The sequence below is a fragment of the Amyelois transitella genome, chromosome 6 (assembly GCF_032362555.1).
Source record: "Amyelois transitella isolate CPQ chromosome 6, ilAmyTran1.1, whole genome shotgun sequence".
NCBI classification, from domain to species: Eukaryota; Metazoa; Arthropoda; class Insecta; order Lepidoptera; family Pyralidae; genus Amyelois; species Amyelois transitella.
This window is the reverse complement of record NC_083509.1, coordinates 3,108,477-3,180,565: the sequence shown is the minus strand read 5'-3', so window position 1 is coordinate 3,180,565 and position 72,089 is coordinate 3,108,477. Positions and strand designations below refer to the sequence as shown.

The window sequence follows — 72,089 nt, the reverse complement described above, 5'->3', positions numbered from 1 at the left end:
TGAGGATAGTGCTATCACAGTTTAGCTAATGGGGAAAAAGTACACAAGCGTAGTCCTACTGTCGGTAAGTTTATTGGTAAGAAAAATCCTAGTAGTTCTACTAGTAAGACTACCCGGTAGGTATGGGGGGACATTTCCCCTCCTAGTTTTGTGCTTTGTGGTTCCCGGTAACAATAAAAAAAAAAAGAATAGGACCTTACCGTCTCTTTCCCATGGATATCGTAAAAATGGACTAAGGGATAGGAAGAGAAATCCCATGTTTATAGCATGGGATTCCTCTTTTAGGCGATGGGCTAGCAACCTGCCACTAATTGAATCTCAATTCCATCATTAATCCATACAGCCAAAAGTGGTCTTTCAGTCTTTTCAATGCCGTTGGCTCTGTTTACCCCGCAAAGGATATAGGCGTGATTATATCTGTGAATGTACGTAGCAGTAATATTTGTCGTAGCAAATCGGATTGAAGCGTAGATCTTCGTAGCATATTTTCTCGTAGAGGATCGTAGCAAACAGGTATGTCTTGGACACTCCTAGCTTTCTTGACAGTCGTAGCGTTCGTGTTAAAAGTAGTAATTCTAAGAATTGACTTGTTGATTCTTTTTGTCTTATAATAATATTTTCTTTTAAACTTGACCAACAACTGAAAAAAAATAGCACCATTTTAGTACGTCTCTTTGAGTACACCATTTGAGTAACCTTTTTAAAATTCTTAAAATTAAGTAACGTCGTCCTGGTGAGGAGTCCAATGTGCGCATATGATTCCGACCCTGGATTGTGCAACAGCTTTACATGAAGCGATTTTCGCAACCTTTGTAAGATAATGTAACTCATATTGGATCATAGTTGCCTGTCTATGTAGGTTTCCTCACAATGTATTTCCTCACCTTAAGTTTGGTTAGCAATCAAACTAATGTACTAAATATCGCTTCAAGTTACGTAATACCTGTAATTACGGCTGTACATTGACCAGCTTGTTACGGCTAATGTTAGCGCGCGTCACAGATGAGTTATTACGTACTTAGCTTAGTTTGACTCGGTACTGATGATTACGGTAAGGAGGAGACATGACTAATGACTAAGAGTTTGAAGATTAATAAATTTTATAAATTCAGGGAAATGTCAGCTGTTCAGTGTATGAGCAGAAATCAGCTTAAAATTAGACATTCAAAACTTTCACAGTTAATGGTTTGAGATCTACGTTTGCGCACATAAAGAATAAACAAGGCAAATAACCGAAGTGGGTTTTACAGCTTATTCTGATACAGGGAGGAAACATAAATAGAAAACAGAGAGAGAAAAGATACGTTATATATTTATCTACGGTTATTAGCGTTAGTATATTTAAGATTGAATAAACACTCGGTTTGAAAAATTGAGACTTTAGTATATGGAGAACCTTGGTATAACTTGTAATCACGATGCAGGAGGAGAGAAAACAATTATAAGGTCTTAACTTTCACTTTACTTATTTAATAAATATATTATATTGAAAAACGCCAATTTCATATGAAAGTCATCACCTAACCATTTTCGGACTTCCCTCCGGTTGTGTAATCTTCTCTATTCTTTTATCTGCGTTTATTTCAGCGACGTGAGCAACTGGCAATCGAGGTTGCGCAGGATTGATGACCGCATACGAAAAAAAAATATGGCCGTTCTTCGTGCAGTTTTGAAAAGGTGTCAGTATAAATCTTCTGAACAGGTGATTGTGGGTCGCTATAGGATACTGACTTATGGAGAACAAATTAAGCGTGTGTTATATTTGCACATTCGTCTAGCGCTAATTTCCATGTTGGTCTAGTAGTGAAGAAAAAACATTTGATTTTCTTTTATTATACATACATAGACATATAATCTTGCTCTTTGCCGAAGGGGTGAGCATAGCTATCTTTATGCATGCTCATCTGTTAAGCGTACTGTTGAACCGACCTTTCGCCAGGACGTACAGATTACACTCGCATATGACAATAACTAGATAATATAACTTCTTGAAGAATCCTTCTTAGATAACTGGGCCATGGATATATAACATAACTCTCCATCGTCATTCTTTATTTCTATAAAATGTTAAAACCACAATAAAATAAAATATATCATACCGCGATCTGCTCTTAAAAATTCAAATCAAATTTATCTTCATTTCTTTAGTATCAAATAAAGTGTACAGTATCGGCAATTGGCATAACTATAAATGCGATCGTACAATAAAATACCCGATTTGGTACTTTCAGTCGGGACTGAAATTCAGAATATCAAGTGTAGGGTTTACGAGTGGCATTTATCGCCCAAGTTGGGAGGGCTTGTTGCGACTGAGGGTTTGAACTGTTAATGATGACATAACACCTGGGAATTTCCATGATCTTTTATATAACAAATGAACTTAATCGGTGACTTGGTACGAGTAAATTTTGTGAGAGATTCTAACAATCGTTTATATTTGATCACCTACATTTAACAAGGAATTTAAATGCTGAATTTCTACTGCCTGCGATAAACTATTGAATTAGCAGCTAAAATAAAAAAAACTTTAAATAAAAGTCATGTGCAATATTTAAAGGATTTTTGTATAATCTGTCTATATATTCAACATACTTAGACATATTATATTATATTGGAATGTCTACCAATAATCGTTAATGAAATTTGAACTATATTACTTCATGGCCTAAATTATTTGTTGTATCTTTGTATTCATCATTAAAGGGACGAAAGTGACGTGGATGGATTGTGATTGATGAGGTTAATTACTACCTGCAGGAAGATCGGATTTAATTGTTACATCATTTTTATTAAGCGTAGAACAAGTCTTTTGGATAAACTTAATGGGCTGGAAATTATGGCTGTAAGTAGTCTAATAAAAAGCTATATACGAGTATAAAATAAAATCACCGAAATTGAGGATTCTACTCCTTTTTAAAAAGGGTTAAATAAAGGTGCCGTGTGGCTCTCGGCACCAAAACAAAAAAGAATAGGATCACTCCATTTCTTTCTCATGAAAATATAAAATGTCATTAAGGGTAATATAATATATAAATATAATATACTAAGGGTAGGCATTACAAGTTGGATTAGGTTTCCCTGTTATCAGAATCACAGAGGTCCAACAGTTTGCCTTTCTTACCCACTCTAGAGTCAATTCTTCTCTTAACAACCATAATCAGGGCAAATTAGGAGAATGTAATCGCTCTTACATACACATCCCTTGTGGGGTAACCAACAGACTTGAATAGACTGAAAGGCCGCGTTCAGCAGTATCATAATTTAATCGCTCTTACTTTGGACGCTTATCTCGATTGCGTCCTTCATAGGACTTACCCGGGATTCTCTTATCATCACGATCCAGAAGTAGGTATCCCAAGTAATTACACGAAGTTATTATAAAGGAACAGCACGCCGCCAACAGGGACCATTCAATTTCCACCTAAACACGACCTTTATACCATCGCATTAGGCGGCGCAATTTTATAAATACATAAAAAGGTACATAGAGTTGGATTGGATCGTGTTTCCGAGTTATGAGGGTCGGGACGACCATGCGTCACAATCACTCTTTGTCCCAGAACAGCGCCTTCCCTCTAAATATTGTTTTTAGATGGTTTAACGGCAAAACACATACAGAAGCCAAGCCAAATTCACTCATATTCTCAGAACCTTAAAATATAATTTACAGTAGCAAAAGAGCGTGGATGTTAAGCCTTTTTAGTTGCGAGTTGAAAGTAAGATACTTTTATGGCGTTTGACGTAGTATTTACGTTCGCGCATAGAAAAAATCTTAGTTATCACTTTCCTCTGATTGGCAATAGCGCAAATATGTTTGCCGATATAAACGATGATTACACCATGGTAAGAAATAAACTTTTACATATTTTTAATAATAAGTCCATACTTGCGAATTACTTACTAATTTACGTCGCATACTTAAGCTTAACGTATCTTGATCAAATTAAGGACGTCCTGGCAAAAATCAGGTCAAGAGTAACAGAAACCGCTGAGCTTGCATGAAGAGAGTTATGAATGTGGAAAGATGTAGTCTCTGCCTACCCCTCCGGGAAAAAGCGTGATTTTATGTATGTATGTATACTTAAGCAGTAGGAATGGAAAACAGGGAAAGACAAGTCCCGTCAGTTCCCATGCATATAGATGTTATAATAACAGCATAATAACATTCCTTTTATCAATTTTGTGGACTGGATCGAGCCCCATTTAGGATAAATACCCCAAAGAATATTATAATGAATAAAACATACATACATTAAATCAGTCTGGAATAGTAATCTCGGCATACTTCTTTCATTTCAACTCTCTTCATTAAAATATGTACTATTATTTGATAAATTATTGTCTTTTTTTGTTGCATCTTTCGATAAATGAAATATAAAATATTCAAATAGTGTAAATAGATAAGTAATCTAATAATGTTGTTTAATTGTTCTAAAGTCAAAAACAAAATAGGTACCTACTAAACAACAAAAAACTTATTTCATTTACAAATTTCAAATCTAGAATACTCACGTTCGAGATCTAGCTTTAAAAAAAAACAAAAGTAGTTCGTCCCCGCCTTCGGTCGACTGCAATTGAAAAGTAAAGGAGTTCCAATACAGTGCCGCCCACTTAATTCCCAGCAGATGAGTGCATATCGACATAGCTATGCAATGCACTCCTATATGCATCTCCTTTGAAATTACTTCACTACACTTACACACAGTTTGCTTGAGCTGTTGAAATGTTTATTACTTTGCTTGACGATTTGATGATGATAATGAATTTAATGTACGCTTTATTTGTAAATTCTCACTATAAGTGAATTTGTATATTCATTTTTTGAGAATAAAATTTCTGTAATGACATTTAGGCGTTTGGTTAGTAACCTATCGCCAATTGAGCTAAACGTCGCTTTTTGAACTGGTAACATTAGTACAAAACACAATCTGTATGGAACAATAAGCGGACTTAATGTTAACATTGGCTCTGCTTGCCATGTACAGGATAATTATTATGTGACATGTGTATGTGTTGATGTTTTAAGATCTTTGATAAGCCCTGTGTCTGATTATGCAAGAAAGAGAGGTATATACATCTATATATTATGTATACACGAAGATAAATGCTATTAAATATCAAATCCAGCTTGAATCTTGGTTACACATTCATTGGCCTGAATGTGCTTATGATGTTTAACCTCAACGTGATCAGTGTTTTGTCAGAAAAGGGCCTTCGGTACAACCGACTGTAGAAAAACATGATCCTCTTTTCATACAGATCAAAGCCATAGACGGTCAACTTCCTCCGTCTTTGACTGTACAAATTGTACATGAGTATATGGTCGCAGTGGGATTTGAAAACGATTTATTACCAAACATTTTTTTGCCCGTGGAACACACTAAGATGGCAAAGCAAACAAAGAAATAGAAAATCACTTAACAAACTCACAACATGTGTATGTTAAGTGAGAAGTTAGAATAGTTTGGATTAGGTGAAATGGCATCGCAATTGATATTATACTAAGTTATTATCGCAAATATATGTGTACGCTATATATATGATAATATATACATAATGTGAATTTCATAAATAGAGCAGATACATAGGAATATCTAGCAAAACACTCGAATCTTAAATTTCCCGTAGTGCCATCGATAATTCCGATTCCATGCGACTGCGAGTCGTATTCGAGAGCTAGGCAAATAGACCGCCAGCGGAGTTATTTCAAACTTAGTGCATATGTCGCGGGCATAGCGTATTACGGGTCGAACGCGATTGGCCCGGTCTGACCACGATATCGTATATCGACCAAATCACAGGTACATTGTTTTATTTAGACACTTATTGCTTTATCGCCTTGGTTTCTAACTGTTAACATAGACTAAGTTTTGGGTAAATAAATAAATAAATGTATGATAAGTAGTAGGGATGGACTATAACAACTTAGTGCATATGTCGCGTATAACGTAATACTAGGTCAAACGTGATTGGCCAGTTCTGACAATGATATGACTGCATATTGGTCAAAACATAGGAGATGATTTCGTGATCTGCGGGGCGCGTCGCCGTTTTTATCGCGTGATAAATAATTGCTATTTCGTTTTTTATTATGACGTGAAAAGGGACGGCGATAGTTTATAGCGCCGTGCTAGCCAGATCACAGTAATCGACAAAATTAAGGACTGATTGCTTCATAATATAACCAGTACATAAAGTTTAAATCGAATAAATAAACATTTTCGCCACTTTTTCTATAAAATAATTAGGCACATCACTATTGGGTAGCTAAATAATATAATTCAGCGCTATGCCAGCTGTGATAGAAAGGTATACATTATCTTCCTAGAATGCATTGTAATTCATGGGACACAACTTGAGCTGAATATTGAAAATAAAATCAATATTTTTAAAATGGCTAATTACTGACATTTGTTTAAATGTGCTTCAATTTGCAATCAGGCAAAATCATAAGAGCCAGGAGAATCTCGATTGGTCTGGTTTAACGATTCGCCCACAACACATACATAACTTTGTCATACACCCTATGCACTTATCTCCGCTGAATTAAGTGGGTGTATTGAAAGTACTGAAACTCCATTAGTTTTCCTACGATAGCTTCATAATATTCGTTGAAGTAGTTCTTTTGAACCGTCATAACTGTACGTGGCAACGACCTTTTGACTGAATAAACATATATTCTTAATATTAATAATTGACTAAAGTGTACTTATTTTTGGAATGTTGATTTATTAGACGTATGTTTGGGAATATGTAAATTCGCTGTTAGGCGAATAAACTTTAATGATATATCTTAAAAGGTTTATTCCTAAAGATTAAACGGTGTTATCTTCAAATTTCTATTACAAGTTGATGATTTATGTCTTGTGAATCTAAACTGTGTACACATTTTGTTGTTAACCGTTATTTATACTTTATAGTAAAAAAATAGAATATGTGTGGAACAATAGGTAGACTTCATGTTAAAAGCATAATGTAACAGTTTATATTGAGTTATTGTGGCTATAAACTTATACTAAATATAAAAACCTATTCAATACTATATGCATACATTTTGCGGCAAAATACAAAGAGATTAGATTTAATTATTACATTTAATTATTTAAATTAAAAATCAAAAAAATATGACTAAGAAAGATATTTAAAATAATGCAATGCATAAAGTCAATGTAAATGTTTGGACATCCTGCGCTCGCTACGCACATCCAGATTATCAGAAATCCTGTATATGAGAAAATTAATGCATGAGTAAAAAAACCTGTTATTCCTTAACATGCTTTTAACAATGGAGGCCGAGCTTCGAAGCTCGAAAACGAAAGAGAGTCTCACAGAATCATAACGTAAATCAGACCGGGCAAGGGGGATTTAATTCCTTATCAAAATAATATCAGAGTGTTTGAAGAGGGCGCGGTTTTCATTAACAAGTTTCTTAATTTCTGTTTGCAGAGCTTCTTTGAATGTTAAGGCGTTTAACTTTCACAATTACACGCACTTTTCCCAAAACCCTGGTCAATACAAAATGGGTGCTCCAGTTATAAAAAGTTATTTAAAGACGAGAAAAACATCCCTTTAACCGGCTTACACTTCAGCAGTTTATAAAATTTCGCATTTCGAAATTTAAATTGAATAATCACTTAAAAGTTGGAACATTTTGTTTTTCCTTCTTGATGGCAATTACGTTATGAAATTGCTTTGATTATTCTTTACAGATGTCAATTTGTAATCGTCTTACTTGTGCGTCGTAAAAGGCTTTTATTCAAATTTGTTGCTAAATTTAAATTAGTTAAGTATATGTAGGTAAAAATAAATCCTGACTCCCTTTGTAAGTGCAATACTGCATATTTTCTCTACTACCATTTTGTTTTTGTTATTATTTGCGAATATATATTTTTGTATATATATTGGGTGCCGTGTGGTTCCCGGCACCAATACAAAAAAGAATAGGACCACTCCATCTCTTTCCCATGGATGTCGTAAAAGCCGACTAAGGGGTAGGCTTATAAACTTGGGATTCTTCTTTTAGGCGATGGGCTAGCAACCTGTCACTATTTGAATCTCAATCCTATCTTAAAGCCAAATAGCTGAACGTGGTCTATCAGTCTTTACAAGACTGTAGGCTCTGTCTACCCCGTAAGGGATATAGACGTGATTATATGTATGTATGTATGTATGTATATATTTTTGTTTGCGAATCTATTTTTAATAAATTTTCTATTCGCAGCTATCTTTTTTCCAAAACCAATTAATAATTTTTTAAGGATTATTTTTTGCAAATACTGCATTGTTTTAACCAATAGGTTTATATTAACCACTTTATTATTAGTATTTCAATACCATACTAACTCTTTAAAGTCTTTTCTAGACTGCTGGCTCTGTCTACCCGCACGGAATCAAAGCGGCAACATATGTATATACCATTTATGTCATAATTTATCACTGACGTAATATTTGTCACTAAAAATAATTAAGTTACAACTGAACGTGGATTTCAGTGCTTTCGAGAATGTTGGCCCTGTCTATCCCGCAAGGGACATAGACGTGACTATATGTATGTATGTAGTAAAAGGAATTACATACTTCTATATCAAATATAATATTTTCTTCGAAAACCAATACCACTTGAATATATTCAATTTCCATTAGAACAACCCGGTCATCAAAATTAGTTCGCCACAATCGTAAATCGTAACAAACAAAACAATTAGAGCCCGAATAGAGTTGTAGGTAATTTATTGGAGAGATATTAGTTAAGGCCGTCCATCACCCGCGCTCGGCGCAATCCGTGGTCTGCTCGGTGCTTGGTAGTGTGCCAGCCAAGTTCAACATTTATATTTTCTATTTATGTCATTAGTTTTTATTAGGATAGAAATTGATTTATTTTCAATAAGAATACATGATATCGCTTAATAAATGATGGTATGTGACAGGAAAGAGTAATTCTGTTCTGCCTAAGCTAACTTACTAACGCGCAGAGAATAAATATAATTTTTAATTGATAACAAAAGTAAATTAAGTTGCGCTGAAAGAGATTGCTATTTGTTAAAAAAAGGAACCTTAAATAAGAGAGCTTACTTATTTTTGCATGAATAAGGTTGCGATTTTCTGCAAAAAGATATTGGTGTATATCCTACTAATATTATAAATGCGAAAGTTTGTGAGTATGTCGGGATGTCAGTATGGATGTTTGTTACTCTTTCGTTTTGATGAAATTTGGTATGTAGGTAGCGGTAGCTACTTTTTATCCTGGAGTTCCCACGGGATTGATTCCACGCGTACGAAGTCGCGGGCGGCCTCTATTTATATATAAAGGAATGAGGTTAAGATTGTGATTTTTTATCAACTTCGTTAAAAATACAAGAAAGTAGACAGTAGGAAGATTATATGCTCTTAATTGATTTCCGCGTTACAATACAAATTTATTTACTTGGCTCTGACGTTATATTTGTTTGGGAAGTGATCGTAACTCGTAACTCACCATTTCAGTAGGCGGATCATTTGGTGCAATCACATTTTGAGGTTGTTTTAATGCTATTCATGAATGGACCACACGGACGAGGCAACACCAAATGCAATCCAAGTGGCTATGCATTGGGCCGATAAAATTAAAAAAATTTCTCTTTATATTAATACATATTATTAAATTAACTTCATATAAAAAAAATTAATTTTGTTCGTAATTATAAATTTTAGAGCACCTTTAAAATATAAATTTACTTTCAAAATGTTTAATGGAGTTTTCATGATTACCATAGTAACAAATAGCAGCAGTTCAATTTCAAAAGCATTGGACTGATTCCTAGAATACAAAATTAAATAACAATAGCCTTTCTACGAATATAAATTACGAAATAAGGCTGTGTAAAGAGAGAAAATGTTCATAGAAGTGTAAACAGTGTAGCATTTTCAAGAGCTGCAAACGCACACAAAAAATAATATTAAAAACGCATGTGGACGTGGACTTGTTCAAACATGTTTTTTTTTGTTGAAAAAGTTAAATTTTTTTTTTGCTAACGACGTCGCTCAATTCATTGGTGCGCTGTTAAATCGTATAAAAAGTTTTCCGTGTACAAATATTCAAATCAAGTGGGACATAGCGTGCGCTTTTGAATTTCATTCGGATTTCGTTGCAGTTCAGTTGCCCGTAGTTTCGTGTTAGGGCGCGCTCACATTGGGTGCATAAGCGGCTTATATCTGGAAAGATTAGTGGCTTTGTGAAATTAGGTCGTCATAAATTAGTTCTTAGGGAATTTCATTAGCCAGTTCGCTTTTTGATTGTACAATTTATGTGCGTCGAGTCAGGAAAAATTAAAGAAAAACTAGAATTAAACTAGTAGTTAGTACGAGTATTTATACCTGCTTTTTTATTTAATATTTTTATATTCCTAAACAGAGTGTTACGCCACCATAGTCTTAATTTTTAATGCAGTGTATGTCGTTTTTGTTTTGTGTCTTTTTTAATTTTGGCAAAGGCATCCGCGGAAAACCAGCGTCGTGGTTCACACTGTGGCATTTGCTGAACGGAGACCTTTTTATTACATTTTTGGATGTAAATTGTCATTTTAAGTAAATTGTCATACATACATATATACATAAAATCACGCCTCTTTCTCGGAGGGGTAGGCAGAGACTACATCTGATCTGATCATCATCATAAACAAGATCATTTTCGAGTTAAAGCATGATACCAGAAACCAGCACAGTTCTCGCCGCAAAGCGAATGAAATGAAATAACACTAACAAATTTTATTTAAATTGTACAAACATAGACATGAGAGTATGTTAAAGTAGTTACAACAATAAGCCTTTCCAACATAAACAACATAAAACGTGGCATAACGTTATCCTGAATTTCTTGCAAAGGGGAAATAAGTTTATCTCAGAATGAGACATTCCCAGTCGTTATGTTTGTGAACAGAGTATGTTCAGTTAAGCTCATAAAATAAATTCTTAAAACACACGTTTGTTGTAAACGAGTGACAAACCGCATTGCAGTAAAACTAAGGTTATTTTACACGAAAATATTCGAATAACGACTGAGATGTAAACAATACCTTAATTTCGGTTAACTGCATTTCAAAAGTCATCTTTGTTGAGTTGGTTCTGAATTGGTCTTATTATTTAAATCTGTATGTTTTTGGTGGATTTTGGCAGTATTTTACTAGGCGTCAAGAGTACCATAAACTAATAAGTTTTTGCCAAGAGAGAATTGTAAATGTGGATAACGTGAAGTATAAAGATGTTGTCTCTGCTTACCCTTTCAAAAAGAAGTTTGAATATGTAGGTAAATATGTGGTTTTAATGAGTAATCGATTTGATATTAAAACCATGGTTTTCTGAAACTGATTTTGTAGTTAGACTGTTTTCTTATTAGTCGTAAAAATAGGTCACTTATTTTGAGATGTCTTCCCACATATCGCGTATATGCTTAATGTGAAAAGGGTCTAAGTAACTTAGCCACATTCAGTAGCCACCGATGCAAATATTACTGAAAAGGCATATAAAGTATTAAATCTATACATATAATAAAATAGTAAAAATATTTTGTCTGTACATTTAGTATTTTTGGCTGAAATGGATAGAGGGACACTTAGAATGAATAATAGAAAGCAAAAATATTTTTTTGAATTTCTTGTCTGTCTGTCTGTCTGTCTGTATGTATGATCACGATTATCTCCGAAATTACTGAACCGATTTACTTGAAACTTCCGCCAATTGCTTTGTTTTGACTCAGAATAGCATTTAAAGTTTGTTTCATCAAAATCGGTTCACTGAAAAAAAAGTTATCGACATTTGAATGAATTCAAGGCATGAGTTTGCCTGCAAATAAGTTACGAAACTTAAAATTTAAAGTCATTTATCATTGTACGACAGCATAATACCTATAACATATAAATATAAATGAAAGGCGACTAAGGGATAGGCTTACAAACTTGGGATTCTTTTTTAGGCGATGGGCGAGCAACCTATCACTATTTGAATGTCAATTCTATCATTAAGCCAAATAGCTGAACGTGGCCATTCAGTCTTCTCAAGCCTGTTGGCTCTGTCTACCCCGCAAGGGATATAGACGTGACCATATGTATGTAGTCTACTTTAATTTCGACACCATCGCAACGGCTTCGATAGTCCAATGGTTAGCGCGTGAGACTGTGAAGTTGGCGGTCCAAGTTCGAGTCCCAACAAAAACAAGATATTAATTTTTAATAAAAAAAATATTTTTGTGTTGTTTGAGTTTTAAAAAAAATGAAAATCAAATTAATACATATAATAAAACGGTAAAAATATTTTGTCTGGACATTCAATATTTTGACTGAAACGGATAGAGAATTTTGTTTTTACATTTTTTGTCTGTCTGTCTCTATCTGACTGTATGATTAAGATTCAACTCGAACTTTACGCGGACGAAGTCGCGGGCAACAACTAGTAAATAAATAAAGTTCATTTTTATTATGAATCTTGTGGTTCAGAGTCAAAAAAACTAGCACCATGCTACGCAGTTCGTCTTTGATGAGAATATTTTTATAGGTACTCAAAATATTGAAATCGCAGCAATATTTACGAGAAAGTTACTTTCAGAGTCACAGATAAATTGTTTGCGCCAAAAAGAAGTCATTGTACTACTCCGTAGGTGTAAGATTTGTTTCCGAAGTTCGGGAACTTTGCTCTGTAACAAACAACTCCTGGATGTTTTGTTATCTCCCAAATATTGAAAAATGGCGCCCACATTTTGTTACGTTTGCGTTTTGTTCATCGGCTTCGAATCAATATGAAAGTATGTAAGTAGGTAACTCTTCTGTTACTGACTGATGGAAGACGAACTTAGGAAACTTCTGTTTACATATAAATAGATTCGATAATGCGCGCAACTTCGCCCACGTTAAATGAAAAATTATCACCGATTTGTTCTAATTTTAGGATATCCTCCCTTAGAGGCAGTTTCAAATTCGAAAAGGATATAGACTTGAAAAGGCCGAAAGGCCAGGTTGCTAGCCTTACAAGAGGGATCCCAAGCTTATAAGCTTCAGACGTCTTTTACGACATCCATGGGAAAGACATGGAGTGATTCTATTTTAAAGTGTCCGAAACCACACGTATCATAAACAAGGAAATATATCACAAATTTTAGTCCAGTTATGTCCAGTCAAAGTTTGCCAGGGTGCACAAAAAAGATGGAAACATGCGGTTTTAAATTCTTACTGACCTAGTGACTACCTTTTGAAATTTCAGTTAGGCTGTGGCGTCTCTAGGAAGATTGCTTGTGTATAAAGGCCTGCATAGGCCTATATAGGGTTAATTATGTACATAGATTTTTATACAAACAGTCAGGCATACAGGCTTTTTGAATAAGTATTAATTATTAATTTATTAGTAATTAGTTGTGGACACTTGTACAGTACAGTCCAAGTCTACGTTGAACTTTAAAAGTTTGAAATAAAATTGCTTACGAAGTATAAATAAAATATCTAGCCATAAATATCTTTTCAATTTAATTGAATCCACTTGCGATAACGCTTTGTTAGCTGAAACAAAATTCCAATTAACTACACACCATTAACGAACGTATGAAAATCCCAATGTATTGTGATAAATAAATTGCGACAACCGACATTGTTTACCCAGATTCATACGTTTGTCTGTGGATTTATCCCGCGCAATTTAACATTGCAACGACAAATAAAACCCAATGCAATATATTTAAAAAGGTCTGATGCAGTGCGAGCCTGGAGTACCTGCGTTTGTAAATTTATTGGATTAAACGTGGAGCCGCGAACTATTGAATTTGAAGATAAATGTATTGTTATTTTACTTACTTGCCTTAAATTGTAAATGTTTCAAGTTCAATGTCCTTTATCGAATATTGAAAATGAGACTGAAAAAGACATATAAGTATTTCACGACGTCTGGTGAAAGATTAGTACAAAAATACACTAAGCCTTCATAACGACGAGTTTGCATTAAAGATTGATGAATTAAAATGTATGTACAGGTATCTTTGCAGAGGTCTTGGCAAGTGGAAAAATATAGTCTCTGCCTACCCCTCCGGGGAAAAAGCGGCATTTTGTGTATGTATGTATTCGCAAGCTTTAGCAATGAGTTTCAAAATTTGACTGACAATTCTACATCCGTTTTATTAGCCGTTATTAATAGAACTGAAAAAAGAATTAAAAGTATAAAAAAAAAAAAACGGAAATCCCGTTTCCGCCCATTCTGTTAATAGTGTAGCCACATCGGCTGCAGTTAATTAAGGCGACTTCAGAGAAATCAGAAATGCAATTAGCGGTGCGTGCCTCGTTTTTGCGCGAGAACTACGATGTAATGATTCAGTGGTAAAATTATAAAGTTTTAGAAAAGAATAGTTTTTCAACAGACTTTGAAGTTTTAATCCTGTTTGACTTTTATTTGATACATACTTACATACATATTGTCACGTCTATATCCCTTGCGGGGTAGACAGAGCCAACAGTCTTGAAAAGACTGAATGGCCACGTTCAGCTATTTGGGTTAATGATAGAATTGAGATTCAAATAGTGACAGGTTGCTAGCATCCTCTCTATCGCCTAAAAAAAAAAGAATCGCCTAAAAAAAATAATCCCAATTGTGTAAGCCTATCCCTTAGTCGCCTTTTACGACATCCATGGGAAAGAGATGGAGTGGTCCTATTCTTTTTTCATTGGTGCCGGGAACCACACGGCACTTTTATTTGATACTTTCTTGAAATGCTTTGATGCTGCTGGTGAGTAACTATGGGTAAAATCCCCCTATTTCTGGGTAGGCTTTAGTCCTATAAATACCTATAAATAAATAAATACCTATATGCGGGACAAATTACACTGATTGAGTTAGCCTCGAAGTAAGTTCGAAACTTGTGTTACGAGATACTAACTTAATGATACCATATTTTAGAATAAATACTTATATAGATAAACATCCAAGACCCAGGCCAGTCAGAGAAAGTTCGTTTCTCATCATGCCCTGGTCGGGATTCAAACCCGGGACCTCCGGTGATACAGACAAGCGCACTAGCGCTGCGCCATAGAGGCCGTTGAATCCAGCAGTGGACTATTTGAAAATATAATCCTTTCGTAAGTCAAGTAGTAGTTAAATTCATGCAGTGGTTTTGGTTGTGCGCTAATAGCTAGATGGATGTCTTTTTCCCTTTTGGCTTCGTTTAAACAGGGCGTTGACATAAGTATTTTATAATTAAGTAGACACTTTAAGATACAGATAGCTAAAAATCGTGTCATGTTTTCTTTTGAAATTTCTACGCTACGGAAAATAGAAAGTCAAAATGACCATGAAAAGGTAACACATATACACAGTTATTTTCGCATGTTCTTTGTTTATCTGTTAGCCCGAAAGATACATTATACTTCGTGAAAGATTTGGCGCCAAATAAACGAGTGAATACAATTACTTACGTCGTCACAATGACGTCACTAATCCGAAGTAAACACGGCTCTCTATGACAAAATGTTTTTCTTCTAACGATTGTCCCATCTTGTTTCCTTACGGAGGCGTGTAATCCGGAAACATAATTCCGGGACATTTGTCCAGGATTCCCTAATGAATACGCCGGGGAACCTCCCTTGGCCGGGCATAACCCTATCTTGATTGAGAAGGATTACGTAAAGCATTACAAGGAATGACCCTCTATTCTCCTTTTGTCGAAGAAAAATTGTACTGATTAATACTTTCTTTGTCCTCTATAATGGCCGCGAGCGTTTGTAAACATTTCGCCGTTTCTTTTAGAAGTTGTTTCATATTTTTTACTCGCAAAGTTATGTGGATTTTGAAGGATGGCTTGTTATGGTTAAATGAGGACGTTTTTGCTGTTGGTATGTATATTGTTATATCGTATAATATCGTATTTACATTTCATTTTATAATTATCGGTTGTCCGCGATTTCGTTCGTCATAAAATGTGGTTTCACAAGTACAGGCATTGGGCAGTTACAATAACTTTATACATATGTATAGATTTTATTAGTTCCTTAAGACGCACTTAAAATTTTAGTTCTTCCCCATTAGAACATAAAGTACATTTTAACATACATACATACATAAAATCACGCCTCTTTCCCGGAGGGGTAGGCAGAGACTACCTCTTTCCACTTGCCACGATCTCTGTATACTTCCTTCGCTTCGTCCACATTCATAACTCTTCATACAAGCTCGGCGGTTTCGGGTACTTTTGACCTGACCCTTTACCAGGACGTCCTTAATTTGATCAAGATACGTTCGTCTAGGTCTTCCCACTCCGACCTTTCCCTCCACACTTTCCTTGTATATCTGCTTAGTCAACCTGCTTTCATTCATCCTCTCCACATGACCGAACCATCTTAACATACCCTTTTCTATTCCTGTAACTACATCTCTTTCTTCTTTCACATCACAACATTCCCTTATCACGCTGTTCCTTAACCTGTCACTCAATTTCACACCTATCATACTCCTTAACGCTCTCATTTCCACTGCATTTATTCTGCTTTCATGCTTCTTTTGCCATACCCAACTTTCACTCCCATACATTAATGTCGGGACCAACACGCCCCTGTGCACAGCCAGTCGAGCCTTTTTGGATAGTTTCAGACTGCTCATAAAGGCATGCAAAGCTCCATTCACCATGTTCCCCGCGTTCACTCTCCTTTCAATATCACTATCATACTTGCCATCTGATGTAAACTTTGATCCTAGATATACAAACTCTTTCACTTGCTCAACTTTCCAACCTCCAATCAAAATATTACATGCTGTCATTTCTTTTTAAGATAAACGCAAATCTAAATTATAAATCCAGTAAAAGGAAACGACGTTTTAGTCATCAGCAAATTTTAATTAAGTTTTGTAGGTAAGTTGCATACAGCTTACATTGTAAAACAAAAACTTTCATACCACCGGTAAGTCATACTAGCGTGTAAGCTAAAAGTGATAAACTACATTGTATGAATGCTCGAAGTTCGAGCAACTTTAAGTCCTTTGTATATCCTATATGTATCACGATTTATATAAGAAGTCTCTTGACCAAATACTCAAATAGATGTTATAAAATTGTTAAGACTGTAAAATAAATTTTATGAAACTAAACAGATTTTTGTCATCAAATTTATACTCTGCCATGTTGTTTTGGAAGCGAGGAAAAAACATAATATGGCCCATATTATCCCATATCATAGCTGTTCTCATCTTATCGCGCAGGTTATAAAACTCTATCAAGGGAAAGGCTCAACTTGAGTTTTTTTTATGATTAGGTATCTCAGAATCTCAATTCTACCAATCTTTAACATGGATTTTTATCTGTTATACATATATAACAACTATAAAAGAGAGAGTTGTGGCGACATCTCTACGCACAAGTCACAACAGGCAATCACGTGATGCTATCAGCCAATAACAGCGAAGAGTCTAAATCTCGCAAGTAAATATTTCGGACAACATCGTCGGAGCCGCTGTTGCCCAGTCATAACTGCCTGGCGGGTCTTCCCTTTGTGGCGGTCGAGCCGAATCATTGTTCCCGCTACAGAGTGTACCTGCCAGAATTTTTTTTTAAAGGAGTAACCTTTTCCGCAATCTACTAATAAACATGTCTATGGAAAAAGGGTTTCCACTGTGTCAGAATGATATCTTCGAGGAGTTCCCAGGGGACGGACGTGTTACCTATTGCATTAAGGGTTAAGGTCTCCACGAATTGGGACGGATGATGTACGTGGTCATATGAGTTATGTAAATGGGATACGCGGGTCTAGATTTTGTGCTACGATTTATCTTGAATTTTTTGTACAGTCAGAAGGATAGAATATGACTCCAGTGAGTCAGCAGCCCAGTTTAGTTTTCGAGTGGTTTTCATGTGCTTATTGTACGGAATAAGTGTGTGATATTGTCAAAAGTTAAATGTCTATATAGGCAGACATAGACGTAATAAATATTCTAAAGCTAGAGTACGCCTTCGGCTCCATCCGTGTAATACAAATAATACAAACCCTTAATTTACGTTCCCGCTGGATTTTTGGAAAAGCCTCTCTTAATGCACCTCGAGAACAAATAAGGAAAATGTGAAATTTCAAATCTTTAGGTTTGGGCTGTACTTTGATTACGATGGACTGCTTGCTTAATTCTCCCAAACTCTCTTAAATAATGATTTGATGCATAAGCTTCATTTCTTTGTTAACTTGATTATGTTTGACAGCAATCGGCCTCGTTAGTAAAATAACTTCTAAGGTATTCAGCAAGAAATAGTGTTCTCAATCTTATGATATAAGAAGCTATATTATCAAGAACCTCCTCATGCCGGTTTAAACATCTGTAATAATTTAGATTTGAAACTATTGAAGCCAGATCACAGAAATTTAAATAATAATATTCAGATTTCTGTGAGACGGATGTTTTATTACTAGCCTTTTATTCGGAATTTCGCTTTGAATTTCTAGATATCTTTTTCCAACAAACGAATACGTTATTATAGTTTTGTTTTGCATTTCAGCGAAATCAGTTTGCTTATCTTTGTGTTTTATCAGAAAATGGGAGTCACTGCTTTTTCATCTGTATCCGAGAGTTCTCTCTCGGATTCACAACAGTTTTTGAAAATTAGGCGATGCTCTTCCTGTAAAGGAAAACATCGTGAGAAAACCTACACATTCAGACAACTGGATGTGTAACAATGATCGATCCAATACGTGTTAGTTTCTTTTGTAAAGTTTGTGTAAGAATAGATCGCTTCGTGTAAAAACCAAACTTACCACATCCAAATTTCATTGTCAAAGGCATACCCCGGGCTTCTCTCCAGAGTGGTGCGTATGTGACCGGGTCTAAAACCAATAGGGAGAAGTGCTTTTTGTATCTGCAGATATCTGTTTGTCCCTCGACAATACAAAAAGGCAATCGTTTTAAATATCATTTAAAATTAAAATAAACACGACCGATACAAATATTTGCCCTTAACAAGAGGATAAGCAAATGATTTATTGTATGTTTTCCTCACCGCAGGCCGGTCCGGCATTGTCGGCCCGGTTGCAGGTCCGGTTATTCAAACAATACGAATAATAACTGTGTGTTTGTTTGTGAAGATCGTGCAGTAACGTTTGAACAAGCCGACTGAAACGTTTAAGTGAAAATTTTATGGTGAAACCATTCCAGGAATTCCAGAAAAAAAGTAGCTTATGTCACTCCCATTGGTCTATTCTATGTATATCTGTGCCAAATTTCAACATTCCCAAAAAAATTATAGGTAACGTTCAGCTAATAGGCTTAATGATAGAATTGTGATTCAAATAGTCAGGTCACTAACCCATCGCTTAAAAAAAGGATTCCAAGTTTATAAACCTATCCCTTACTTGCCTTTTACGACATCCATGCGAAAGAAATGGAGTGCACCTATTATTTTCTCTATTGATGTTTGGAAATACACGTCATCAATAGTAAAAACTTATCTATCTATTGAAACAAATGTAATATTTGTAAAGTAATCGAACTAGTAAGTCGCCATGCGGAAGTTCCGCTGTATCAGGCTGGTATTTATTTGGATTACCCACATTATACCTCCGATATCGTCGTGCTCAGCAGAAATGTGTTCAACGAGGCAAGAAACTACTGTAGGGATTGTTTCTAGAAAATAAGTAATGAAAACTTATTGCAATAAGGTTATTATCATCTAATATTCGCCTATCTAGGAATTACACCTATTCTTACTATTTATTATTATACCTAAAATGATTGACTACCCCTTTTGATGACTTATTAGATGAATACCTTCTAGAGCAGTAGACTCTCATTAGAATGGTTTTTGTCTTTTGCCTTTGCCCGTGGTTGCGATTGAGTGGGAATTTTTCAGAAATAAAAGTGAATTGTGTTACTTTTGAAGATTTCAGAAATCTTAATTTCACGATTCATCTCAACCGAGTCAGATAGTCAACACCGTGTTTTTGATCTCCGTATGAATTAATTTAAATAAACAGTGTAAAAGTGGTAGTCTAATTTTTAAAGTATAATAACCCTATTAGTTTCAACCGTAAATAATATATTAACGCATAGTATTCAACAAAACTAGTGTAATTAACATCATTACGTCGACGTGAATTGGATTTGTTTTTTCTGTGCGGGTACAGTGTTCACATTACTGTGTTTCGACCGCCAGGGCATCGTCGCGGTTACGCAGTCAACGCAAGTGCGATTATCGCGTGCAGTACCGGCGAAACGCGGTTCGTGCGTCACAGTGGAGTGTGTGTCATAGATTAAACAAGGTTGAGAGTCGTATATCGCTGCCTAATAGACATTGTTATACGAAATCCATAAATCGGCCAATATGAAGTGTGCTGGTTGTATGAAAACTATTAAGGATCAAAATTTTGTAAAATGTACATCGTCTTCCTGTGAAAAAAGTTTTTGCTCTTTATGTATAAACATAACAAATCTCACAGCGGACCGTAAAAAACTATGGAAATGCCCTGAGTGTTGTGCCACTAGCAAGAAGGGTGGTGATAATAGCCTCACACCAGTTCGAGCCAACAACGAAAATGTGACGACTCGTAAGAAGTCAGACTCAGCGGGAAATGAGTTGAGTCAATTAACTGATCAACTACGCACCTTAACTCAAGAATTCTCTTCCGTAAAATTAAATCTGGAAGACCTTACCCGCTCGTTATCATACACTAACGGAAGGATGGATGAGATAATGTCCAAAATAGTTGAAACCGAGGGACGAATTAGATATTTGGAGAAAAGGGACTTAGAAGTGGACATCCTGAAGGCAAAAATTAATAATCTCCAGAACGAATTAAATTCTCAAGCGCAGTATAACCTTTCCAATGAAATGGAAATTGTGGGAATACCAGAAAACACCAATGAAAACCTGCATCACGTTGTCCTTTTGGCGGCAAGGAAGGTGGGAGTATCTTTGGAGGAAAACGACATAGACTGGATTGCCCGGGTGGGTCCCAAAAGACCCCCTGTAACCGCAGCCTTGCCTGAGGACAGGCTGCTTGCCCCTCGTCCAGTTGTGGTTAGACTTCTGCGTCGTACAAAACGCGACCAATTTCTGAAAGCCTCGAAGTCTCGGAAAAATCTTTCCAGTACTGACCTGGACGTCTTAGGAAGTACCAGAAGAGTATTTTTTAACGAGCGATTGACAAGAGAGGGCAGATTACTTTTTCGTGATGCCCGGGCCAGAGCCAAACAGCAAGGATATGCTTTTTGCTGGTGTAATCATAGCACCATCTACATCAGACAGCGAGAGGGACAGGGGGCTGTACGCATATCATCGAAAAGCGATTTGGACCGTGTTCTTCCTGTGCAATCTCCATCCGGAACTTCAGAACATTAGGATTTTTCTTGTGCTTGTGTTGATTTTTTCTATATTGGGCTATTCTAAGAGGTTATGCTACTATCAGAGCAACGTAGTTTATGCAAACAAAGCTGTTTTGAATAAATTTGTAAAATTAAGCTTTCCAAAGGAATACTTTCTGGGTTCATACAAGGTGACACTCTCTGCAATGTATCTATGTTCAAGTAATGTTTGTGTCAATGGGTTTACTGTAAGTTTAATACTGCCAATTATGTTTTATCCATGTGTTTTTGACGCGTCAAAAAACAAAATGTTAATTTTATTCTGTTCGAAAATAAGGATATGGCTTACTGGAGGTATAATAATATTCATATATTTTTTTTGATACTACTAACACATCCAAAATTGGAAAATTACCATATTAAAAGGCCTGGTTAACGACGAAATCACATCGAAATTGGATTCTATAAAAGTTAACTGTGAGATATTTGACGACGTTACCAGTTGCAAACGGTCTTTTAAACCAGTTCACGATTTTAAACTTCTTGCTTTTAACATTAGAGGAATAGGAAAGAATATCGACGCTATGCTTGTGGCTCTTCAGTCTCTTGACGTATCTTTTGACGTTATGGTCTTAACAGAGTGTCAGCTTTCTGCTTCAACAATTATACCTCACATCCCTAGTTATACTCACCACAGAACAAATAGATCTCACAACAAAAATAGTGGAGTTGTAGTTTACATCAAGGATAACTGGTGCGCCACAGTATCTGAACCTCCCATAGAAGAGGCTGATAGTTTAAAAGTCCACATTCCCAATGTCATGGACATTCTTGCCATATACCGTTCGCCTTCTTTTAAACATCTTGAAAATTTCCTTTCTTCTCTCCAAAATTGTATTGTAGACCATGGTATACCCTTCTTATTGGCAGGCGATATTAATGTTAATATATTGGATAGTCTGAGTACTTCAGATGATTTGGTATACATGTGTTTCATGGCGGAACACGGTTTCCTTCCAGCTATCACAGAGAGAACTAGAGGCTCACGTTGCATTGACCACATATATATCAAAAATATACGCAATCCTGAGGTCGCGAAGGGTATTGTATGGAATAATGCTATAACTGATCACTCTATGGTAATGGTTGGTATATGCGTCCAAAATCAAAAACCGGCCAGACCAAGTCGTGTTAAGTTAAGGCGCGATTACGAAGCTATAAGATTGGAACTAGCAACTGTTGACTGGAGCTGTGTTACCGTTATAGATGATGTTAATATCGCGAATGATAAGTTTATGGAGCGACTGAATGTTATCATTAATAAACACTCTCGAGAGATAACAGTAAGCAGATCTAAATTTAACCTTAAGCCATGGATAACTCCAGGGCTTATACGTTGTATGCGGCATAGAGATAGTTTACATTTGAGTTCAAAAAATGACCCTTCTAACATAAATGCCAAGGTCATATACAAACGCTACCATAACTTCTTTGTAGACCTTTTGAGAAAGGTCAAAACAGAATATGAGGATAAGAAACTTAAAGAAAATAAAAACAACCCTAAAGGTTTATGGCGTATCATTAAGGAAATAAGTAATTTAACTAACTCTAAGAAAGAGCCAACCGAACTACTTAAACAACCAGGGTGTCGCGACGTGCAGCAGTCTCTTGATAGCATTAATTTGCATTTCTCAACGGTAGGACAAAGACTAGCAAACGACATACTTTCTATAACTAACAAGACAGAGGCGGAACTTGTGGCAAACGTTAAAATTAAAAATAATCCCGTAAATTCATTGTTTCTTACTCCAACAGATACTGAGGAAGTTCAAGGTTTTATATCTGGTCTTAAAAATGAGAAAGCCCCGGGTATCGACGGTTTGGGAAACTCTTTGATTAAATATATTAAAAATGAAATTGCTATACCTCTCGTACATATATTTAACCTAAGTCTCCAGAGTGGCGTCTTCCCAACTGCCTGGAAAGTTGCCTGTATCTCACCAATCTATAAGGATGGAGTTAGAGACTCAGTAAATAACTATAGACCTATAGCACTTTTGGTTACTTTCTCTAAATTACTAGAAAAGCTTGTCAACAAGCGGTTATTAAAGTTTATTGAATGCCACAATTTACTATCCCCAAAACAATTTGGTTTCCGAAGGGGTAAGAGTACGGAGGATGCAGTCTCTCTCTTAATAAACACGGTTGCATCTCACCTTGATGAAAAACGGAACTGTATTGGTATGTTTTTGGACTTAACCAAGGCATTCGATACCGTGTCAGTGCCTATTCTCCTTGGAAAGCTGGAGTCCATGGGAATCCGTGGCCTCTGTCTTGATTGGTTTACGAGTTACTTGACGAACAGAAATCAGTGTGTAAGGATTGGTCAGGTCTCTAGTCAAACTAAGCCGGTACGATTTGGAGTTCCACAAGGAAGTATACTTGGACCAACCTTATTCCTACTGTACGTCAACGATATATTTGATATTGAAATTCCAAACTCCGTTGTTCTGTGTTACGCAGACGATACTGCACTGATTTTTCACGGTGCTACATGGGCTGAAGTTCATGATGCCGCTGAACGTGGTATGACTCTTGTTTCTGAATGGCTTCATAATAACCTATTAACCCTGAACACAAATAAGACCATGTATCTGTGCTTTCACAGGACTGCTGCGTCTGCCCCTAACCTAGATCTAAAAATACAAATTCATAGCAGGTTATGTAATATGCAGCACTGTTCTTGTGACGTTCTTACACGCGTTGAGTACATGAAATACCTTGGTGTTCACGTAGATGAAAATCTAAATTTTAAGAAACATATTGAGATTCTCTCCGCTCGAATAAGAAAGGTGGTTAATGTAATGCGTAATCTTAGAAATGCTGCGAGTATTGATACTCTGAAATCTGTGTACTACGCGATTTGTCAATCAATAATTATGTATTGTATTTCATGTTGGGGAAATGCTGCTAAGACTACTATTATTCGAGCTGAGAGGGCTCAGCGTTCGGTGTTGAAAACCATGCTTCGTAAACCATATAGATACCCGACAGATGATATTTATAGGGTGGCTGGTGTGCTTTCCGTGCGCCAACTTTATGTATTAAAAATGTCTGTTGCTATGCATAAATCAGTTCTTTCTGCCAGTAACTACGAAAATCTTGCAAATCGAAGAGTTTTTAGAGTACCGGTTCCCCTTGTTAACACAAGATTTGCGCAAAGGTTAGGCATCTTCATTAAAATATATATTTACAACTATGTAATCAAATTCTGCAATATTAAGAGAAAATCTATACGTGAAGCCCAGAGGCTTATTAAAAATTGGTTGTCTACTCTAAGTTATGATGAAACAGAAGAAATATTAATCATTGAAAGTTGAGTCGAAATATTCCCTACCCACTTACTATCTAGTTTTTAATTTAAGTTTAAGTAACTAATTATTTTTAAATTCCGTCTGGCTCAGAAATTGTATGTTGAATTATTGTAATTGACTTCCTCGATACAGGCTTGCCTAGTGAGGAAGTCATAGATATTAAGCATAATAGGCAAATATTCTGCAATATACATGTAACCTTCTCTGTAAATTATGTTTATGGTCATGTTTATGTTTATTGTAGCAAATAAATGCATTTTCATTTTTCATTTTCATTTTCATTAATGCAAAATTTCAGGAATGTAGCTCTAGTAAAGTTTGATTTTACAATGTTATGCATATAAACTTTTTGCTAGTTGTCTTTTCCTTTTTCCCGTAGTTGCCCTTAAGTGAGAATTTAGGAGTAAAAGTAGCCTAAGTTTCATGTGTAAGTCAGTAATTAGAAGTCTTAAATTCGGTTATCTCTTACATAAGGTAATCGACGTTCGATAGAAGAGGAAATATCAATAAAATGCATATATTACTTTATTGAAGTTATGTACATTAATTTGAACTCTAATCGATGCTCTTACGGTGAGGGAAAACATTGTGAGGAAACTTGCACATTAAGGCAACTAGATGTGCAAAGGTGGCGATGGTCAGATGGGAGTCGCTTCGTGTAAAAACCTGACTCACGCAATCCAGGATCCATGGTCAAAGGCTTACCCCGGGCTCGTCTCTAGACTGGTGAGGATGCAGGTCTAAAACCAATAGGGAGAAGTGCTTTTTGTATCTGCAGATATCTGTTTGTCCCTCCACAATACAAAAAGGCAATCGTTTTAAATACAATTTAAAATTAAAATAAACACGACCGATACAAATATTTGCCCTTAACAAGAGGATAAGCAAATGATTTATTGTATGTTTTCCTCACCGCAGGCCGGTCCGGCATTGTCGGCCCGGTCGCAGGTCCGGTCCGGTTATTCAAACAATACGAATAATAACTGTGTGTTTGTTTGTGAAGAGATCGTGCAGTAACGTTTGAACAAGCCGACTGAAACGTAAGTGAAAATTTTATGGTGAAACCATTCCAGGAATTCCAGAAAAAAAGTAGCTTATGTCACTCCCATTGGTCTATTCTATGTATATCTGTGCCAAATTTCAACATTCCCAAAAAAATTATAGGTAACGTTCAGCTAATAGGCTTAATGATAGAATTGTGATTCAAATAGTCAGGTCACTAACCCATCGCTTAAAAAAAGGATTCCAAGTTTATAAACCTATCCCTTACTTGCCTTTTACGACATCCATGCGAAAGAAATGGAGTGCACCTATTATTTTCTCTATTGATGTTTGGAAATACACGTCATCAATAGTAAAAACTTATCTATCTATTGAAACAAATGTAATATTTGTAAAGTAATCGAACTAGTAAGTCGCCATGCGGAAGTTCCGCTGTATCAGGCTGGTATTTATTTGGATTACCCACATTATACCTCCGATATCGTCGTGCTCAGCAGAAATGTGTTCAACGAGGCAAGAAACTACTGTAGGGATTGTTTCTAGAAAATAAGTAATGAAAACTTATTGCAATAAGGTTATTATCATCTAATATTCGCCTATCTAGGAATTACACCTATTCTTACTATTTATTATTATACCTAAAATGATTGACTACCCCTTTTGATGACTTATTAGATGAATACCTTCTAGAGCAGTAGACTCTCATTAGAATGGTTTTTGTCTTTTGCCTTTACCCGTGGTTGCGCTTGAGTGTGAATTTTTCAGAAATAAAAGTGAATTGTGTTACTTTTGAAGATTTCAGAAATCTCAGTGCAAAATTTCAGGAATGTAGCTTTAGTAAATTTTGCTTTTAAAATGTAATAATGCACACAAACTTTTTGTTAGTTGTCTTTTGCTTTTTCCCGTAGTTGCCCTTAAGTGAGAATTTATAAGTAAAAGTAGCCTAAGTTTGATGTGTAAGTCAGTAATTAGAAGTCTTAAATTCGGTTAACTCTTACATAAGGTAATCGACGTTCGATAGAAGAGGAAATATCAATAGAATGCATACATTACTTGATTGAAGTTATGTACATTAGTTTGAACTCTAACCGATGCTCTTACAGTGAGGGAAAACATTGTGAGGAAACCTGCACATTGAGGCAACTAGATGTGCAAAGGTGGCGATGGTCAGATGGGAGTCGCTTCGTGTAAAAACCCTGACTCACCCAATCCAGGATCCATGGTCAAAGGCTTACCCTGGGCTCGTCTCTAGACTGGTGAGGATGCAACCGGGGCTAAAGCCGGGAAGAAGACAGCATATAAGTATTACTTGAATACACTTCATTGTTGAATGTTAAGTAGGGGAGACCGGGTACAAAAGTAACGGCGGGTCGAAAGTAACAAATCTTCTGTGCGTATATCTAACCGTCAAATACCACGTTGATGTCGTAAGTTCACAGCGGGGCGGTACCCCCCTCGCTTGCATTCAGTTGCCACCCGCGCCTCGCACTGTTAGGTTGTGTGAGAAGACGTTTTGTGATTTCACAAACCAAACGTAAGTATTTTATCGTTTTCTTATTTAGTGTTTTTGTAGTCTTTTAAAGATGATACCAATCTGAATGTTTGCATGTTAATTCTTGATTAGATTGATTACACAGTATTTTAATTCATTTTTGTCTAGCACGTTTCTTTTTAATGTTATCTTTGATATTTTAACAGAAATGTGGTCGGGTACAAAAGTAACATAGCCCTGTGGGTACACAAGTAACATGTTATTTTTGTGATTTGTTAACTTTTTTTGCTTATCATTGTTATGTGTGTATTTATTTTAACAGGATGCCGCGACAGCGCATCAGAACTACCACACGAGGAACCACTGACACGGAAGTATACCGAAAAGCGGCTGAAGAGCTTTCAAGAAATGGTACAAAAATTAGAGCCTTGGCAAAAAAATATAATGTTTGTCATGTAACATTATACAGTTACACAGTTATATATGTTACAATTGTGTGTCTGATTAAAATAAGGCTGATTATAAAAATGATTGCTTAAAGTTTAAAAATTATTGATCTCATTATTAGAAGAAGAAATTATAAGTTGTTTTGTTTTCTTAAAATATATTTTTTTAAGTTTTTGAGCATTTTAAATGCAAGTTCTTTGAATGTAAAGTCCTAAAATAAATAATATGTTATATTGTTTTCTTTACGAACCCTTTTGGCCTGTTACTTTTGACCCACAATGTGTTACTTCCGACCTGCCTACGTGGTCGGAAGTAACAACTTCCCATTTTTTTTCAAGTCTCTGTGATTCATATCAAATGAACAATAAAAAGCAAAATTGAGATACCGATGTAAAGACCATAAACGGAATGTCTAAATGTTTATATTCATTTCAATAAAATAATCACACCTAACAAGAAACCAAAGTAAAAGTACAAAATGTTACTTTTGTACCCGGTCTCCCCTAATAACAACAGGCGTATAAGTAGGGCAATATTTCAAAGCATCCCAAAATCCTAAAATTTCTTCTAAAAAAACCCTGAAACTATCAGGTAATAAATTTAAAATTTTGGCGTCGTTAATTCTTTCCGTACGTGTTTTGAAAAACCATAGCTGGCAAGTCGTTTATAAAGGTTGGTTTAACTTTGCGTTTGGCAGCGACGCAGTGCTAATATTTATGATCGGACAGCGGGCTATCCTGAATTATAGGGACCCGGAATATATACAAGGGTAGCAAACCAAACCAAAAAGTTGTGATTTACATTGAGTAGGTGTGAAGTATTACTTTTTGCACTTTTTATCGCTTGGCTTGACCTACAAGAAAATCAACCAACTTTAAATAGGGTGTGGTGCTCAATTTATACTTTTCGTCATCCTTCTCCTTCTGGGCCTACAATGGCACGTGCGATGCCGTTTTTATCGCGCGATAGAAACGACATCGCTCGTGTTATGCTAACCCCGCTAGGGTGGTCCCATATACATACATATGTCCTCTGCAAAACATTGGCCAACATAGTAATATTAAATTCTCTCCTAGCAAACTCTTAGACCAAAAAAATTACCTTAAATTTTAATCATGCAGTTTGGTCTAGGCAGTGCATTGATTTGTACTCAATTTCAGTTATAGTATTTTTATGGAACAGATAATGTTCTAACACATGAGGAAATCACACCTTGATGTACATATATAAACTCCGTCATTCTTTGAATATACTTTATTATTAGGCATTCCCCTGGAGAATAACTAGTTGTTAATTAACCATATCGGTGCACAAATCGCCAGTAATCGATATGGGAGGTCGCTGAGTGCGTAATCCTGTCAGAATTGATATAAACGATAGCTCGTACCAAAACACGTACACAAAGGCATTTTGGCATACGAAAATTCAGTGGCATATCTTATAATGTCTTACGATTTTTTTTAACTAGTCGCAAATATTTATTAAGTTTTTATAAATATTATTCCATGATATGTACTAGTTTTAGGTTTACTTTGGTGAGCTCATTCTTTGTGATTTCCCGTATATTTATTATCCTCTTACTAACATTATTAAATGCTATAGTTTGTGGGTGAGGAGGTTTATACAACATGTGTGATTCACGCAAATACTACTCAACGGATTTAGTTGAAAATATACTGTTATACAGCTAATTCATGTGTCTATGAGAGTTATTTTAGTTAGTATGTATGTTATATAGTTACTTATTATGATTGAAGAATAAGTTAAAATAAGAATCTTTTTGTCTTTATTGAAATGATAGCCCAAGTTACTATAAAATATTAAATAAGCTCTAGACGAATCTTGAATCTGGTACTATTCTTTGGACTCTTCTTTATCATCTTGGTGAATTCCCTTTACATCATTTTACGTATAACGTCTGCTAGCATATAAACTGAAAACAATAATAAATTCAAGTGTTATTGTTGAAGTAGATACGGCACTTCCTTTCTATATATTTGAAAGTGGGGCGACTCTTAAAGTTGCGTTCACAAGGCAAGGTTCAATGAAGACTTACGGCGATTGTCCAACACTTTCTTATAAGAATATATTGCTATACCGTACCGTGCCAAATTCGGAATGCTTCCAGTGATACGATTTCGCAAAGTTGTATTAGCTTCCTGGAGTTGCTGGTGAAAAATAAAAAGGATGAAGAAAAGCATTGGTTAAGTTTAAAAAGAGGCTCTGACGTATCCCAGCTAATATTATAAATGCGGAAGTAAGTTTATTTGTACTCGTATGTTACCTATTCACAAGGTATCTGAATGAACTTATCTTTATAAAAAATCACGTACATACAATGTTAGAGTCTGGAGAAGGGCATAGGGTACCTTTGATCTAGGTAAAAACTATACTTCCCGTGGAATTTGAAAAGAACCTATATTCTTTTGTCGGTGGGGCTAATTTCGTCGCGTTTTAGTATCTAGATGGCGCTAAATTCATGCGGGCGAATCTGCGAGTAAAAGCTAGTATTTCTATGTTTTTTTATATCTGTCATCATTTTTTGATTACTTATGTCATCATTTACATTTTTCAAAAACAATTTTTTTTTAAATCATTGCTATTTTTGGATGATTCCTGTTCCCATTATTCAAATTCTATGGAAGTCTACATTTAAACTTACGTTTAGTTCGAGGAGCTGTTGATTTTATTATTCACCAGTATATTGAATTGAAAGAGCAATTTGAAACATGATAATTTTGTTTCTTAAATTAAATTAATATCTGTTCTTACTTTCTTTTACAACGCTTGTATGTTTTGTGTGTGCATACACACGGTTAGCATATGAAAGTTGGCGGTTGTTTATACCTGTTTAATTGCTAAAAGAGCTTTTTGGATATTTGATACATGTTTAAAAGCGTTCAAAGCATCCACCAACTTTGGGAGTTTTATATTATATTAACAAATTATGAATATTCACTAGGTAAGTTATCACGAATTAGTTGTAGTTTTTAAAATAAAGCGAAAAGAAAGGGTGAAATTTAATCCTGAGATATTTATTGGACGGTTTCGAATATTTACTTAGTGACTGTCTATCGCTCTCAGTTCTATTTTCCCTTACTTTTAATTTTCATATATTTCTCATCATTGCACGATGACCTAGACCGTGGTGAAACAAATGGCTCATCGCAATTGGAATCGGGCTAGACATTTTGTCTAGAAGGTAGAGTTGTGGTGTTCCAGATTCCATGGTTAGAGGCATATGCCGGTTGTATCCTCAACACTTTTGAGAGCAAAGTGGTGCTCTCTAAAGTGGTGACGTTGCAACCGGGACTAAAGCCAGGAGGAAGAAGAAGACTTGTGGTGCAAGCGTCTGCACGAAAGAAAATTGTGGATTTCAAAAAGTAAAAAATAAGCTGTCACGAAGGTTACCTTCATAAGCACATGGGCTGTTACATAAAATTCGAGTAGGTAGCTTAGTAGGTTTTAAAACTTATATTTATGACTCATAGTTGGCAAATAAACGTTTGAATCTTTTAATTGTTTTTTAAAGTAAAATTTTACATGACAGGCCATCATTACATAATTTGTGAATAAAAATACGGCTTAAAGAAGCACAAGTTGATTTCTTACAACAACTCCCCAAGTTAAAACAAACGCCTACTTGGAGTCTTAGAAAATTAGACCCGAATCCGGGGGCGAAACAGTAGACGTCCTTCAGCAAAGTATCGAATATCTTGACAAAAGTTCCTTTAAAGGCGGCACGAATTTGAGCCGTTGACAATACTCAATCAAGCGAAATTCATTTGCGAGGAATGTCGTAACGAAACACGGGTCTTACAAACTAAATAAATACTTAAATACAGGTATTGGGGATTTAATGAAACGATTCTTGGAGAAATGAAGCGTAAAATAGAGTTCCTTACAGAGATTAGACCTTTTGTCGCGCGACTGCCGGGAAATCGGGAGGAAATTGGCCAGCTCGGGCCACCGCTGCGCTGCTGCGGATCTCGCAGATATGAGCACTTAGAACGCCTGGCCACATTTCTATTAATAGAAATTGCTGTCGCTTATTAAAAATTCTGAATCTGTGGAAATAGGAAGCATGATTTCCTAAGGAGATAGGACCGTCTACTTAGTATTTCCTTATCGTTTTGTAAGCAGCAGTTTCAGAAGGCGCTGCGTTGTATTTAGTTTTCTTTTAAGATGCTACATACAATAATCTGATGAAAATCTGTGCCTGTTATTCGAGAGACAGGAATAGAGAATGTGAGTGAAAATAAGACATAATTATGACTTTTCAACGTTTGAGAATAGTTCCGCAATTTTATTTTATGAAATACCAACTTAAAAAATTTTCATCAGACAATCTTAATAAACGAAAGAGGAAACTGACTGACCTAGGTCTGAAATTTCACATGTAGAATTTCTAGTATAGTTCGAGTATACTAGAAATTCCCATGGTATATAATGTGTTATAGTAATCTATAAATGTCGTAACCGCGTTTGAAACGTCGCGACAGACCCGTGGAGTTGGTCAAGCCGTTAAAACTTAGGAAGACGCGACTTTTCACCAGGCGCCATTCTTGCAACTTTTTATTGGTGCACTCCATTCCCATTTTCCTCTTCTTATCTTTAACGTTTTGGAAACTTTTCTTAATGGATAATAGTCCATTTTCAGTTACTTTTGTAAAACTTGAAGGGACGCAAGGTTAAGTCTTAACCCTGTGCCCCCATGCACAAGGTTAACTCGTTATGATGAGGTAAACGATTAAACTTTTTATAACTAGTGAGGAAAAACACGCTTTTCCGCCTTTGTTTTTTCTGTTCCCATATATACTTAAAAACAGTAGTCTATGCTAGGTCTTAAACCATTTTTTGAAACAAGAACTATATCAATTCAGTTGTTTGATTGTATATTCGCGTTTATAATATAACTTTGGATTGGAATACCAATTGCTCGGTTTCCAAGTCGAAGTTCAAATAGGTTCATACTTACTGATATTAGTATAAGTATATCAGTAAGTATGAACTACTAACTAAGTATAAATTGTGGACGAATGCACATTGTCTACATTAAAAACATGAATGAATGTAAATTGTTTGATAAATCATGGAACTCAAAATTTTTAGGCATTCTTCACCTGACCCGATTTAGTAATCTTTTCGAGTAAAGGCAATGCTAAGTATAAACCATAAAAATCTTGACTAGGTTTATATCTTCAAGATAAAAGAGTTAGCGCCTCGTCCGAGGGTCGCTGGTAATTTATAACTTCCATTTTGAAATGCGTCTGTTTATGTTCCCGAGGGAGCGCCGTGAAATATGAATCGTGGTTCTTGTATTGTTTTTGTTCGCCCCAAAGGCATTGTGCTGTTTTGAAGGAATCTTGGCCGGTCTTGTAACACTGGTCGAGTTATTTAGGTCTTGGCTTTGACTGAGAAACATTTCAGTGGTAATACTTAAAATTTATATGTATAACTTATTAAAAAAAATCCTTTGAACCACGCGAAACCTTATTGCTAAAAGCAGTTCCAACTTTCAGAAAATGACCAACTTATATTATTGACCTACCTCTGGTCAGCGGTCAAGGCATTTCCTTATCATATGAAATAACTAGAGGCCGCCCGCGACTTCGTCCGCATGGAAACCCTATCAATCCCGCGGGAACTCTGGGATAAAAAGTAGCCTATGTGTTATTCTGGGTCTTCAGCTACCTACATACCAAATTTCATGGTAATCGGTTCAGTAGTTTTTGCGTGAAAGAGTAACAAACATCCATACAAACTTTCGCCTTTATAATAGTAGTAGGATAATGTGCTGTGTGGTTCACGGCACCAATAAAAAAAAGAATAGGGCCGCTCCATCTCGTTCCCATGGATGTCGTAAAAGGCGACTAAGGGATAGGTTTATAAACAAGGCTAGCAACCTGTCACTACTTGAATCTCAATTCCATCATAATCATAATGCCAAACAGCTAAACGTGGTCTATCAGTCTCTTCAAGACTGTTGGCTCTGATTTCCCCGCAAGGGATATAGACGTGATTACATGCTACATGCATGTTTGTATGAAATAATGGGGTTGGAATTTGGTAATAATGGTTATATCGTATTAAAAAAAATCAGGATCTAACTCAACTAGCTCAAACTAGCCTATTCTCATTTTTGCCTTCAACATCTCTATTTTGTAGGTGTTCTGGAACAAATACGCGGGGTGAGAATAACAAATCTAACGCCAGATGCATTTTCTTATCCTAAGATGAATTTCGATGAATTTATGGAAAAATATTGTACATTATTCATAAAAAAATATTTATTTAGTAAATCAATAACACCCATTAGTTCAAAGAAACTGAAACTATTTTAGTTATGAACCAGTTTAGTAAATTTGTAGGTACAGTTAGTATTTACTTGGTTTTGATAGTGTACTGAATATCACAAAATTAAATGGTAAAGAGATCTTTATGTACGTATATTTGTTACTGATTAACGATATTATGTTATAAAAGTTGTTAACTTGATTTTTTTTTAGTACACAACTAAAATTGTTTCAGTTAATTAAAAAACTTAAAACTTAGAAAAATATCAACAATATATCTACAGTTCCTTCTTCTCTTCGGTTTCGTTGTCGTAATTCTTTGGTTGTTGCCCTGGCTTCAGTAGTTCACCCACGATATCATATTTTTCTGGAAAAGAAATAATGTACATATTAACTTGTCGGTCTCTGTGGCGCAGCGGTAGTACGCTTGTCTGTGACATCGGAGGTCTCGGGTTCGAATCCCGGCAAGGGCATGATGAGAAAAGAACTTTTTCTGATTGCCCTGGGTCTTGCATGTTTATCTATATAAGTATTTATTATAAAATATAATATCGTTGAGTTAGTATCTCGTAACACAAGTTTCGAACTTACTTCGAGGCTAACTCAATCAGTGTAATTTGTCCAAAAAAAAAAAAAAAACATACATACATCTATCCCTACCTCGGCCATGTACCAATGACTAGTTTAGGAGTTACGTACATTAGTTTGAATACTAACCGCATAAGAGCATGTTATAATGAGGAAAAAAATCGTGAGGAAACATCCATCATTGTACTATCCAGTACTTAGTGACAATATAGAATACTATCTGTTAACCGCAGCTTCGCTAGCGCCAATTTTGTGCTACTTACAAATGAATACAGGTTTTTCGCAAATCTCACGAGATTTATTGTTTTTGCCAGCATGATATAGGTATATGTTCTTTTTCCAGACTCTTAATTATAGATACGCGGAATTTCAAGAAGATTGATTCAGTAGACAACGCGTGAAGAGGTTACAAACAAACAAATAACTTTAATACTTTCCCATTTATTTTATTAGTTGGGATTGTATTATGATATTGAAAATAAATATTTCTAAATTTAAATCAATGACCTGGAGTTTATCTTATCTTGAAGAGTTAGATTGTTTACTTCTATATTATTATTTTTGCCAAAAATATAAGCTATCAGTAAATAAAATGCTAAACCACTAATATACAAGGGCGTAGATCATAACTAAGATAAATGTAAGTGGTTGCAATTTCAAATCTTATCATGATGAATGCGACGATTGTAAATCGCGTGATAAAGTTGAAAAAACTCAAGGGGACTCTATTGTATTGAATACATACGATTACGTTTATTTCTCACAGAAGTAGGCACAGACATTCATGTGTAAATCTATCTGAATAAAGAGGAGACTGACTGATTAATTGCGCCAAACCACTGCGTCTAAAGATTTGTAATTTGGCATTTTCCTTATGTGGTCTATGATTGCGCTAAGAGAGACTTTCTCGAAATTCCTACGGGAACGGAAATTGCGTGATTTTTTGTAGGCTATACCGTGGGCGTACTCTGGTGTCTAAAAAAGAGAATTCATTCCTTCGTTTAATTTGATAAATCGTACCCCTAAACTGCTCTTCCCATTCTTTAGCTGAAGCCACTTCATCAGGGGTGAGGTCACTGGTGTCGTCCCATTCTTTGTCGCTGGCTGCAACTTGACCAGTCGCTAGACCCCTGGTCGCATCCCTCCCTGCAAATGCGGAGTATGGACCTCCTGGAATTGAGAAAATAGATATGTAAGATTTTAGTCGTACAAAATTGTTTAATAAACATGTTATAAAATCTCAAACAAAATTCTGAAGTTTGAGATGTATACTTTAAAAGTATGTACTTTTTAATGTGTGACATAAGAATTTTTTTTTTTAATGTAAATAATATGTTTACTAACACTGAGGGAAAAACGTTGCCTGGAAACCTGCACATTCGAATTAGATGTGGACCCATGATATTAGCTGCGTTAAAGTTCCCTGTATAATGTTATGGAGATGAAGCGGGAGTAGGTTTGTGTAAAAACCTATGAAAACTTTTGGCCATTCTTCGGTTAAGTGTAAATTATCAAATATACAATAAAATTATTTCCATTTATTTTGAACACGTGATTTATTTTTTATATTTGAATTAATTTTTCTGTAGATTTAATATATATTATATGTATAGAAATGCTTTTACAGAAATTGATTTTTAATTTTATTATTTGACACGTGATCTCTTAATTTATTTTATTTACAAACTGTAGTCGTCAACTAAATGTAGTTAAATAAAAAGTTCGTGACATTTAAATCAACGAGCATGACTATATATTTTATTAACGGCAATCCTAACAAATAAATCTTTATTTATTGTTTTAATTATTATTATTGTATCTTAAAAAGACTTGTCACAATGATACTTGTAACACATTAGTTTTGTTTCAGTCAGTATTAGGTATTTGTAAACCATATGCGTGATAATGTCAATTCTTATCAATCATTATTGTTACTACTTACATTTATGACGTAGATAAAAAATTATTAATTAAAGTATTTAAGTACACATAGTATTTATGCATTGGAATTATGACAAGCACTATTTTTCTATATTTCTATTGGTACGGAAACATGGATTTTCCGCCATTATGCTTCGTTTCACTTCACTCCCGAAGAGTGATCTTTGTTACTATTCTTTGTACGTTTGTAATACCTATTTTTATTGTACAGAAATTAACACAGTTACAAGAAAAAATCTACTGATTCTTTACGATATGTACTATCTTCCTTCTTGATTTATTAATAATCAAATTAAGATTATTTCAAAATGAATTATGTAAAAATCAATTCAAGATTGGTTTACTGATAGAATATATAGCAAAATATATAATAGAATTTAAAGTTAAGATTCAAACTGCAGCCTTTTGTGTCTCTATAAAATTATGTTCAATGAGTTGCCATAATTGCGACTATGACATGGAGTCAAGGTTGTAAGATCACGATTGTCTCTCCGACAATGCCATGTGATGTGTTACAAGAATAAATATTTAATATTACTTAGATTGATACTTGTCTTGGGAAAACAACTTTTATCGTGAAAGAGAGTATGAAGAGAGTTTAGCCAAGTGTAGGCTGGTATAGGGACGTTGTGACGTCGTGCCCCTGCGCACCTCTTCACAGCACAATTTAAGTGCACGCGCTCTCGGTTCTTCGCCTTTGGACTACTACACTGCTTACCAAGTAGCTTTGAAACTACCAAACGATCGCATTCACAAATTGGTATGAATATTCTTTAGATATAATTTTAGAAAGAACAAAATACCAGACATTTTTGTATATGTTAACGGAAATGTATAAAATCTAGGAATTGCATACAACTCCTAGGAAATGTATACAATTCCGAAGCTATTTAGGAAATGTATAAAATATTGTTTTAAAAATTATTTAATACATACATATCCTGGGAGATGTATACATTTCCTAGGAATGGTATATAATTCCTATATCGTATTAGGAAATGTATAAAAAAGAAGGCTTTCTGTAATGAAATACCTTGTTTAAATGAGAATAATATTTTTAGGTTAGGTTGTTTTTTTTTTATTAAGAAATAGTAATTGCTTAGAGTTAAATTCTGACGATATGATAGGCTTAACAACGATGCCCTTTTTTATGCTGCCCTATTTCTAGCTGTTGTTTTTGCCGTGGAAACTTCTTCTATTAACTCTTTGTAACGTTCATCTTCGATATAGGTAAGCGGTGTTCTTAGCGTTTGTTAACATTCTAAATGATGCCCCTCGCCCCGCTATCCCCGCGTACCACCACGGGTTTTACATTTTCGATTGCTATTTAGGAAATGTATAAAGTTCCTAGGAATTGTATACGGATTACATACATTTCCGTTAACATATATATATATATATATATAAATATTCCAGACCTCCTACTATAGATATACATATAACCGATAAGTCGACGATATATTATTAAAAACTCTTTTCTTTTTACTGGTAACCTTATACCTATGAATTCATATCATTATAAATAACAAGTATATACCTAACACAGAGAATCAATAAATAAACTGAAGACGACAAAAGAACAATCGTTTGCTCCACCTTTATAACGTATTTTAAGGTAAACAAAATTCTCGAGCACAAGCATTCAAATGGAGTATTCCAAATTGAATTGAGAAACCACAGAGTTAATATTAAACACAGAGAGCTTTATCCAAAATAATTCCATTCAAATCCCATCTCAACTAATATTTTTCATACGAAACTAAGTTTTTATATTTGTTTGTTACATTTTCACACTTAAACCACTTAAAGAAAGGTTTTGATGAGACTTAGTACAAATTAAATTTGCATATATACATTAAACATATTTATATCTTATGGGTAATAAAGGATCAATACAAAAAAAAAATACTTGAAGGTTAAATTCAGCTGGTCCAAATTTTTTGTGTAGGCCTTAGAAAAGACCTACTTTTTGTGATAACGTTATCGGGAAAGACTAGAATTTTCGTTTAACTCAAGCAGATTTGCGGACTGGACTAGTTTCAAAATTTAAAAAGTCATTGCTGAAAATCAGAAATGTAATCGGCACAGTAAGTGATTGCTGCTCATATGATTTGCTACTGAACGCGATATATTCATATCGATAAGATCATAGTAAAATGTGATTGTAACGTCATGTTAGAATGACAGCTACATTTTACTATGATAACATGACCCGTATCAAGTGGCTCGTGATTATAGAAATTGGACATCCATGATCTTGTAATATTTATTGATTAAGATTACTACCTGCTCGTAATAGTTTTTTTTTATATTTTTTAAATTATTACTTCTTATTCTGTATAAGATTAATGTAAATAGGTAAAGTTGAAAGATCTGAGAGTATTGTTATCTTTTTAGAATATTAAAATGTTTATTTTAGTTTGTAAAATGTTGTGCAAATTCTATGGCTACCAAATGAAATATTATTCTAACTCTCTGTGAGAAACTCTATGTATTTTGAAATATGTATTCGAATCGAAACGTTGCTAAAGTTGAAACGTTTTTGCGTAGTTTCGAAACTCGTACAAATTCATATGATGGAAATGCATATTAGGAGGTAAGCAACTTTAAGCTTTGTACTTCTCCGGTTTGCGCTGAAATTATATTATGGCAAACATTACTTTGGGTGCTAACCGATGCTTTTTACGTGAGGGAAATTGTGAGTAAACGTGCGAAGAATCAATTATATTTATTTTTAGTCAAGTTTATTAATTAGCTCTAACATTAAATTAAATTTTAACTTTTGGTGAAATAATGTAATGCATAAGAACCTGTTATGAGTAAAAAATTTGCATTCCTTTATATTATCGTTTAAAGTTTTATGTTAATAGATATTCTGGACCCTTTCTGTAATTACCGCCAGTTGGCGACCCAGAATCAAAGCATCTATGTATAGTCCAATGTTCCCGTAACGCTGAAGACCGCAACAAATGGAGGCGCATCGCTGGGGCTGCATTATCCGAAGAAGACGCATCATTATAAAACCACGACCACTCTGTCAAGAGTGAACGACTAAGGAGGAGGAGGAATCAAAGGTTAACTTTGCGAGAAAAAAAAATTCTCATCAAACGACGATCAGGTGTTTCACATTGCATTCTTTATCTACAAATAATTATTAAAATCACTCGAGTGTCAAATTGATAATGTGACCACGTAAATGCTATACTAATGCAAGTCATGAGTAATAATAATATATAAGTGCGCTATGTGTGTTGGTGTGGTTTACTTAAAAGAAAACCAAGAAAAATAAACGTGCATTATTAAAATAGAGATTATTGTTACTGACTTTAGGTTACTTTGTCTGATTCTTGGCTGTAAGGACATACAAATGTATTTATTTTTGTCTATTAAACACTTCTCGAATAAACTTTTCAACGTTATCTTTCTGATGTTTTTCTTTTAGGTAGACAAAAACAAGTGATATTTCGAGTAAATTATAATTACTCACATATGATTTAATAAAATAAAGACATAATTTACTCGACTTTGACTATCAATCAAAAGCCAACAGCTGAAAATGAGAGAGAGGAAGACTACTATCATTAATGTATGTTAGTAAGTAAAACCGCAGTAATTTTGTAATGGACTTGATGGTAAATAGAGTTAGTTTGTCTTCTGTTTGCAGAAGAGTGCACATCACCTATATATAAGTTGGATCCCTATAGAAGTTGTTTAAATAATAGTAAATTTATTTAAAATAATAAGTCGTTCGCCACGGAAGTTGAATCAGCGATTATTTCTAGCGCCTTCTAGTAAGAAATTTCTGTACTATAGTTATATTATTTACATTATCATTTTTATTTCCAACCGATTTTGATGGCAAGCGCAGTTGACAATTTTATTAATCTTTTCAGCGTATCTACTAAATTTATTAAAATCAAACCGATTATTCGAAAGTTATCGCGTTACAATCATACATACATTCATACAAAGAAAATCTTCCTCACCCGCTCGGTAAATAAAAATAAAATCTACACAATATTGGGAATCACAAAATAGCACAATATATAACCTCCGATCACGGTAACGCTTTGACAGCATTAGAACTTTTATTTTTACCGTTATTATTACTACCGTTATTGAAACTTTACAGCTGTCATCATACACTCATCAAACTGGCTGTCCCGGCAAATGTTGTTTTGCCATATAAATAACTTTTAAGTAATTTCAAGTTAAAAAAAATGTTAAGAGTGGATAACACTTATCTTTAAGGCGTATGAAAAATAGATGTCGGCCGATTTTCGGACCTACTCAATATGTTCACAAAATTTCATGAGAATCGCTCAAGCCGAGTACGGGAACGAACATTATGACACGAGAATTTTAATATATATTTAAGATTTGCTTAGATCGATCAAAACAAATCCATTTTCATAGCTGAATGCAAATGGAATGTATGAAATAACGAGATTGCCATGCTGGTTTGATAATAATCAACTCTATTAGAAGGGTCGTTAAAAATAAAGCGCTTACGCTGGGTTAGCAATAGTTACTAGGGGTCAGGGTCGATCAGGCGGTCTACGCTATATACGTCTGAATTACTACGGGCTAGCCAGCGCCACGTTATCTGGATGCTTCAATGAAGTGAGCATTCTGAGAGGTTGCTAACCCATCACCTAAAATAAGAATATCTAATTTACAAGCTTGTCTTTTATTAAACTTACAATCTACGCGGAAGCAGTAACCTGGCTTTAGCTGCAAACCAAAGTTTTAAATAAATATGCAGCGTGCAGTACACTCTCTGGCAGCTATAGTTACTCTAAAAAAAATGAAAAAGAAGTTACCCTCTTAAAAGGCGTAAAAGGCGAATAAGGGATTTTGAGAGGAACTTGGAATTCTTCTTTTAACAAAAAGTTTCAATTGTATCATTAAGTTAAGTGGCCTCTTTTTTTACTGTTGGTTCAGTCTACGAGATCAGATATAGACGTGATTACATGTACCCTCTTCGAGGTAAACTAACTAGCAAGCTGAAGTAATGTAAAAGTTACATGCGCGGCGCTCTTTGGTAGTAATAATTATTCTATAGGTCAGGGCCGGCAATGTTCAACATTTCCCGTGTACCAGGAAACGCTCGGTCAACGGGACGCGAGACGCGGCTTAGCAGCGCCGGTTACAAAATTTGATGCAATTGCTTTATGTTTCAAAATGCGTGTTACATTTTGACCGCTCGGTCGCAGAATATGCTAGTCGCTTATACGCAAGACATTATATTTTCATAATAGCATATTCTTTAAATATGATATTCTCAAAGAATATGTTCCGTATGGACGGTTCAAAAGTATTTGATGCAGTAATTACATATTTTTTAAAGTTTTGGTCTAAATTTGTGGTCAGTCGTATAGTTGAGGATATATAAAATTTAAAATAAGTTAATAATATAATACTAGTTTTGCGTTACTTTTATAAATAAATATTTTACTAGTATTGCAAAAAATATATAGTTTTCTATTAATGCCTATTTCATTTACCTAGTCAATATTATTCTAATTATAAACCTACCAAATTACAAAGGCAATATAATAATATTTGAATGTTATTGTAATGGGGGGGAATTTGAATGGTTCAGTTAAAATTTTGACTGGAGTTTTTGTAGTTATTTAACATATTATAAACTTTAATTGTTCGTTATACATATATACATATATATCCCTTGCGGGGTAGACAGGGCCAAAAGTCTTGAAAAGATTAATAGGCTACGTTGAGCTATCTGGCTTTAAGATAGAATTGAAATTCAAATAGCGACAGGTTGCTAGCCCATCGCCTAAACGAAGTATCCCAAGTTTATAAGATTGTACGTTATGTACGTTAATACTACTATTAATTAAACGTTATTATAATGAATATATATTTTTTTAAATTTTAAGTAAGTTCAAATAATATATTGCTGTATCTACCCATTTTTCAAAGTGGGTATATAAAATATCTTTAATATGACTAGCTGCAGTGAACTGTATGCCTCTAAGCTGGCAAAATTTGTTTGCATTATGTTCTTCACAGAAAATACGTTTATAGTAAAATCGTATTAAAAAAAAATTAAACCCAATCGTTGATGAGGCGACGCATGCGGATATATGAATAAGTCTTTATTGTTAAAACTATTAAAAAATTCATTATTTTAGGCGTTGATAAGCAATGCCTGCGTAGCCACAATTGTGCAATAGTTCTATGATATGGTACAATCAAAATTAAAACAAAACACAAGCGTATTACAAAATTGTGGAAAACATTAATCATATAACGTCATGATTTCAAATTATAATTTCGGTTTAATGACAGAATTTATAATTTGAGTGTTAAATTTACCCATCCAATATATGTCAGAAATTGTAAATGTTATTTGAAAAATACCAACGTAACTTATGTATCTTTAGATTGCAGATCTTTTCGATTCCAATACAAACAAAAGAGAACCTTATTATCATAAAACAATGCAAACACATCAAATTTCTGTATGATATCAGCGGTCCATCTTATTTATCGATAGTCGTGAATACATCATACTTTCCTTTAAATAAAACTTGATTCAGTGTTTCTTTTATCGAACGTCGTGTTCGCTTGACAATGTTTGATGGATCATAAAACGATAACATAACGTACGTCATGATTATGACTATAAACATAAACCGGTTCTGTTTGTAGGTTATGAAATGGAAGCAGTCGTCTCTCTCTTTCATGCAAACGATACAGTAACTGGAGTGAACGAGATGAATTGAACGGTACAGATTGCGCCGTCCGCGCTCATGCATGGTAATTAGATAGAGGTAAATTGTATCTTTTGCAAAGATTAAAGCAGGAATGATATACAATTTTGTTGTAACATCTTGTTTTTGAATGGTATGTCTGTATTTGAAGAACTTCTTATATAAATAAATATGCCACCAGTACTTTTGACGCTTTGAATACATTATCAACATTATTCTGTAAACCTATTTGAACTTAATCGTCTACAATAAATAGCTTGTCATAGTCTGCCATGCTTATTAATAGAAGTGCTGAGTCATAACTATTATTACTACACACTTAACGTTTCGTTACCAAACTATTATGATCCAATAAAGTGGGGTAGTCACTTACCGGGTCCGTAAAATCTCTTTCCTCTGGTGACATCGAAAATGACACCATTCACAGCTAACAAAACCCTACCATCGGGTTGGGTTCCATCATATTGTTTGAGTTCGGCAACTGTGAGGTCCTTCCGAATTTTGGGAAGCGGCGGCGGCGGTGGGGCTACCACGACATCTGATTCGAACTTGGACTGTATTATTTTGTATATAAGGTACACTATAAAGGCTAATAAGACTAGATTGATGGGGCTGGTTAGTTCGTCCAAGAAACTGGTCGCTTCGGCCTCGGACATGGTGCGTGTGTGTACCACGAGCTCTTGGTACTGACTGAGACCGTTATCAAGGCAAAGTGGGGCCGACCGGTTCGCGCGACGTTTTCGTCAATTACTATGATACTTTGGTCTGTGCAAAGTGTCTGTCGATTTAGTTCATTTATGGCTTCAATTTTACAATGTTCTTACATGCTTCATGGAATTGATTATTGCAAAATACCTTGTGTTAGTTCTGTTTTCATTTTATTTTACTGATTGGTGGTTATGGTCACAACATTTTTTTTTTATAAGTAACTCAGTCAGAGTTTGGTTTAATTATTTTGGGCAGCGTGTTACATTCGTTTCTTCCAATTTTTCAATTATTTTGTCTGTTGTCATTTAAAGCTAGGAATCAAACCAGAGTTTTAAAAGCCTTTCACTGCCATATCGAATCCCAAAATCAAAGTTTTGAATGATCATCATGAGGAAGAATAAACAAATGCGGCAAATATTGCAAGTCTACTCCGTGACTCTTCGAGACCAGGGAAGGGGCATGACTTTATGTATTGTTATCTCACATATTACACGAAGTTACTTAGAATTCGATACGACTGCGACAACACTCTGCTCAAGTGTCACGGTTAACACGCGTTAAATAACAATGACAAGACAATTATGATAAATTTTCATGCGTATATTAATTCACGAATAACAATATCACCTTCCTATGTGAACATTTCTGTATCTACTCTCGTACAATATTATATTTTTTGTTAATATTTCCGTAAGCGTAAAATAGGAGCATTAAGGATAACATTACGAATTAGCCTGTTTAAACTATCCAAACTGGATGTAAACTATAGAATGCAACCGACCATACAATTTTTGCAAATTTCAGAGTCTAAAGTATCACATACATGCCTAAAACATCCATACATACATAAAATCAAGTCTATATCCCTTGCGGGGTAGACAGAGCCAACAGTCTTGAATTCCAAAAGACTGATAGGCCACGTTCAGCTGTTTGGCTTTTTGAATTGAGATTCAAATAGTGACAAGTTGCTAGCCCATCGCCTAAAAGAAAATCCCAAGTTAATAAGCCTATCCCTTAGTCGCTTTCTTCTTCGTCTTTTACGACATCCATGGGAACGAGATGGAGTGGTCCTATTCTTTTTTTTATTTGTGCCGGGAATCACACGGCGCTGTCTAATCTTAGCTTTGAATCCACTAGATGAGTATGCAATTCGAAAAATGATACGACGAAAGTTAGATAAAAGGATTGATATACATAACTCTTTTCATTCTGAGCCGGCTCTGATGAATCATTATTGAGAACCAGTCTGATATCATTGACGCAGTATTACGTTATTGGGTATAATATCTAACATTATCTAAAGCATCACTCAAGGTCTTAGTGTGCATTTACAGCTCAACAGGATGTTCTATTTTCATGATTATCTGTTTCTGTACTGGAATTAAGATATATAGCTCCTATTTAAACTTTATTATTACCAAAAGTATCGTCTGCACTGATATATGTATATGTCTCTTAAGAGCTGCCCAAAAAGAGACTTCAATAGATGGTATACACACTTTTCCCGCTGTTTTTTATACATTTACGATTATCAAAGCGCTGGTACTTCGGAACCCGTAGCTTGCTTTAAGTGAAATGTTGCATGTTGTAAAAATATAAGATAAAATGTAGTCATTTGGTTTTTTATCTGACACATCTTATGTGCATCGGAAATAACATATAAATCGGAATAATACTGAATTTTTTGGAATTGTTTGTTGTAGTGCTTCTATTTCAAAGTCTTATTAGATTGTTTCAGCGCTTACCAAGTCCAAGTCCGCTATCCACGGCGGCTTCTTTTCATCGTATATACCTTTAATTGTTGCTTTTTTTATTGTAGGATATATTAATATTGGCATTAATCTTTCAATCTTTTAACTTATCTCTGAACACACATCCTCCTGCAAAGTTTTATCTGAAACGTTATATATCTACTTTATATAAACGGGCTGGCCAGAAAACGGCTTTTACCATCTCATTAATTATGACTAAACCAGGAAACTTTACTTCGTTCAAATGTAGCTGTAAGTGTGCAATGTACTAAACGAGTGTAAATCTCGCGACGGCTTAGAATACTTCAAAGTACTTCCCAGTCGCCGGAGGAGCCTTTGTCAACACCGTTAGTTTTCAAGCCAGGGCCTTAACTTCCTTAACTACTAATGCAAAGTAAACACCTCAGGGTACGACCATAATTAACTACCTATTTGCTAATGAAAGCAAGGGTAATTACCGTTTGTGGCTTAAGAAAAGTTGTATTTGTAAACATTACTTGGTTGGACCGATACGTCCCTTCTTTTAATTTTTATTTTATTTACCCATATCTTTAGGTTCTTCATTCAAGGCTAGCACCATCTAGGTAGTGGCGAGGTACCTCCTTCTAAAACCTAATGCGGAAGGCCTCTTTGGTTAGCGTCTGACTGGCCACATGAGCGATAGTGTGTTGTTTTTCTTTAAAAAAAAACATTGTGTCAAAATCTCTAATGTCGGAATCTTCCGAATTTTTCTCTTCTCCGTTCTTTTAATTGATCTTCGACTGGAACTGTTAATTTATGAGTTTTATTTAGTCGTTAGTCATTATACTACTTCGATTTGTGAAGTGAACATACAGACATTTGGTGTAATCAGTGTTATTCAAGGACTTTATAATAGCCGGCCGGCAAAACCTAGAAGCCTCCCAGAGCCCTGGTCAACCTCACTGCGAGGATTTCTTCTGCACGGTGGATGTTGGTGAGTACCTTTTAAACTGCCTAATTATACGGTCGTCTAGCCTTGAATAATATCATATTTTTCCATTCCCTTTTCCCATACTTTTTTTTCGGTTACGCTCCCCGCAGGATAGGCCCTATTTACACGGGCTATCCATTACTTTTTGTCGTGACGCTTTTGGTTCATGCGTGTGGGCATTGGATTGGACACAATTTAATATTGGAAGTGATTTTGTACAAAATTTTGGAATGAAATTAGCACTACATACAATTTATCTGTGGACATCACAAAGAAGATATAATTCTGTTTAACGACAGTTTGTTGATTATCATAACTATACTAAAGCATTACTTTTTTTTTAAACCTTTAAATGATTCTGAATCCCATGCTAAATACTGCCGGTCAATTCATAAATCAATCTTTCATGTTTCTACAGTAACTCCAGATACGAATTACAAATCATGAATTTGTTTTCAACTTCTGTCTCGGATTCTTTCAAACACCATCAATGTTATGAGTTCACGATCACAGCAGTTACATCTTTTTATACCAGAAATAGAGTTCAATATCATTTCTTAATTTCCATAACCGTTCGCTGGCTGACGTCTTGCTTTCATTTTAATATCATGAATAGCAAATTTTAACATAACGTCCAACGATCAGTTTTTTAAGGCATGTTCACATACATTGTTTGTATAGGATCAATTTGCTTAATTAAAAAGATCAAAAATAATTTATAAAAAATTTAAAAAAATGTATCTGATGCCGTCTGAATAGGAACACGTTATCTCTTTCCCATGGATGTCGTAAAAGGCGACTAAGGGATAGGCTTGTAAACTTTGGATTCTTCTTTTGGGCGATGGGCTAGCAACCTGTCACTACAGTTGAAAGTGACCTTTCAGAGTTTTCAAGACTCTGTTTGCTCCGCAACGGACATATACTTATGTGATATTTATTTTGTCTGACATAATAATGTAAAGATGTCGGTAAAAAGAATTATAAACATAAAAAAGTTTTTTTATCGAGACTTTTCTTTTTATTTCTAAATCGTAGTTCTTTTTTATGATTTGGCAAATAAATCTAGGAAATATTAATATGCCTCAATATAGTGTGAGAATAATTAAAGGTCACCGCGAATATTCAAAGTAAAGCTGACTTAATACATTAGTTGCTTGTGTAAACGCTATCAGAAACCTTTTTGTAATGAATTAGTTTACTGCCGATCGTTTATAAGAACTGGGATTATCGCGAGTTAGAAGCGAGGATATCCTATTAAGCAAAAGGTAATATCTAAAATTATAATATCATTTGAATGATTTGAAATAAATTTATAATGTGCCACAGAACATTTCAGAGGATTCAATATGGCCGTTCACGTAGATTTATTTATTAATTGAGTGAATGAAGTGCTCTCCAATGTTCGCCAGTTATAAAATGCACAAAGATGTTTGTTTAATTTCGATACTAGATGTCGCATCGGAGATATTCTGAAATACAGCTAATATTCTCTCATCAAAATAAGTCTTGAACAAGGCATGAGGTAAGTGAAGCTGTTAAACATATAACAAATGATCACGTCTATGCGGATATATACCCTTGCAGGGTAGATACTAGTAGATAGAGCCAACAGTCACCAAAAGACTGAAAGGTTACGTCCAGCTGCTGGGTTTAATATTAGAATTCAGATTCAAATAGTGACAGGATGCTAGCCAATCGCCTAAAAGGCGAATCCCAAGTACGCCTATCTTTTAGTCGCCTTTTACGACATCTATGGGAAAGAGATGAAGTGGTCCTAATCGTTTTTCTATTGGAACCGGGATCCGGGAACCACACGGCACCATTAGAAAAAAAGCTGTTAAGTAATAATAAGTAAGGGAAAGCTTTAATTGTGAAATAGCCAATCATCTTGACCAAATCGGGGAAGACTTAAGGCCTTGTCAAAAGCTTGACGGCCTGTATGCGCCTTACGCGCTTCCGAACCAGACCCAGATTTGATCCTCGGTATACGACCTTTTTTATGGTAGTTAGTATGTCATAGTAAGTCTATAACACAAGTCTTAAACTCAATTCGGGCCTAGCTTAATCTGTGTTATTTGTGTCGTTTGCATTACACTAAAGGCCTCTTTCTCTGAGAGAGAGAGAGAGAGAGAGAGAGAGACTACATCTTTCTCCACTTGCCACCGTGCCTGTATGCTTTTGCTAGTCCCGTTTATATTTATTTATTTGGTCTCATCTAGTATAATTAGTTCTACGGCCGGCAGCGTCTATCGATCCGCTTCCATTGCCGAGACTGGACGGTCTCAAATCGTCCATGTTGTTTTATTGATACGCATCCTCCATGTCTCTCCGTATGAGGGTGTGGGGATTAATACAATCTCGTCTCATTTACTGTTTACTTAATAAAGCGTATATACCTAGTGATTGTTTATTTGGGCGTTCATCATAGTGCCGACGAGAAATGAAAATGTACCAAAAATTGTCCCGAAATTCTCACTCATTTTTAAAATCTTGAATTTGTTAGAGGCAAAGTCTTTTCAAACATGTTAAGGCGAATATGTTGCATAAATCTCATAAAAATGAGGATTTTTAGTATCGTAAACTTAATAATTTCGGTTGGTTTAATAATCATTTCTATGGGTCAAACAATAGACATGATTATTGAGCGCATCTGAACTTATTCTTCGATGACCTTCTTAAACTTTGCATTTTAGTCTTTTCCAGGAGCGTCTAAATTTTATTTTTGATGATTTAAAATAAAGATATTCTTCATTTAATTCTATGGTGTACATATACACAAATGCACAACCGTACAATCCGTTAAAATATCAACGACATTTTTAATAGTTTAAAAGAGTACTCTGAATGCTACGCATTGACCTACATTCGCATCCCACTGTCTGCGGGTGTCTCATAATGAATGACGTTGACGTACACACTACAACACATTAACTTACCCATACTATGCATTAACTTTATCGAACTAAATATTATAAATGCGAAAGTTTGTATGAATATATTTTTGTGTTACTTGTTCAAGCAAACACTATCGAATGGATTTTTGTAAATCTTTGTAGTAAAATGGCTTTGAAATTGGCCTGATACATCAACGTACAATCCAAATTGACCGCTGGGACTAGACATCTGAAAGGAATAAAGGTTCCTTATAAATAAATTATTTGTTAATGTGTTCTAAGTGTAAGAGAGGATATCTTGAAATTTGCGCAGGAACAGAATTTAACGAGATTTTTAGTTTAGTATCAAGTATAACTGTTACGTGCCTCGATCAAAACGAAACGTCTGGCAAAAGGTCAGATCAAGAGTACCCGAAACCGACGCGCTTGCATGAAGAGCGAGAGATAAATGTGGATGAAGACAAAAAAGTAGGGTTCGGGGCATGTGGAAAGATGTAGTCTCTGCCTACAACTCCGGGAAAGATGCGTCAGTATGTATAACTGACATATAAGGGTTAATTGTGGGTAATTTGACATGCCGTTGACAGTATAATAGATTATTCTCCGGCCCCTGATTTATTTTAATGGCTTTGAATTGAATCCGTCTCTGTACTCTTCATCAGTATTAAATGGCTGGATGGCATCTGTAGTATGGTGGAAATTAACCGATTTTGTATTAATGGAGTTAAAATTGAAATTAATGTGTTTTGATTGTAATTGCATGTTTACATACATACTTATATATGATCACGTATGTTTCTCTTGCAGGCTAAACAGAGTCGACAGTCTTTCACCATTAGCTGTACGGCTTAATTATGGAACTGAAATATAAACAGTGAAAAGTTGCTAGCCTATCGCCTAAAAGAAAGTTCTCATTTTATAGCCTGTCCCTTGATTGACTTTTACAATCTGCACAGAGAAGCTTATTCGCTATCAGACTAGCATAGACGTTTATTATTATGTTTATTTTAATTTCATTTTATTGATTTAACGAATCGCGACTTTTGAAAAAATGAAAGCGAGCATATTCTTCAATTTTTTTTTATAAAAAAATTCAGATTTTCACGAAAATGATTGAAGTTCCTGTATTGGATCCTTGGCCAAGTCTATGATACCTTTAACATCTTATATAATTAAGTATATTCATTACTTCATAAATCAGTTTCCACAAACTAAATGTAAGTAGAATACCGTTGGACGTGGTTTGGATTTAATTTGGATCGGAGTCCCTATGCTCGGGAGATGGCGCGAGTCGCGAACTTCGAGTAAGTTCCAAATCCGTAATGTTTTAATGCACTCAGTCTGGCTTGCTGGTTAAATATGGAACCGTTCGCATTGTCTTACGGGACTCCTGAGAATTAAAAAAAGCGATACTACGAGTTCTAATGGGGCCAGTCTGAAACCAGAAATAGTGTCTCTTCACTAGTTGTCACATATTAGTGGTCACCACTCCTATCTTGGCGAAGGTAAGTCGGAGTTTGAGCAACGGGACTCCCCTGCTCCTGTAGCAAGGCACGTGTGACGTCGTTTTTATCGCCAAAGCTGAACCTAAAAACTATAGCTGTCCTGTTTCACGTCACAAAAAAAAAGCGAAACAGCGATTGCTTTTTGCGCGATAAAAACGGCAACAGCTCGCTACAAGTGGTGAAAAACATAAGCATTACTGTTTCAAAATGTAATACTCTTTTTTTATATTTTAATTGTTATATATCAGCTTGAAAATAAACGTTTTTTGACTAATAGCTTAAGAAACATTTATTCTTACCAGAAACAAATTTATTAGTCGACGTTTAGTTTATTGTGATATTATTATGGGTTTATTATGATAACGTCAAATTTATAGGGAATTTACGCAAATTTGACGATAAAATTCAGTTCCATCTCCCGTGAAATAGTGGACACAAGCCGAAGTACCAGAAATACGTCTGCAGAGTAATCGTGCAAGTTTGAGAACTGTTTGCATTCGAGATAGCGTCTAGGTGTTATGACTGCCTCTACTCGCACTCCCAACACTTCGTACTTACAATCGTATGTTTAGCGCCCAAATTGTGCACTTAAGTTAAGGCTTAGTAATAATTTTGGTTTATGGTTCTTTTGATTATTTTTTTATTTTGAAAGTTAGGTACTTGTTTTTGCTGTAAGATCGTCGATGGTCAAATGATTAAGGAAGGTAGGTTTTAACGTGAACAGGTCCAAACTATTTCGCTGCCACGTGCATTAAGCGCTGATTTTCTTATCGCAAGGCTTTGAAAAACCCTGCACATTCAGGCAAATTGTTGTGATACTATATATTCACATTCAAATTCAAATATTTGTTCATTATTATGGGACATTTAAATATCTGTTAATAATTGTCATATCTTTTGGTTTCACAACATTCTTTGACGTCAAATAAATTAATTAAAACTATATATGTTTACTGCCGCTTCCAAAGCGTCAATGCAGAAGAAGCGGTAACAAACTGCCCTGTAGCATTTATTTAAATAACGTTAACTTCACAATTATCCAAACTTGGAATGGATTGGAATACATTGAAATGATTTATTGATTAAAACGAAATTTAAACAATAATAAAAAAAAAATACTATATGTTAGGTTTCTTGGCAAGGTTATGGAAGTTAGACGAAAGTTGCTTCGTGTAAATTCATAAGCCAATTATTATTATGATAATATCTTTAATTGGCTAATAAAAATAAAGTCATCGTACTCCTGGTCTTATTTTACCTCTTTCAGAGCCGCTTCTTTAGGAGTCCGGGCCAGCCTGTGACCACAATCCTGATGTGGGTTAGTGAAGCAACTCTCGTTCATTATATTTTAAACTGGGCTGTTTCAGATAATGATAATGAAACTTAAAGTTATAATAATACCTTTACGACAAAGGTATGTTCGCTAATGAAGTATTATTGGAAGTTTCAGGAAGAAGCTATTTCGTACGTTATAATTGTTCTTGACTGTCCATCTACGAGTATTATCGAGCAGTCAAAACCATTGAACGAGAATTCTCTGAATAATGATTCAGCATAAGCCTTACTAGGTGTACAAAGACGTAGGTAGCTGAAGAAGGATTTTTGGAAACTCCCACGTGAGCAAATAACCGGCTTAAAGCTAATAGACACTAAATAAATAAGTACAAGGTTCTAGTCAAATTGGTAAGTAGCTGTATGTCAAAGTAGCTGTGCAAGCATTTCCAAGACTTTGAATAGACACTTAGGTACTTAGCTGTGCACATAGACTTTGGATTCGTGCATTTAGTGTGAGAACTTCAACAACTATGATAATTTGCTAAGTGCAACATGCAAGGCGCGGAACTTTGATAACGTAATGAAATCCAACTGTATGAGCATTACACAGCCAATGGTTTCATAACAATATTAAAACCGTAAAAAGGTATGAAGTCTCGAAGAAACACTTAATGGAAGTACATAATTAACTGTATTACAACGAAGCGGGACTAGAATGAAATACATTGTGCCTTGAAGTTACTAATTTGCGGGAACCATTGGAGCAGGAGAAATAACGGCGTACCATAAAATTTTTAACTTTATTAGTAGAACTGTAAAGTTCATATTTGAACAACGCAATCTAAATATTTCGAGATATTATTGCATTGTGACACATTTTGACATTCAGAATTTTGAATTGGCCTAATTATCCTCAAAAGGACGAACTTTCGAGGTAACTCGTATACGTAATTGGTCTTTTCGATCAGTCTAGCGGCGCTGATGGTATTTTGATATAGATGTGTATTGTAATTTGGATAAGTAATTTATGCGGTTTTTGTTTTGTTAGAAATTAAATGAAATTAATTTAGATTAGAAATTATATTTGGTATATTATTTATTAAATTATATTTATATTATTTATATTAAATTATATTCATATTAAATTATATTTATAATTATTTTGATTATAAATTAAAATTAAAAGGCTTTTGCTAAAAATTAAATATAACCAATTATAATAGTTTGTGTTAAAATTTAAAAAAAATATTTAAAAACAGTTTTTGCATCATCTTAGTTGATTTCCAGTTACATTCGTGTCTCTAACGAAGTTGCTTCAGAAGCCGATGTAAAAATTTGATTTACCACTGCAACCCAATACTATCCCAGGAGTAAGTGGAGTTATTCAGCCTTGAACAGTCCATTCTCTTTTTAATCACCCCAAGATGCCGACGAATAATTTGGACAGGTTCTATTCAACTCTACTGAAAACCACACCGCTAATCAAGTAACTATTAGACGTGATAAATAAAAAATGATTTCATTGTTACTACACCGCTATTTTTGGCAGGCGTTAAAAGTATTCCGAGAATGCTCCGTATTTCGTAGGTCTCTGAGTGGGGCGCTCCGAATAATTTACCCACGGGCTCGAACTGTGCTTCACGAATACTTAATTACCACTTTTTGTCTTACTAGTACATTTCGCAGCCTTTTTGTTTCAGCACTGTAAAGAATAGTACCTACTTTTTTTCTCTTTCTAACTAATCATTTGAATTTAATAACATAACATATAATGACGTCTATATCCCTTGGGATAGACAGAGCCAACGGTCATCAAAAGATGGAAAGGACACGTTCAGCTGTATGGCTTAAATTTTGAATTTAATTTTGATAATTATTTCCAATCTTGGTGTAGAGGCTTTGAATTTGATATGTTGTTATTGATCACAAAAAAAAAAAACCTGTAACTAATTATGCGGCAAAAAGTCAGGTAATTAATTACAGGAATTGCCTCATATCTAACCCTGTGACCATGTTAATAAGTTACTACTTTTTGCACTAGGTAAAACTACTTATTTTCTAAATCTTACAAACGTTATGAGAAGGAACTATTGTCGCTTTACGTTATATTCTATGAAGAAATGTATCATTTTTTCTTCGTTCATAAATCCAATATAGACTTTCAACATTCCAGTTTCACGCTTGAAAAATTTAGCTTCCTTTTAGGTAAGTATATCAAAAATCATATGGAGCCTCGACTATGTTGCAGAAATGATGTAACTTTAGCCATACCGTCTCGTCGCTCCGTTTTACACAAGTAGGGTTACCTAATTTTTGATGGAAAAGGGCGTTTCGATGTGAAAAAGTTCTTGCTTTTAATATAAGTCCTAAGTTCGATCCCCGGTCAGATCATGGAGAGAAATGGCCTTACTCTGGTTTTTTTTTGTATACACAATAAGTTATATATATATAAACAATAAGTTACATCAAAGGTTTATAGTTTAAGTGATATCAATAAACTATATATCTTATTTCTTATTTACACAAAATAAGGTGTCGTAATCACAAAAATAAAACATATCAAAATATACAAAAAAAAAACCAGAGTAAGGCCATTTCTCTCCATGATCTGACCGGGGATCGAACTTAGGACTTATATTAAAAGCAAGAACTTTTTCACATCGAAACGCCCTTTTCCATCAAAAATTAGGTATATTATATATATATTTATATTACTCAAATTTTTGTTAATTTTTGAACGACTGCCTTTAAAATAAGTTTCTGTACGCATGGAAGCTGCGTTACAATCGCCAACCCTAACCAGAACTATTCTTGAGAAATTTTAAGACGAGATTTGCACAAAATTTCACTCGGCACCGGCGGAAATTTTATATTTTTTGGTAATAACACTGGGTAAGCGACTTATTTTTACAATATGTAAGGGTTGTTTATTGGTATGAAATAATGCAATTTAAAAGAACCGTTTAAGAATGAAGACATTTGTACGTATCCTGGTTATATCCTCACCTTCCTGGAGAGGAGCCTGGGGTGAGCTCTTTAACCATGATCCTTGATAAAGTTGGTCAGGTTTTTAAACGAAGCGATTCCCGTCTGACCTCTGAAATATTTGTAAAGAGAACATTACTCATATTACATATCATGTCGCATGATTGTATCAAAGAAGTAACTGATCGATTTACTGACTGACACATCAACCCACAATTCTAACCGCAGAATCTAAAGATTTGAAATGGCATATCCTCCTTAAGTGGTCTAGGAGTGTAGTTTCCTAATTTATATAACTAAACGTTAGCTATGAAAACGTGACCCCGGGTTTAAAACGCCATTGTAGAGGAATGTTTATCGGACAGCATGAAACTTAATGGATTTTTGTAGCCTGGTTTAAGAAAGGCACAAATTTCATATACATTTAGAAAAAATATATATTTTACGAAGTTCCTTGCAAACAGTGTTCATTTCTTATTATCTTATCGCAGAACAAGTAGCGCACAAAAATACCTCGGTTTCGCCGCAAACTTCTTTTGCAACGGAACATTTCTCGCCACCCATTTTTAAAGGCAGCTCTTATTTGCACAATGCAAATGTGACTGACTAGCGAAAGTGAAAATAAAACCACAAACTTCCATTATTTCTTTGATAAAGACAGGGTTGCAGCTGCGGCCGTTACTGTTCCTTCGCTGTGTAAGGGTATGTACACATTGTGTCCACTTTGCGGTTTATTAAGCCCCGATGTTATCGAAATATCACATTGACTTTATGGTGAAATTGAGATTCGGACGAGAACAGTGTGATCTAGCTCATTAGATAAAAGAGGAAACTCCAGTTAATAAATTGTCTCTTAATAGACTTTTTCAATCTGCATGGAAGAGAAGCAGTTATGCTATATGTTTTTCCTTGATTTCAGACTAGGAAGCAACCGCGGCCCCATGCGCCGTGTGGAATGAGCCTTACATTTGCATGCGCTCTTTTATAATGCAATTCTTTGTAACAAGAAAAGAAACGAACTGATTGTTCGACTGTATGAATAAAATTCAGATTTCACAATCGGCGAGCTCTGTTTGAAGTTGTGGTTTTGAGTGAATCGGAGTTTTGGTTGGAATGAATTTTCTGTGGAATAACTTTTTGCGTGGAATGCTTTTTAAACGGTGTAGATATAGAATAACGTCTGAATGGAAGTACAATCGGATTAAAATATAATTAATATCATCGATAGATTGTATGTCCTCGATAAAGATTTTCTTTACTATTTTGGAATAACAAATTTGGAATAATAATTAATTTAATAAGTAATCTATCAATCAACTTGGGATGAAAGAACATTTTTTAATGTATATGTATGTTTGTAATTAGATAATTTTTAAAACGCTGGTCTTACTTTGATGCAATTTTAAATGTGTGTAGGAGCTGTCAATAGAATTCTCAAGTTTACAAAAGATGAAAATCTGTCAAGTAGTTTTTGGAAATTCCAAATTTCCTAAAAAAGTGTTCGCAAGATCTAGATTCGCGGTCTAGAATAAATTGACTTCAGCTAGGTATAAGCTACAGAAAGCATACATATAAATATTAAGTCTGTTACCCATTAAGGGTTAGACTGACAAACAATCATGACAGTGTGGTCATGTCACGTGTTATTGCGTATATTTTTTTTTTTTTGGAAATCACGAAAAAATTTTTTTGTCACTTCTGTACTTCGCTTATTTGTAGTGCAACGGAGTGCAAGACGGCATGGCAGGGCCTGCAGAAAACTGTCACGTCTTGAGGACAATTACTGCTGAGTGCTCCTCCCACAATGAGGGAAATGGCGGATTAGAACGAGGTCGTGAATCCCGAGGTTTAGAGCGATAGTTAAAAATATATCTATCGCTACTTAAAAATATAGCTAGCTTTTACCCGCTGCTTCATCTGCGCGAAATTTGCGCCGACTACATGCGTGAATTTAACGCCAACTACAAAAGAATACGGATTTTTTGCAAATCCCTCAGGAATTTTAGCTTTTACCGGAATGAAAAGTAAACAAGCTCCAATTTCAAGAAGATTTGTTCAGTAGATAACGCGTGAAGAGACAACAAACAAACGAATAAATTTACTTTTGCATTTATATTATTAGTTAGGATAACTTGAACTCAAGATTTTTTGTTTTTAATGATGAATAAATTTTTTTTAACGTTGAACAATATGCATTTGATAACAAAACTACGAAATTTACGAATTAACACACATGATATTTCATTTGTTAAGCAATAAATAAATTAAGTATCAGAAAAAATCTTATATAAATATAGACCTCCTTTTATATTTTTATTAGTTTTATGAATTGAAAATTATTATATATATAGATATACATTCTGTTTCACAGGTAAATTGAATGTCCAATAAGGAATAATATCTAGCCTAAGAATAGGAAACGCAAACACATCAAGAAATTGAGACGCTCGTGGTAAACATTGGTATCAGTTACGTAGATATAAATGTTGTGCACGACTTTTCCTAATATATCAAGCACATTGACGTTATTAGTTATTTTTGTTTCTGCTGATTGTATTTTTTTATATAAGACTCAGAGGAATACGTGAAATTGTACAATGCATCTAAAAATATGGAAACAAAATAAATCAAATCTAAAAAGATTTACCGCATTAACATTTTCTAGAATTAAAAATCAAAATGTTTGTTTGCATTTAAGACATCTATTTTATAACTAGAAAGCTTTTAAATTCTCCTTTTAGGCTTTATTTTGTATAATATTATTAACTATTGATGATGACATTGCTATAATTTATAAAGGAAATTAACTTACGTCATACCAGTTCAAACGACTATTTCGTTGTTTAACACATGATATTGCACTGTCATACTCGTATACGACTATACAATCCGTCTATTCGGTACCTCTCCCGAGTCGAGTAAGTCGTTCGAGAAAGTGATTCATACAAATTGCGGTATTCCCCACCCTAGAAAGCGGGATTAATTTCATCCTACGCGTTTGAAGTATACACTTTTATTTCAAATTTTATTTCGAGATCATTTGCCTTTAGAATTAATAATGTTGATGAATAAACCAACGGTGCTAGCCATGATGGATGTAAAATAATGAGATTGCAGATTGTATTTTATTTGTCTGTAGCAATTTGAGCCGCCTAATGTGCTAGGAGTTTTAGAGCAAATAACAAAATTACATAAAATTGAATGTAGCTTCCTTTTTGCCGGCTAAAATTTTGACTTGACATAAGAAATTATATATATGCGAGCGAGATTTAGGATGCCTAAACCGGACTAAAGTGAACTAAACTATAGTGAACTGAAGTGAACACAATACGCTGGAAAGAGTTCTCAGTCCCGAAGCAGATCCTAAGACAAATAGTATAATTTGGAACAAGCAAAGATAAAATATAAAAACATGCTATTATTTATGTATGTAAGTGAAAAATAAAATATAAATAATGATACAGAACAAGACCAAAGAGTTTTAAGGGATGCACTTCTGTACCATACTTGTTTTGTGTACCATGAGATTACTCAAATAATTCGTACCATCAAAATCAACTTTATTAATGAGAGCTATATTTCTGAAAACCCCTTACAGCGGGTATTTTATAAAGTTTAATTAAAAACCTTTCTGTATTTTGTTAGTTAAACACGTTGCTGGATGGGTAAATTATGTATTGAAATCAGAATAATATTTCAGTTTTGTGTTTGTTTGATGTTTGATCCAAAAACTTAAAATAAATTTACATTGTGTTAAGAGGTATTCATTTGCGAACTATCCAACTCAACCACGGTTCATAACTACGGACATAGTTAAATACTTCCCACAGACTACGAAGTTAGGCGAGCAACTTTAAAAGCCAGAATGTATTATGGTCAATGGAACCGGGAGAAAACTAAAAAAAGTGTGAAGTCTGAAACTTGAAAGTTAAATGTTTCCTAGTTGCGCAGTTTTTATCGTCGCTTCAATATTTCTTTACCGCACTTCGCGAGTTTACGCTTGTTTACAGATTTTTAGTATCGGCTTTTTAAAGTACAGTATTATAACGGCCGTCGGCCGCCGGAAATGGCGTCGGTGCTTGCGAAATTTGACAGATTAAAAAAAAAAGATCTTGGTTAATGAAATTATAAGTGTAGCGGAGTGCTTTGCGTCTTCAGCACACGACAAGGAAGAACAATTTTTTTGCTAGCGCCATGTCTGAGGTTCTTAAATACATTGAGTATCGTACATTTTGCGACGTTTTTCCGACTTATCCAACCAGTGTCCGACTGTAGTTGACCGCCACGTCAGTGAACTCAGATCGACTGGAGATTGTATCTCAGCCCGCAGTCCAGATAATCTTGCAGTTGGTAGATGCTGTTCGAATACGTTAGTGATAATATTGTTGTTTAGAAAAAAAGAGGAATTATATAGTAAATCATACCAGTTGTCCCAGCAAACGTTGTTTTGCGTTTTGTGGGTATGAAAAATAGATGTTGGCCGATTCTCAGTCCTACTCAATCTATCTATCTCACAAAATTTCATGAGAATCGGTCAAGCAGTTTCGGAGGAGTACGGGAACGAACATTGTGACATGAGAATTTTATGCATAAGATTTGGAGATGTGTTAAACGTAAAAAGCTATATATTTATATATCAAAAAGCATCCTATTGAAAAAAAACTGCAAAATTTTTTTATAGAGTTACTAAATACAGTCAGTTCAATAATTGGTGTTGTTCCCTTATACATTATTTATGATAACTTATGAATACATGATTATTTAATTTATTAAAAGTCTTACATCTATCAGTACCTACGTAAATTATGTGAGAGAATAGAAGAACAAACATGTAAACGTGTTTTTAGTTATTTATATTACCATTAAATAAATTTCAAGAAGAACTAAAACGTAATGTGATAAAGAGGTGTGGATTTATCTCGTGCAGTGTCGTCGTGTGACGGTGGAATGCGCCGTGGCTGATGAAGAGCGTCTGCAGGGTTACCGCCCAACCCGAGGAATGCTGAAATTTCACACTCAAGTGTGCCCAAATAGTAGTGAAAATTATACGTTATAAGTATTTTTTTTAAGGTAGTTTGGACCAACAAGTAAAAATGCGAGAAATGCTTAAGCTTCACTTTTACCTGTACAAATGAAATAGTAAAGTTTAAATACTATTATTTTAGGTAGTTCGGGGTGGTCTTTTAGATAAATTTTGTCAAAGCTGTCAGCTTCAACGTGGCTTTCAACTCTTGTGAATATTGGATTTCTATATATCGTGTATGTGTGTTTGAGTTTGTACCAATATAACTGAATGGATTTCTTTAAAATTTGTCAACTATAGACCATAGTGTTCAGTTGTTTAATTAATGCTACTGAGATTATCATGTGTACTCTTAATGTAAATTTTATTTACTTTTATTTCTTTGCTTGTTAAACATATAAATACAATTTCCCAAGTCTTGCCTCACGCTTCACTCCATCACGACGCCGCCGCCGCCCGCATTCCGCCGTCACACGCCGCCACCACACGAGATAAATTCACACCTTTTTATCGCGGAAGGCATTCCTATTATCGCCTCGATGTTTTAAACATTAATATAAGCCAGTTTTAACGGGCGCCAAATGTCTTTTTTCTTTGATTGCCAAACTAACGCTGAGGAAAAACAGCGATCTGGCAACTTTACCTATGCGTAAATATCGGCATCTGGATGTGTTTGAAACTTTGATCCAGGTTAGTATTGGTAAGTTTACCAAAATATAAATAATCTTCACACTTTCGTCAACAGAAATAAAGAATAATGGCATAGTTGATAAACCATGAAGAAAAAATAAAAATAAATACCTATTGAAAAATCTCTTTCAAAAATTGGAAAACAACTTGTTTTATATTCACTTAGGAACAAGTGACCAACGTATGTGCAACATTTCTTGGAAATGTAAGCCGCATTACGGAGATGTTGAAAGGTTTCTGCAGAAAATAATTAACTCTTAATAACTTGTATTTTGCTAATGTTTCATTGAGCATTCGCTTTTAAAAAGTATACTTTATTTTTTATGTCAACGCGGCTTATTTGTCGATTTAATATATTTGTATGAACACACACTGCATGCATAATTATGTATATGAAATCTTTATCTTTGACAGAATAGACGGAGCCAACAGTCTGAAGGACTGAATAGTCACGTTCGTTCGGCTGGATGGCTTAGTAATGGGATTCGCTAAACCTATTCCTATCCGAATCAATTTTAGATACAAAGATATTTTTTGACAGTGCTACTAATCAGTAGTTTATATTGAAATATTAAATAACTGTTGACAATCTAAAAATACATCAATAAAATAGAAATAATAATAAACAAAAATGTATAAATTGTACAATCCCTGCATAGTATCAACCTGCCTGCCCAGACGGCTGGCAGCAATGCTGATTATAATGGATTAAAAGAATCCTGTCAATATCTATTTCATATAAGAAATTATAGCCCAATGCCTATAATCTTGTTTAGCCTTTCTAGTGATTTTTAAATTCTGCAAAATAAGAAAAGCATTATTTACTTTGCTACCAAAAAAAACCATAAAAGCTCATAAATCCAATTTCAAAATTACATTAATTACAGGTGACATATAAAAAAACTATACATAACAATTCACAACAGGCAAATTGAGTAAAAGCCGAAGTTTCGGGAAATATTGTTTAACTAGCTGTGCCCGCGACTTCGTCCGCGTGGAATAGTTATTTTGTGCATCATTGAAGCCCTCAAGGAGGAATAATTTTCCCCGTCTTTTTCACATTTTTCATTATTTCTTCGCTCCTAATAGTTGCAGCGTGACAATAAATAGCCTAAAGCCTTTCTCGATAAATGGTCTATTAGACTCAAAAAGAATTTTTAAATTCGAACCAGTAATTCCTGAGATTAGCGCGTTCAAACAAACAAACAAATTCTTCAGCTTTATAATATTAGTATAGATTATGCAAAAAAATTGAGGTACCTACGTGAGTGCGTGTTTGAGGATGCTATTCAATCACGAAAATTCTACTGGATGGATTTTGATGAAACTTACGTACACGGGAAGAATAATGCCTGGAATAGAACATAGTTTATTTTTCTTACAAAAGCAAAGTCCCGGGGGCGCAGCTGTTAAAAAACAAAAAAATTCTAAAGACAAAAAAAGGAAATTATAATAATGGAAAGTTAAAGTATCTCTTTGTATACAACATTTGCTGTCTTGCCCATTGGAGACATCACAAATAAACTGTCACAGCTGGTGACCCGCGGAAAGCGACGTAGACCTGTCCGTGTGAGAAGCAATTCGTCCTGAGGTCGACTCCGGCTGCTCCAAGCGTTTGACCTTGCAATTTGTTAATTGTTATCGCGAAACATATAGCCACTGGAAGCTGAACACGCTTAAATTGAAATGGAAAGTTGTTGGGAATGAGGGGAATGCGTGGTATAAAAATAATTTCACCAGCTGCACAACCAGTAAGAATTTTAGCTTCTATAATATTGTTATGAAGCGAAAATGTATTGTGAGGGCAATGTTAAAATATTAAGGGTTTTGAAAAAATCTCTAAGTGAATCTATTTGTTTTAAGCCGTAGATAGCTCGAATTGCCCTTTTTTTGTAAACTATAATAATACTTTTAATTCTCATGTGGCGCCATCTCGTATCGGGTAGTCAAAAAATAAATATCTAAACCACGGGAACTAAATCAATGGTGAAACGGTAAGTACTGGCGTTACTACATTGTGTGTTATTCCTGCTAATCTTGAGCGATGCATTGTCGCCGATGCGGGGCGCGTCAAACTACCTACATAAAAAAAATCTTCTCAAAGATGTGGTGAAACGGTAAGTACTGGCGAAACTAAATCAATGAAAAAAAGAATTTCTAATAAATTGAAAATTTTGCCAGCGGCTACAATCGTGTTATTTCTTAAATTCTCATGAGGCGCCATCTCGTATCGGGTGGGAAAAAAAATAAATATCTAAACCACGGGAACTTAATCAAAAAACAAAGCATAATGAATTAAATCAATAAAATGCTATTTTTTTAATCATCATCATCATTATAAATATGATAATTAATTATTTATAGCTCTTTATATCGATTCAAAAATGACGAAGTTCCATACAAACTTGCACCCCCTATTTCTTCCCCTTGGGATAGAATTTCAGGATAAAAAGTAGCCTATATTCTAATCCAGGTTAATAGCTATATCTGTGCCGAATTTCGTTCAAATCCGTTCGGAAGGTTTTGCGTGATGCGCGTACAAACATACAGACAGACAGACGGACAGACAGACAGACAAAAATTCTAAAAAAAAATGTTTTGGCTTCTATTGACCCTAAAAAGACCCATTATAATTTTTTTTCTTAAATATCTTCAATGTACAGACAAAGTTCAGTTACAGTTTTATTATATGTATGGATTAAACGAGCTATTTAACCCTTTTCATTTCTGTAAGAGCCATCTTTAGTTTATAAAATGTTTCTCAGAAATAATTTCTAAAATTTAAGTTTCAAGAAGTCTCAGCTCCAGGAATGTACAAACAATTTCATTAGCAGTATCATTCCGGTCTTTAAAGGTCATTTTTGTCAGTCAAAAGACGGTTCTGGTGCTAATAAATTGCGCTGCACTTCCAGTAATAGAAATGTTTAAAATATTCTTCCCAGCTTTACGCTTCTGTCGTAGTGAGTGTATTATTCTTCAAGTTTTTGTATCGAGCCCGTATGGTTATAAAATATAGGCAGTAACAGATATGTGTTTTAAAACTCATTAAATATCTAATCAGAAAAAGTATAACGAAAGGCGACGGAAAAGTAATCTGTCACTGTTTGAATGTCAATTCCATGTAAGCCTTATAGCAGAACGTGGCTTTACAATTTTTGCGAGACTGCTGGCTCTGTAACGGATAAAGGATAAAAAATTAAATAACAAAAGTTATTTTCCTATTAGATATATGAAAATAAGCAATAATTTGTTTGCCAGGACGCTCCTTAAAAATAGGAACCCAAGTCTATAAGCTTCTCTCTTCATTGGCTCACACAATATGTAGGTACTTACTTCTGCGTCGCTGATATTTTATACCCTGGTGATTTACGGATGCACAATTCATTGCAACAGTGACACTGACAAATGCAGTGCAGTATATTGAGTATGAAAGAAACAATTGTTCCGAGATGAGATGGATACGGAATAGTTTGGACGTTGTCTTATTCCTGTAGGGAGAGCGTTATGTCACGGACATGAAATGTGTTTTGAGAAATCTGAATATTTTTGTTTATTTAATAACTAGCTGTTAATATAAATCCATACATGAAGTAAAATAGTAACTGACCGTTGTCTATAATTGATAGATATTGCCAATAATATAATTTATATGAGGCTATATAGGACCGGAAGAAGCAAAACATTTGATTTTTAGAATTACTGTCTGTTTTTCTGTTTGCATACCAGTTTTTAAGTTGGACCAAAGACTACTTAGTACATCTGAGAAAATAACATTCAAATTGGAGGAAAAGTTTATGCGTGATGCGAGTACAAACAAACATGCACACAGACTCTCTGAGTACGTACTACATGTTCTACTGGAACTTCACGTAGGTATTCCTGTTACCGCAATAGGTACACCTAATCATTCCCGAGAAGAGCCCGGGGTGCGATATAGATAGACTGGTGAGTATCGCCTCTTGCGAAAGACACGTGTAAGGAAAGTAAACGTTTGCACAAGAACTCCAATGTAACAATTGTGCTACGCTACACGCACGCTATTTACTTACATGAACTACGAAGTGTAGTGTTTCTGAGCCTTGCATGGATAAGTAGTGACAAATTTTTATAATGCTTTAAAAAAAGGTTTTATATTCGCATTATAAAGTGACTAATATATACATATAATTATTATTATACTCTTGCGGGGTAGGCAGAACAAGTAATGGGTTAAAATGGAATTGAGATTCAGATAGTAGAAGGTTGCTAGCCAGTTGCTTAGAGAGAAGAATTCCAAGTTTGTAAGTGACTGCTAGCATAAAATAAATATAATATTAGAATATTTGTCTTTACATCTATATATAGCCTTTTGAGGCAAAAAAGTTTTAGTATTACTAGTAAATAGCTTCAGAAAGGCACTTATTATAGGATACTATATATCGCTTAATAATTGTCAAAACGTATGGTTTACCAACAGTGGTTGACGTCAAATAAATTACTTAAAAACTAAGTTTACTGCCGCTTCCAAGGCGTCAGTGCAGAAGAAGCGGTACCAACTGAACTGCAGCATTTTCTTCAACAACGTCAACTTCACAATATTAATTAAACTTAGAATAGAATGTGAACGAGAGAATACATTGTTCAGATATATATATTTATGAGATTTAATATTGGAAAAAAAATGTTATATATATATTTTATGGATTGCCAATTTTAAAAAGATTTATGTACAGAATGTACTGAATTTGGATTTAAGTTCAAATCAAACTACAATTAATTACGAGGCCAAGCTCAAGCCAGATTGATTTTTTGTAATCATCAGTCCAGTATAATATACTCATCTGGCCGTACCATGGATGACACGACCTCCGGGGCCCAAAAGAATATTGCATACAATATTTATGGTCTCGACCACATGAGTCCACTCCCGCGCAGGTATGGCGCTTCAGTGTCAGTCAATCCATAGTAAATATATAAACCAATATTTTTAAGGTAAGACGGGTCGTCTTGCCCACGACCATGATGTGTGAGATTTATTCCATTTTGATCGCCCAAGTGATATCACCTGGCGAAGAACGTATACGATGACAGTAGACAACATACCTGTTTTATAATACAACGTCACAAATATGGAGTGGCGAGCGTGGTCGCATGAAATTGATGTACAGCCGGCATCGAGACCGCAACCACATTCACTGATTCCATCGCCCTGTGCGGTCAAATGTACCTCTGCTATACTAGAATCAATTAAATCTTTATTATACATACATACTATCGATCTCATCTTTTACGAGCTTTTTCTTGCGGCTTTCGTAGCTCCCATCAGTACAAATAGACATATTTTATTAAGGTTTTATCCTTTTTCGAGCCGAGAAAGCTAATTGAAAAGTTGAAAAGAATATTATATAATTTTTCCTTATTGAATATAATAGTATTTTCAAACCTTTTTATTTGCACGTGTAGAGAAGCAATTTGTACACATATTTCCTTGCTACCAGACACGCATTGAGGCTTGATTTTGTTCAATGTGCTTTCTCCTTTAGATAAAATTACTTTGAGGCGATTTAGAAAAAGAAAATTTGAGACTTCCTTGCAAACAAAAGGCGACATATTGACAACCGGGATTACCATCGTATCACATACGATGGACCAGAAAACAGCATCCAGATTGGCTGTTTCCAATGTGTCGGATCGGAACAACTCATAGACATACATCTAGTTAGATACCGCATGTTTACCCATCAATAAAAAAATGAAGTACGGCACCATTTGCTTAGTGTAGTGTTAGCAAAGCGAAGTCCGGTAATGTATTTCGTAAAAAGTCAAATATTTGATAGACTTTACTGATACAGTTCGATACAGTATGAAACATGTTACCAGAGTTAAGAAAGGCATAATATGTTTAATTTGTACATTGTTTTTTGTACCGTATTTTATAATAGGTAGTTTTTGTATTTTGTAGTGATAAAAATATTATTATTTTACAATAAACAGCCGGAAAACATCACAATTTCGAACGAAAGTTTGGAAAAGGGGATCGTTTGCTACAATTTTGCTTGATTTCACTAGCGGGATCTAGCCAAACCTATGTCTTTGGAGCAACCACAAACGCTAGCTCGCATCGAGTGTACTTGTGTGCCAGTTTGTACAGATCGCAATCCGATTGCACGATTGCTTTTAGTGTCTTATAGTTGAAACTATATTTTTGTCTTTTAGTGGAGACCTTTTGAAGACGCAATTTCACTTGAAAGACATGAAACATAACTAACAATATCATGTGGCTTTGGTCTCTAAGGAAAGGATTTCTACCAGGCCGTGATATGTTATTCCTGGTGGTTCCCCAGGTTTGACGATGTTGAGTCGGAGGTTGTACTAATCCTAAACATCTAGAAACGATGCTTAAGCGATTTGGAATTTTCCGATTTTGCGCATTGTGGTGTAGAGATCTTTATTTAATCTAAATTCAGGTAAAAATAAAAAATAGCTTTATCCTGCGATGATGTCTGTTCAAAATTTTGTATTCCAGTTCCCGTAGGAGTTCCAGACCATGAATATAACTTACATACACACACCAGAAAAAGTTGATTGAGCAACCGTTGAACAATTAAACATATGTAGCTGTTCTGATCTTAAATATGCACAATCAAAACGATAATATAATAAAACTGGGTTATTAAAATTTCCGCAAACAAATGTCAACCACACATAAAATAGCAAATACATTAATGATGAAACGAACCCCGAACCAAGTTGTCGGGGGCCGTTGAAACTGAAAATACAATAAGGAGGTGTACAAATGCCACAAAACACACAGTGCCCTTTATCCAACAGAATTATAAAGCGCAAGACTTAAGTATGATATTTACAAAATACAATTTGTAAACAAGCCCGCCGGTTCATGAAAGTTGATTGTTATAATTGCGAGAAGCAAATTACGTTGTCCGCCACCGAGTTTTACACCTCAGTTTGTGTGTTGACACTTTTATCGTATGAGAAATAGGATTCAAAATTGATTGAATTAATTTTCAGGCGTGAAATGTTAACAGTGTAAGTGAGTAAGAATCGTTCGAAAGTGTGACAAACTGTATACGATATGTGACTAACGTCTCAGCGACTGACAGATGATGCCCGCAACCTTATCTCAACGTGTGAAATTTAACGCATTTATAATATAACTGTTATATGATAAAAGTTGTAATTCAAATTACGCAAGTTTTAAGGGTTGAGGTGATAAATTGAGCATTATTAAGATTAAAAAGGAAAATAAAGGGTTTTTCAAATATAATGCAGAAATTTTAGTTTTGTTTCAAGTAAAGAGTTATAATTAAAATATACCTAAAAGGTATATTTAAACGTGGAAGTTTCCAAGAAAAAGGTGGATTTTAACTTATTTCATATCATTTATATCATCATTCATTCATTTATATCATCCTTTTTGATAGCATCGCATAATTTAACTCTTGGAATAAACCAAGAAAGATAGTGCTTTTTTTTGTAATTTTATTTTATTTATTTATTTTATTTTTATTAGAAGAATTAAAAAAGCAAATGATAATTACTCTTTTTAAAATGGATCAGAAGCCGAATAGCACTTACTTCTATAGGGTTTATAAACCATGATATTTCTAAAAGCAACAAATACTAGGTAAAAGTTAATGGACGTCCTAGCGAAAGGTAAAGAGCATGATTGTATGTATGTATGTATTGTATATAAACACGGTCGTCCCGTTAACGCATAAAATTATTTACGTCCAAATCACGTTAAACTAGACGCGAATTACACTCATGGGGGAAATAAAGGCGTTAGTTAGCGACTAAAGCGACTAACGGAATTAGCTGAATCCTAGCCACGACTCGCGGCACAATTCAATTAGAACGATTAGTTTCGTCCTGCAACTGTTGTTGTACACATTTTTCCAACGATTCTCAACTTTACTTTCGTTGACATTAAGCTTTGTTGTCTTTGTGTTTTGGCTTTGTCGTGTCTTGAGGAAGATAACGATGCTAATCACGTGTTACTTAATTGCGGTTGCATCCCATCTGATTTAGCAAGAAAACGAATTGGGGAAAGCGACCAATTTATATTTGAATTTTTCAACCTAAGTAAAATTTTGCAGCAATTTAGTTACCTTACTGTACAGGGTAGCATGGATGAAGATATTTGTATTGATAAACTTAATTCTTTTTTTATTTTTACACATTTTTATGTTTTGCAATAACTAGCTTACTTATATTTTTACAAATTAAAAAAATGCAATTCTTATTATAATAAAAAAATAAGTTGCTTCAATTTTTTCTGACCTCATTTCTTATGTTTCAGATAAGATGTTACCTGGCAACTAATCTTATTAAATACGAGCTTTTCCCCAGGCATTGCCTGTCTTATATTTGCTAAATATTTCTTGAAATCCATTTAGTGGTTTTGCCTTTTAGATGATATACCAAAAAGCAAAATTCAATAGGTAATCCAATTAAAAGAATATTTTTGTTGTTATTTAGCTAAAAATTAAAATGTATGTCAGGTAAAACCAAATTAATTTTCAAACGCCTCGATGGCCCACGAAACGATGAAGGTAAAACAACAAAGTCTTATCTCAAGAATTCTCAATTTTAATGCTGCCGATACTGCAAAAATGGCCAGTGACTTAAAAACGTGACAAAATAAAAGTGCTACTCGGTTCTAAGGGATTCAGAGCAATGCAATCTAATTTGGGAGGCACCATTATTCCTTGGGAGCCGCCCTAAGTCACGTTCATTGCCACTCGAACGGGTAAGCTTTCACTTATCGCAGTTTTGGAATCGAATCCCAGCGGAAAATTGTCATTTTACGTCGAACAATAAGCGCTTTGTTTGTCGTTTGTTTCGCTTCACGTTTCGAGATTTAAATGCTTGAATTCTGCGCAATGCGTTGCTTTTGCTAATTTGTTACGTGAAACGCAACGTTTTGGTGATCCTTTGTAATCTATTGATGTGATCACCGAGCTTGTAATGTTTTGGGACTATCATGTACATTAGGGGCAGATAGACCTTAACCCGTAGGGGTACACTACCGATTTCACGATAAAGATATGGTATCTCATACTAACTCCATAACTTGTGGTCGTTACATCAGATGTTCTGATCACCTTTGAAGCGCAAAGATTCATTCATTTCTTTCATCATCATCATTTTTACTTATATGTAATCTGAAAATAAATTTCTTATTTTCTTGAATAGTTATCCTCTGATCAGACTATATTTTCATAACGCATTGTGTAAAAACTGATACAAAAACGAAAAAATATATATTTTTGCCTTTTTTATCCTTTTTTTTTAAATCTTTATAATAAGTAATTTAAACATGGCTTTTTCGAAACTTCTCTGTCTAACCCGTAAGACGTTATTATAAGTACTACAGAATACATTCATTACAGAATTCTATGATATGTATTCTAGGTATTTAATCTCCAAATTTAAGACCACGACGAAGGGTTATGCAAAATTATAATCTGTTACCCGCCACAGATTCATGAAAATACTCGGTTCGAGATGCTGTTGATATTAATTTTGCTCGTGTTTTAATATCTCCGGGAAGGCTTGTGGAAAATCATCTCGCCGGTATTAGGGAAATATAATTAAAGTGTGCCACTTTATTGAAATACTAGCTTTTACCCGCAATTTTGACCAAATATTGCGTTAGAAGTTTTAGAGCAAGTTCTTCCAAAAATTATGTGAGTCCTGTTTCAATATTAAACACAATCATATCACATTTCTCTCCCGGAGGAGAAGGCACTTACCACTTGCCACGATCCCTGAATACTTCTTTCGCTTTTTCTATATTCATTAATCTCTTCATGTAAGCTCATCAATTTAGGGTACTCTTAATCTGATCTGTTTTTCTTTGATGTTCTAACACAGACGTTGCCTTAAAATTAAAGAATCAGAGAAATAACATACCACACTCGTAATGCTTGTACAAATTGAGCCTTAAATATTTACAAGAGTCGAATGAACAGCTACAGTTGTTTGTTCACGTAAATAAATCAATCCCACGAGATTTTGGAAACAATCTCGCCGAGTGGTTTCCTTGAGAGAATTGAAAATTACGTAAAAACTTTGAATAATTTTCATATCCATTAATTTGGTGGCGGTCGTACAAGAATTTTGGCGGGAAGCCGTGCGGAACATTCGTCTTGGTGATATAACTGACAACGACAAGTGTACATTCTGATAACTCAGTGCCGATGTAAGAATACAATATTTGTTGGATGCGGCAAACTTCAACTTTGCTGTCAATATTACTTGCATAGAGAATGAATTTATTTTTTTCAATACAATGTGATTTAATTTTAATAAGATGTAGGCGATTTCCTTACATTCTGAAGACCTAACCATTTGGTTAAAGTTAACGTTAAATTTGAGTTTAGCGGTAACATTAATGGTAACAGTAAATTTTAATGGTGCAGCACATATTTTGATTATATAACAGCTTTTTTTTTCAGTGAGTTAAGTTAGATAAGATATCATGCTAGTGACATTTAATTGATTACCAAAATAAACACGAAATCTAAAACAATAGAAAGTTAGAACGGAGCGCTCTGTCTATTATTACAACAATTTAGTCAAAAAAGAAGTGGCGGAATAAACTATACTGCAGCATTTACCCCGGACTTCAACTAACTTATATAGATCTTAAATCTGACACATGGAAAAACATTTAAAAGAATTTAACTATTCACAATCTTATGCCTCATCCAAAACTCCCCATCGCATTCTCACATCCTAGTGTTGAAACATCTATAAATCCGGCAACGACGGAGTAAGACATCCAATTTTCTCTAAAGCCAGAGTCCACTGGAGATCTTTGTCGTGATGAATAGAATGCTCAGGAAACAAATCTCTTTTGTGAGTTATTTTACACTCTACAGCTCTGGCTAAAGAAGATGACCCTTTATTTACTTAATGGCCGGACTTTTTATGCTGAAATTCCTAACCCAGATTCGGTTCAAATTGCTTGAGAGTGATGCAGTATATGTACTATAGATAGATTGGTTGAATTTGTATGAGATTTTTTATTTCTTATAGAAAAAAATAATAAAATGATTACTTTTATATGACTTTTAAGTACATACATTTTTAGTATTGATATTAATCATGGTTGATTGTCGTGTGATAGTTATGCTTATATTTTT

At 34.7% G+C, this 72,089-nt stretch overlaps 2 protein-coding genes across 2 annotated transcripts; one reads left to right on the top strand and one right to left on the bottom strand.

Annotated features, from left to right (window-relative positions):
* The first annotated feature begins 20,296 nt into the window (after window positions 1–20,296).
* Window positions 20,297–21,313, top strand: LOC106129555 (uncharacterized). Its single transcript, XM_013328152.1, has one exon. It carries the CDS (start codon window positions 20,297–20,299, stop codon window positions 21,311–21,313), a length of 1,017 nt encoding a protein of 338 aa, XP_013183606.1.
* Window positions 21,314–33,863: 12,550 nt separating this feature from the next.
* Window positions 33,864–43,894, bottom strand: LOC106134591 (membrane-associated progesterone receptor component 1-like). Its single transcript, XM_013334685.2, has 3 exons — window positions 43,530–43,894; window positions 35,496–35,645; window positions 33,864–34,254 (listed from the first exon to the last, which is right to left on the bottom strand). The coding sequence occupies exons 1-3, from the start codon at window positions 43,810–43,812 to the stop codon at window positions 34,166–34,168; spliced, it is 522 nt and encodes a 173-aa protein (XP_013190139.1). The 5' UTR covers window positions 43,813–43,894; the 3' UTR covers window positions 33,864–34,165.
* Window positions 43,895–72,089: the final 28,195 nt, after the last annotated feature.

Bases quoted from the DNA above. Each gene is read 5' to 3' on its own strand.
- LOC106129555 (XM_013328152.1), top strand. From the start codon at position 20,297: ATGAAGTGTGCTGGTTGTATGAAAACTATTAAGGATCAAAATTTTGTA.
- LOC106134591 (XM_013334685.2), bottom strand. From the start codon at position 43,812: ATGTCCGAGGCCGAAGCGACCAGTTTCTTGGACGAACTAACCAGCCCC. The intron at 35,646-43,529 runs GTAAGTGACTAC...TCTCAATTCCAG, and splicing joins AAAGAGATTTTACGGACCCG to GAGGTCCATACTCCGCATTT. The intron at 34,255-35,495 runs GTACGATTTATC...TTTCTTTTCCAG, and splicing joins ATGGGAAGAGCAGTTTAGGG to AAAAATATGATATCGTGGGT.